This window comes from Calypte anna, chromosome 1, assembly GCF_003957555.1.
Source record: "Calypte anna isolate BGI_N300 chromosome 1, bCalAnn1_v1.p, whole genome shotgun sequence".
Classification (NCBI taxonomy): Eukaryota; Metazoa; Chordata; class Aves; order Apodiformes; family Trochilidae; genus Calypte; species Calypte anna.
Genome location: NC_044244.1, coordinates 133,381,195 through 133,453,283, shown reverse-complemented (window position 1 = coordinate 133,453,283; position 72,089 = coordinate 133,381,195). Strand labels below are relative to the sequence as shown.

General features: G+C 40.1%; 2 protein-coding genes across 8 annotated transcripts in view; one reads left to right on the top strand and one right to left on the bottom strand.

Annotated features, from left to right (window-relative positions):
• Positions 1 to 3,603, top strand: part of CNGA3 (cyclic nucleotide gated channel subunit alpha 3) — a 26,857-nt gene extending 23,254 nt beyond the window's left edge. The window contains exon 8 of one of the 2 annotated variants that reach the window (XM_008498128.2): positions 1,842 to 3,603. In XM_008498128.2, coding sequence (XP_008496350.1) covers positions 1,842 to 3,250 — 1,409 coding nt within the window. In that variant the 3' untranslated portion in view covers positions 3,251 to 3,603. The remainder of the gene's footprint in view (positions 1 to 1,841) is intronic. The other variant, XM_030461279.1, reaches the window with a different exon arrangement.
• Positions 3,604 to 13,393: 9,790 nt separating this feature from the next.
• UBE3A (ubiquitin protein ligase E3A) lies at positions 13,394 to 68,459 on the bottom strand. 6 transcript variants are annotated; one of them, XM_030444629.1, is made up of 15 exons: positions 67,844 to 68,459; positions 63,911 to 64,000; positions 59,544 to 59,611; positions 52,308 to 52,454; positions 51,579 to 51,697; positions 47,608 to 47,652; positions 36,586 to 36,896; positions 31,626 to 32,881; positions 22,934 to 23,078; positions 19,147 to 19,352; positions 17,061 to 17,225; positions 16,502 to 16,657; positions 16,334 to 16,407; positions 15,269 to 15,412; positions 14,316 to 15,048 (listed from the first exon to the last, which is right to left on the bottom strand). In XM_030444629.1, exons 5-15 carry the CDS (start codon positions 51,596 to 51,598, stop codon positions 14,928 to 14,930), a joined length of 2,643 nt encoding a protein of 880 aa, XP_030300489.1. In that variant the 5' UTR covers positions 51,599 to 51,697; positions 52,308 to 52,454; positions 59,544 to 59,611; positions 63,911 to 64,000; positions 67,844 to 68,459; the 3' UTR covers positions 14,316 to 14,927. The 6 variants fall into 6 exon arrangements, with proteins under 6 accessions (XP_030300464.1, XP_030300489.1, XP_030300483.1 ...); XM_030444623.1 differs by lacking the exon at positions 52,308 to 52,454 and having other exon boundaries at positions 67,844 to 68,249; XM_030444613.1 differs by lacking the exon at positions 63,911 to 64,000 and having other exon boundaries at positions 14,367 to 15,048; positions 67,844 to 68,257.
• Between the last annotated feature and the right edge of the window lie 3,630 nt (positions 68,460 to 72,089).

Here is a 72,089-nt window from a genome sequence, read left to right as displayed (position 1 = left end):
GAACTGCTTCCACTTGTAGTCACCATCAGTTTGCAGATGCCCAAAGACAGAAAGATGCACACACACATATAGGAGGTAGCTGTATGGATTGGCACACATCCCCAAAATACAGCCATCCTCTGCAGGGCAAAAAAGTGCAGCTTGGTTTTCCATAGCAGAGGCTTCCCTGAGAAGCTGCTGCTTGTAGATTGTGAAGTGATTGGCAAAATGTGGTAATCCCTGATACACAGGGAATGTTCTGCTTTTGGATTGACAGGAAGCTGAACATGAGCCAGCAGTGTGCCCAAGTGGCCAAGAAGGCCAATGGCATCCTGGCCTGTATCAGGAACAGTGTGGCCAGCAGGTCCAGGTCCAGGGAAGGGATTCTTCCCCTGTACTCAGCGCTGGTGAGGCCACAGCTTGAGTCCTGTGTCCAGTTCTGGGCCCCTCAGTTCAGGAAGGAGATTGAGGTGCTGGAGCGAGTCCAGAGAAGAGCAAGGAAGCTGTGAAGGGATCCAGCACAAGTCCTGTGAGGAAGGGCTGAGGGAGCTGGGAGTGTTCAGTCTGGAGAAGAGGAGGCTCAGGGGAGACCTCATCACTCTCTACAACTCTGTGAAAGGAGGGTGTAGCCAGGGGGGTGTGGGGCTCTTCTCCCCAGTAGCTCCCAGTAAGACAAGAGGGCATGGACTTAAGTTGTGCTGGGGGAGGCTTAGGTTGGACCTTAGAAAGAATTTCTTTACGGAGAGGGTGATCAGGCATTGGAATGGGCTGTCCAGGGAAGTAGTGGATTCTCCATCCCTGGAGATATTTAAAAAGAGACTGGATGTGGCACTCAGTGCCATGGTCTGGTAACTGCAGCGGTAGTGGATCAAGGGTTGGACTTGATGATCGCTGAGGTCCCTTCCAACCCAGCCAGTTCTATGATTGTGTGATTCCCTCAGTGGACTTTTCCTTCTGATTGGCCAGGCAGGCAGAGAGTGGGACATCTCCACTTGCAATTGCAGCAAGTGTTTTGCAGTGCATAGGATGCTCCCTGTGAAACATTTTCAATAGCTTGAACATTCAGAGGTACAAAGCAGCACTGCAGCTGCATTGCTCAGGCTGCCTTTTTATGAGAACTCTTACACAGATGCAGTTTACTTTGAGGGCTCTTACCACAGTTTATAGCTTCTTGTAATCTTTAACTATCTAACTTTCCAAAGTGTTTTGAATGAAGGAATAACAATGTACAAAATTCTGCTTAGTAGCTCTTTCATCAGAGACACTAAAAAAGTGTAAACCATTTTCCCCAAATGAAAAGAAAAGTCCTGTCAGCATTAACAATGGACATGAGGAAAAGCATGGCTCAGGGAGGGGAAGAATACTGATTTCTTTATCTCAAGAGTATCTGTATCATTCAGGAAAGGTTTCCAACAATTTAGCACATTTAATTGCTCTTGGTATTTATTTAAAAATATTCCATTCCAACTTTATACACAATTGTTTAACACTTCCTCAACTTTAGTTATTCTCATGCCAGTGATTCATGCAAAATGAGACATTTGAATCTCCCCTTTCTTTTTGCAAAGACACCCAAAAGAAAAAGATAAAGTTGTCCCAGAATAGAGTGGAAACCTTCACAGAGCACTGTGATAATAATAGGGCTACTGTTCTTTATCATTCTTTATCAGCTTTGAAACTTAATTGAAATATTTAAATTTTCAAGGAAATACTTCTCATTAAATGAAATGAACTCACTGTGTATTGCTGTTTGTACACATAACAAATTTCAGTGTTCTCAGGTATCTGAAGTGTCAGTCACTCGGTACCATTGCTGGCATTTTCATTCTAACTCATAAAATATGTATTTTTATTCTTTGAAGGTTTCCTTGAACAAGGCTTACTAGTTCAGGATGAGAAGAAATTACGAGACCACTACATCAAAACTCTGCAGTTCAAACTGGATGTGCTGTCCCTTGTGCCAACAGACCTGGCATATTTGAAGTTTGGTTTGAACTACCCTGAGCTGCGATTTAACCGCTTGCTGAGGATCGCTCGGCTCTTTGAGTTTTTTGACCGTACAGAAACCAGAACCAACTACCCAAACATGTTTCGGATCGGAAATCTCGTCTTATACATTCTTATCATCATCCACTGGAACGCCTGCATATACTTTGCAATTTCAAAGGTCATTGGATTCGGAACTGACACTTGGGTCTATCCCGACGTGACCGTCCCAGAATACGGGCGCCTGTCCAGGAAGTACATCTACAGCCTGTACTGGTCAACGCTCACGCTGACAACCATTGGAGAGACCCCTCCCCCAGTGAAGGATGAAGAGTATCTCTTTGTGGTCATTGACTTCCTGGTGGGCGTGCTGATCTTCGCTACCATCGTCGGTAACGTGGGCTCCATGATTTCCAACATGAACGCCTCCAGGGCAGAATTCCAGGCCAAGGTGGATTCCATTAAGCAATACATGCACTTCCGAAAAGTGACCAAGGATTTGGAAGCCAGGGTTATTAAATGGTTTGATTACCTCTGGACCAACAAGAAAACAGTGGACGAGAAGGAAGTTCTCAAAAACCTCCCTGACAAGTTGAAGGCTGAGATTGCCATCAATGTCCACTTGGACACGCTGAGGAAAGTGCGTATATTCCAGGATTGTGAAGCTGGACTTCTCATTGAGCTGGTGCTGAAACTGAAACCTACTGTCTTCAGTCCTGGGGACTACATTTGTAAAAAAGGGGATATTGGGAGAGAAATGTACATCATTAAAGAGGGAAAACTGGCTGTGGTGGCAGACGATGGCATAACCCAATTTGTAGTCTTAAGCGATGGCAGCTACTTTGGTGAAATCAGCATCCTAAACATCAAAGGTAGCAAATCTGGCAACAGGAGGACAGCCAACATAAGGAGTATTGGTTATTCTGATCTGTTCTGCTTGTCTAAAGATGATTTAATGGAAGCCCTCACAGAATATCCAGAAGCCAAAAAGGCTCTGGAAGAGAAAGGGCGACAAATCCTCATGAAAGACAATTTAATAGATGAGGAAGCAGCAAAAGCAGGAGCTGACCCAAAAGACTTGGAAGAAAAAGTAGAAAAACTTGAAACAGCTCTGGATACGCTGCAGACTAGGTTTGCAAGGCTCTTGGCAGAATTCAGCTCATCTCAACAAAAGGTGAAGCAGAGACTTGCCAAAGTGGAAACCCGAGTGAAAAAATACGGTAGTGGCACCTTATCAGTTGGAGAAGGAGCAGCTGAAAAACCTGAGGAGGAGAAGAAGCAGTAATGGAGTATTTGTATTTCCTCATTTATTGGAGAAAGTTGAGGCATGTGAAAGCCATAAATGTATGTAAATATGTGTGTGCATAAATAGACACTATTATTTTTATATGAACTCAAGAGAATGGTTTTTAGCATTTTTAACCAAAGCAGTATTTTCTTGTAAATAGAACATTGTCACCTTCTTAGGGGGAGAATTTGGTCTGGCATTTGGGTACTTTTTTGTACTGGGAGTGGGTTTCTTAACAAGTCATGCTCAGAATGTCAATTATGTGTGGTACCTTTAGGTCTTGATACTTTGTCTTGTACCACACACCTTGTGTTCAGAAGGCATTGCAGGTAAAGCAGAAGGGATTGCTTGTTTCTTTTCTAAGGGCTTAAAGAAATATTTCTAGCTCTACCTTGCTATCTTAGTAGCCAACTAAATGCATGGATACACAGCTGAGCTTCTCAAAACCTTTGGTCTTTAATAGCAAAGTGTCTGTGCAAACAGTTGGGCTATGGCCACGTAGCAGCACGTCCCTGGGCTGTGTGGTGCAGCCCTGGGTGAAGCAGCGGTGGATGCGTTATGCCCTGAATGAGCTGGGCTCTGCACAAAGGACCATGCTGAGAGAGTAGCAATGCTCATTCACCTCCCTTCTGGCATGGACTGTTTTGTTTGGGGACAGAGTGGGAGACCTCCTCCTTTTCTTCCCCCCCCTCCCCTTTTTTTTTTCCAGCCCAGCTCCATCAGCAGTGATCAGACCCTTGCTTGTAAGGGAGTCCCCAAAAGCTTGCTGGTGGAAAGAATCTGTGGCAATATGGTTTCACCAAACTGGGGAAGAGAAAAGGGGGCCCTAGTGCATAAAGCTGCTGTATGTAGGGTCTTGAGTGAATTGCCTTCCAGCAAGTGGGCTGTTCTGGAGTGAGGCTACCAAGATACTACAGGGCAGGCAGTGACAGGCTGTTCCCCACAGCTTCTTTTCTCCCCTAGCAGGGTTTTTTATGAGGCAGGGAGAACAAGCCCTGCATTGCAAAGTCTTTCCTGCTACTAAGTCTGTATCTGCTTCCTTTTTATTTCATTTAATAATGTCTGCTCTTCCTTCTTTCACTGCTTAGTGCCAGTTGTTCTCTGAAGTTGTTGCACTGCCATGTTTCCATTAGCTGGGGAGCTTGAAGGACACATGTGCTCTGGTCCTGCTGATAGAAGCCTAGAGGTGCTGGTTGCTTTTTTACTCACTACAGAGTGTTTGTCTCTGCCTACAGCCTTGATGTGAGGTCAGTTTGAAGATCTGGTCCACTCAGCCTGCCATGACATTCAGGGCAGAATGGTTCTGAGAAGGTTTCTTGTTCTGTCACACTGCAACATCAGGATTTGCCTCTTACACACAGCTCAGCCTCCTCCACCCTGCTGCTTCCAGTTTTTTGGGAGTTATCTCCCTCCCACTAAGGGGATTTCACTAAAATTCTCCCACTAGGAAGATACTAGTTTTCAATTTTTTTTTGTACAGTATTTTTGTGTCATGTAGAAAATTTCCCCCAGTGTTAGTTTTAGCCTTGGCTACCTTGTTGACTGAAGAAGAGTTTGGAATAAGAGGCTGTTCAGCATCTGTTGCATAAAGGCTGGATGCTCCATCTGCATCAGTTATTGCCATAGGCAGCATTTTTACCTTTCATTGTCCTCAGCTCTGATTTAGGAGCCTTAACAGCATGGCCTGTTGGAAAATTGGTGAGAAACCCACTGAGAAGAGGGTGGTATAGTCAGATGGTAGTGAAATGAAAAGAGGGGGTTGCTTTGCTAAAATGAATAAAACTGCTCAGTGCAAGCACTTGTCTCTGGGCAAGCAGCTGCCTCCTCCCTCCTGTTGCCACTTCTGAGCCTGGTGAGAGAGACAAATCTGACAGTGACCAAGGGGCTTTGCCAGCAGCACTGGCACAGGGACCTGCAGGTAGTGGATGTTGACACATGGTCCATGTCTAAACTCCTGTTATCATCAGACTAGAAGCCAACTAGAACTAGGGTCCTACAGTTCTAGGTTACTACATATATTATGGATTTGGGGGCTTCACCCAGGGAAGCAGTGGAGCCACCTTCCCTGGAGGTGTTAAAAAAAACTTGGGGACATGGCACGTCAGGACATGGTTTAGTTGGCACGGTGATTTTGGGTTGACAGTTGGACTTGATGATCTTAGAGGTCTTTCCTATCCTTAATGATTCTATGATTTTAACTTTTTCATCATTATAAATGTTAATGTTATAAAAGAGGGCTTTGTCAAGTAGCTGAGACCTACATATGTCCAGAGGAGTCTGGAAGTTTTTGTCCTTCAGCTGAATCTTGTCCTTCTTTTCTCCAAGAGCCTGAGACAACTGGGAGAGGTAAGAGAGGCTGCTTTTGGCAGGGGTCTAGTGCCCTCATCTCTGCACTGAGGCAGGCAGGGTTGAGGTGGGGCTGGGTGTTGGCTGGTTTCAGGGTACCACTGTACACACAGGCAGGGTGGTCACAGGCTGCTAAACTTGCAAAACTTTTACCTTGTAGTGGAGGCCAGGACTGCACTTGCCTGTGGCTGTTGTGTTACTCAAACGCCAATCTGGTAGGGGTTCCATACTTACCCTCATGTTCTACATCAGGCATCATTCTCTGTAAATATCTAACAATCTACCCAACATACCACAGCTGTTCCAGCCTAAAAAGAGAGAGAACTCTGAAGTATTATTTATATCAGATTTACACCTTTTAAAAAACAAAACCCCACAAACAGAAGAATGCTTCTCCAGCTCATGAATCACAGCAGCTTAATCTATCAATTAAATATGTTTGCTTTTCTATTTCCCATGCCTCTTGGTCTGGTTTTCATGTGCCAGAAAAAGTATTATTTTGATGCTATTGGTTTCAGTTGCTTTGAAATATACAGCTTCTGGGATAATGAAATCACACTGTTTGATGTTTGATGTCTTTCATCTCTCTAAGGTATTTTCCCCCTCTTTAATGTGGCTACAGCATGTACATTAAAAAAATTTTGAGTAACGTCCAAGAAACTCTCGTTTTGTCTTATCCATATCCCTCCGGATTTTAGCATTTCACGACAGACTTTGATCATGCAAATATTACATGGACTGAAAAATCAGCTGGAGCAGAGATCTCAAGTGACAGAGAGCCGAGTGGGAATGGTGGTGTTCTCCTCTCATTGCAGGGCAGCTGCCACATGGCTTTGGTCCTGTGCCCAGTTTTGACACCATGGCTGTGTCTACAGATGTTACAGGCACGAGAGCCTGACCATCCATCCCCTTGCTTCCCCAGCAGTGCCTCGTGGGCCTCAGAGCCTGCCTGGTTCCTTGTGCCACTGCCACCTCTCTCCTGTCCTTCCCTTCCCTTCCCCAGCTCCATGCGGAGCAGTGCAGCAGGGATGGTGCCTTATCCAGCAGAAACAAAAGCATTGGCAGCTTGCTTCTACTTAGAATCATAGAATTGGCTGGGTTGGAATGGACCTCAGAGATCATCGAGTCCAACCCTTGAACCACCGTTGCAGTTGCAAGACCATGGCACTGAGTGCCACATCCAGTCTCTTTTTAAATAGCTCCAGGGATGGAGAATCCACTACTTCCCTGGGCAGCCTATTCCAATGCTTGATCACTCTCTCCATAAAGAAATTCTTTCTAATATCTAACCTAAATTTCCCCTGGCATAACTTAAGACCATGCCCTCTTGTCTTGCTGAGAGTTGCCTGGGAAAAGAGACCAACCCCCCCCTGGCTACACCCTCCTTTCAGGGAGCTGTAGACAGCGATGAGGTCTCCTCTGAGCCTCTTCCTCTCCAGTCTGAACAGCCCCAGCTTCCTCAGCCTCTCCTCATAGGATCTGTGCTCGAGTCCCTTCACCAGCCTGGTTGCCCTCTTTTGGACCTGCTCCAGGACCTCGATATCCTTCCCGAACTGGGGGGCCCAGAACTGGACACAGTACTTGAGGTGTGGCCTCACCAGGGCTGAGTATAGGGGCAGAATCACTTCCCTGGACCTGCTGGCCACACTGTTCCGGATACAGGCCAGGATGCCATTGGCCTTCTTGGCCACCTGGGCACACTGCTGGCTCATGTTCAGCTTCCTGTCAATCCAAACTCCCAGGTCCCTTTCTGCCTGGCTGCTCTCCAGCCACTCTGTCCCCAGCCTGTAGCACTGCATGGGGTTGTTGTGGCCAAAGTGCAGGACCATACTTGCATGCATGTCACATAGTTGCATGCATGTGACCTGCCAACAGTCCCACACATCACTCCCCCCCCACGGCATCAGGCAGAGGACTTGGCATGGGATGAGCTGATCCTTCCAGCCCAGCACAAGAGAAAGCAAGGAATGGGAAAGCTCGTACAGAGCACTAGAGAGTAGATTTAGGTTAGACGTTGGGAAGAAATTCTTTGCTGTGAGGTTGGGGAGACACTGGCATAGGTTGCGCAGGGAAGCTGTGGATGCCTCATTCCTGGAAGTGTTCAAGGACAGGTTGAATGGGGCTTGGAGCAACCTGATCTAGTGGAAACTATGCCTGCCCATGGCAGTGGGTTGGAACTAGTGGGATGATCTAGTTCCAAAACCATTCTGTGAACGTACACCCTGGGGTCATGGTTAGGGTAAAGCCCTGAAATTGCAGACAGGGCTATGATGCTCACAGCACTCATTTCACACAGATACAGGTGCCAGTGCCAAAGCAGGGCAGTAGTGTTGCTCCAAGCTGCCTGGGCTGAGCCAGACACCTGATGGGTAAGGCCAGAGATGTCTAAACATCTGCTGTATGTGCAAAGGGAGGGTGAACACCTTCATCCTTCAGGTGCTGCTTGGACTGAGCTTTCCCAGGGGAAGGGCCTTGAGTCACAAGCTCTGCTTCCTAAGGACAGGTGATTCAAGCCTTGCTGCTCTCTGAAGTGCTCCTGACAGCAGCAGCACATTCTTTTCCCCTCATCCTCTGATATTTTACTTAAACAGTAAAACAGTTACTTAAACAGTTTTTACAGTAGAAAATTTTTCTTCCCTGGAAAATTCCATTAACCAGCCAACAGAAATGTTGGGGAGAGCACAAGGGCACGTGTATGGGTACAGACCCCTCACACAGAGCTGAGGGTTGGGGTCAGCTCGGCTGTGCAGCTCTTTCTGCCAAAACAGCCCAGAGAAGGAAGACCCCTGCATTTAAATGTCTTTTTTTATCACAGTCATCTACTTTACAGTCACTTTATTCCTGCCAAATATTTATTAACATAAAACCACACAGGGCTCTGCTTTACATTAAGAAACAAAATGTTCATTTTGCTTCCCCCCCAGAAGCATTAGGGTTTTCTCTGAGCTGTCCTTTACATTGCTCCTTTGGAAGACAAGTTTGTTTCTGCGTGGCTGCTGAGGGGCAGGATGGGAAAGGGTTCCAGAGGCCAAACCTTGTCCAGGACAGTGCAGTCAGGCAGACTAAAAAGAGAGCTGCTCTTCATCCAGATTTGGGAGATGACAGCATTTGTACTTGGCTTCAAAGTCCCCCAGCTCTTCTAGTGACATTTCAATCCTGGAACAGGCAGAAAGAATCAAACCCTTGTTTGCATAATTTAGCAATTCATAAAAAACCCTTTGTGCAACCCCAAGAGCAAAATGAATAATGCACTAAATGGATCTGGCAACTGCACAGGCAGCTAAAGCACAAGATATGAGCTGTGGCAGCTTTCCTGAGGGAAGCCATCAATCCGGGAATCCCCCTTTACCCCCAGCACCATCCAGAACCCCAGGGGGATGCTGCCTGGGGGGTCCTTATGGGAAACACGGGTGAGCCCTGCTGCCTTCCATTCTGCCTTGGGTGGAGGGAGAGGGAAACATATGCAAGGCCTGGGTCTAAAAGCAGTCGAGCCTTTTGTTTCTGAAATTCAGATTTTGCAACCCTTTTCAGCTTGCAAATCAAAGGCCAAGGCTCGCTGCTGCCAACAGCTTCACTGTGGAAAATAAAATTCTGCCATTCTTTGTTTACAATCCTCCCTGCTCCACACCCTAAGAGCAGTGAAGGGGGAAGAGGCTCATTATTTAGGCACAACCAGTTTCTGCAACCTCAAGAGCAGGACAGCAGCATGTCCTCAACTTTGAGGATAAACAAACATCAGCTTTACTCCAGAAACAGCAGCAGTTCACATGAAGAGATTTTCTTCCTACTCGATCACCTAAACAGTCTTTTCCAACCTGAATGATTCCATGATTCACCAGCTTTACCACTTCTGCTCAGCTTCTGTGGGGACAGTGCAGGACCCAGCGCCAATGGCTGCAACTCGTCCCAAGAGGCTGAGGGCACCACCCAGCTCTAACAGAGACCTCTCTGACTTCTGTTGATAAACTGGGGGCACTAGAAAGAAAATTGGTTCTATCCTGGCTCAACCAAGGATAGTTACTACACCCCAAAGTGCAGAAACATGAAAATTTACTTAGAGTTGCCTATTCTGTTTTTTCTAATGTTTGCACTGGTTGGTATCAACCAGTAACACACAAAATCACAAAAGCACAACTGCATTCCAGACTGATGGGCAGCTAGAACAGTTGTTCAGCTTTTTGTCTGTTTTGACATGTAATTCCTGGCAGCTTCCTATCAAGAATTCCCCACCACTCTGCTCTTCTTGCCAACGTTTTCCCCCATTGCCCTGGAAGAGAAGCCATCCCCCAGCAGTCACTACACCTGAGTAACCCCTCCAGATGGGTAGGACAGCCAGAACCATTGATCACCACCTGCTTTTCCAGGGAAGGGACACAGAATGATGAAGGATTTTTTTCTAGCACAGTTTGCCTCCAGGGCTGATGAATCAAACTGACCAGGCTGCAAAAACCTCCTATTTTCAAGGAGAACCAATTGCCAGTTCCTCACTGGAGTGCAAGTATTTTACAGGCAGAACACTGCCAGATAATTCGCTGAACAAGCTTCAGTGGGATTCCCTCTATTTTCATACTATTTGCAGATTTAGATAATTTAAAGCAAGACCTCAGGGCTGCTTGTTCACAGGTACTCAGGCAATGCTCAGCACAGTGGAAGCCTCACAGCAGTGGCTTTGGGTGCTCCACAGCAAAGGAAGTGATCCAGAGGTGGTTTTTTTTAAAAATGGATCTGACTACTGAAAATCCAGTGCCTACTCTTCTTGCAATAACACAGCTGCCTCTCACTAAACTTGTTGGAAGTTAGAGAAAAGCTTATGTCTGACAAACAAAACCTGCAGAGCTTTTCTTGGGAAGCACCCGATGCCTTTCGGAGCGTGGCAGCTGCTACCACAGCTCATTTATCCTGTCAGCCACGGCCAAGCTGCTCTGTGCAGGGCTCAGAGTGCTGACAGAAAGGGTGAGGTTCCTGATCACCGGGCAGACTGGCAAAGGAGCTGCCCCAAATAAAATGTTTTCAGTTGAGAGTTTCAAGGCTGACTGCTTCAAAAAGGTTTCAGACCTGCCCTAACCAAACTGCACCAGCCACAAGCACTGAAGGAGGGTGAGTGTGATGAAGAGGAGAAATGAAAGAGCCCCAGGGCAGCTGATGGAAGTTCAAAGCTGCAGCCAAGAGCAGGTGTGACAGACCCATCCCGGGTGAGGGCGCAGCATCAAGCAGCTCAGCTTGCTGTCAGCAGGGAACAGAGGCTGCTACACAAGTGGCACAGCAACCTGGAGCCCTGGAGGAAGCAGACAGAGAAGCTCCTATCAGCCAGGCAGTTTTCTACACTTGGATTAACACTCAAACTCTGGTGGGGCCTGTGACAGACTGATGGGTGACAAGGACATCTCCAGGTCATCATGCTGCCCTTTGGGAGCAGCTGTGTGCAGCACAGCACAGCTACCTGCAGGTTTCAGTCCCACACGGCTTCTTTGCTCCTGCTTGTGTAGTGAGGGAGGGAAATTCCAAAGGAAACTTGGGTGAGGAGAGCACCTGATGCCGCAATCAGCCACTGGGAGACTCCAGAGGTTGCAACCGGCTTTGTGATGGAAATTCCCAGAAAAAAGGTGAAAACCAGCAGAATAGGGCTGCTTGAAGCTCCCCTCTTGCAGATGCTGGGAAGAAACTGCTGAAGTAGAGACTCTTTTTACCACCCAGAGCCCTGCAGCAGCAAGGCTTGGAGGCAGCAGGCTGATGCCTGCTGCTTTTACACCTCCAGCTTCCCCCATTCCAGCCACTGGTCTGCAGCAGGGCACGGCTGTGGAGAGCACTGGCTGCAGCCCACCCGCTGTCCCTGCAGGAAAAGCCAAGAGCATGAAACAAGAGAAAAGGGACTGAATATCATCCTTCTGAAGGGGGCAACAGAAGTACTGGGTGGTCCCAGAAACAGAGTGCCAGGTCCAGCAAAGCTTTGTTGGGGCTGACACACCAAAAAGTTGCAGGTTTGGAGCAGGATTGCCTCTGAAAGGCCCAAGGACCACCAGGCCTTTTTTGAAAGAAACTGTCCAAAGAGCAGCTCTTACCAGATGCTCATGAGGAAGTCTCTGGTTATTTTTGAAAATATCTATATGGGTGAGAACAGGATGTCACCTGCTTTATATTAGGTGACGTGCCACAAAGTTCACAGTGTTTCTCATGCGCAGGTGAAAATTAAAATATGGTTGTTCCTGAAATCTTTAGCAACAAACAGAAGCCTTGACCATATAAATGCTGATGCTGAATTCCTGCAGCCATGTGCTATAACATACCTTTAAACAACACTATTCCTTCACGCCTAATGAAATCTGAAAAAATGTCCCCTTCGTACAGTACTTAAGATGACTCCTTCCAGCATACCTTGCCTTAGTATAATTTTGAAGGCTTACAATGCTACAAAATACAGATCAAAGCCTGGTATCCCCTTTGCACCAAGGCTGAAGGCACCTTGGCTTTCTACTAGGGTACACAAGGAAATGCTCAGAAACATTTGTCACTTGTCAAATGAGACCATGCCCAGATGCCCAAAATATTTTCTCATTAACACTTTCAGGACACTCAGAGGACAGCACCAGCACACTGCCATCAGATTGCTGCTACCTTTGGAAGAAGAGTCCTCTGGCTCACTCATCTAAGTTTCTGAGGCAAATCTAGCAAAAACCTAATTTTGCTAAATGCTGCTGAAAGACTAAATGAGGGTGAAAGACATGCCAGGTATGCCGGGAGCCCAAGGAAAAAAACACCAAAACTTAAAATGGCATTTTCCCCACTTGGACTTTCAAGCAACAGAAGACTGACTGGAACTTCTGCAGGGCAGGAGAGCAGCCTGCAGCCTTTTAAGATTTACTGATTTTTAAACCACAGAAACTGCTGCTGCTGGACAATTACCACATTTACAGCACTGTTAAGGAAATAAGGTTTCAACACCATGGCATTCTGGAGGAAGTGTTATATAGCTAAACAGGAATTCTGTGAAAGACAACGTACTTGCATCTTACCTGAAAACGACTCCTTGAAAAACAACTTATGCTTTATAAAGTTCAATACAATTATGTATTATTTTTATCTTAACGCTAAATGAAGATAGAAAAAGAATATTTACAACATCACTGCTTTAGCTGGAAGACTTTGGACAGCTATCCAGTCATGCAGTCTACCCAGCTTTTGGAACAGTATAAAAAACCCCACCATGAATCTTACACACTTGTCGGCTGGGAGTAACAACCATCCAACCATCGATAGCTACATCAAAACAAAAATGGATACAGCTTAACAGCGTTACACTACTGATGTAGTACATACCACACAGCACCTTCATGATGTGGTTCATAATTGTAACAAAAGTACCTGAAGGCACTTGGCAAATCTTTTTCTCACCACCTACAGCAAGAGAGGCCCCAAACCGGCAGGAATGGGAAAGTACTTTTGTCAGCCACCCTACTGAGAAGCCAAGGTGTCTTGTGCTCTCCTCTTCAAGGACATTCAGTGAGATGAACATTCAGGCATGCCCCAAGTGCCACTTGAGATCAAAGACCAGAAGACAGCCAGCACCTCTCTGGCCCCAGCAAGTTCCAGTCTTTTATCCAATGCAATGTCTGGCACTGGGATGGATTTAAGAGGGGGGAGCACGGCTGGAGCCCGTGTCACAGTTCACTTCAGGAGAGTTTTACGTACCTGTAATCCTCCGATTGTGCTGTGCTACAACATTTTCTCGTCAAGTAATTTAATATCCAACTTATCAAAGTAAGGAAGTCACTTGTTTTCTCTTTCACTGAACCGTGGTGAAAAAAGGTCACTGTTTTATTCAGCATCATAGTTACATAACAGTTGTCTGTTTCTATTACTAGAAAGAATTTATTAAAATAGTCCTGGAAGCCATCTTTTCTTTCTCCCACCATTTCAAAACTACACCTTGTAATGCCAATTCCACAGAGTCACGGGGTTTGATCGCTACCAGTCAGGGACAGCAATTGTCAAGGCACAAGCTCAGCTCTGCATATCCACTGTGGCTTGTCTTATGTCTTATGAAAGAGATATGCCAGGTACATCCTCACTTACAAATGCATAATCCCTTCATCGTATATTGCAACAGGAGAAATTAACATTGAACACAGACTACGAAAGGTAAAGGATTTATTTCTGATATGATTGGTAGAATTAAATTAAAAACCTACTGAATACTTTATGTAGTAGATGAACATAACCTTAGTACTTACTAACAGTTTATTTAATGGTTGGAAGTGTACAACATGAAGTAGGCCTTATGTTTAATATTGTTCAATTTTGCTTAGTTAGATGAGATTAAAATACACTAGTCATCCCTTTAGATTATGTTGCAACACTGATCATGTGCCTTGATAAGTAGGAACAACGATTCATTAAATAAATGGTGATGACATAACAGGTAGGGAAGACTTTGGATTGTCTATTTAAAATGTCAACATAATAGGCAATTAAGAATAAAACTTCATTTTAAGTGCACTTCCACATGCTTTCTTTATAATATAGCAAAAAACTTCCTATCTTTTTTTTTTTTTCCAAACACTTCACTCCCTACTCTAAAGCTGTTCGGTTGAAAATGCACTTTCCCCAGTAAACTTCTTTTTTAAAAAAGTAACTAAAATTTCTACCCTTTCATACGCTAAGAAATGTTTCCTAATTAAAAACACAGTTTATTACAAGACATGTGAAGACAACATATAGTGAAATGAATTTTAATTGTGCTGTGACTAAAGTAAAGTTCTCAAGGCTGCAGTTTAACATTCCAAGTTCTCCCTTCCATCTTTATTGATTCTTAAGATTTTGCACAGAAACTCTTTGGGGGCTAGAACAGCAGTAATTGCATCACACTGTTTTCCAAGACTTCAAGTTTCAAAAGCAAACTCTTCAAAAAGTACAGTTCTTGATTTGATTAGATACAGGGACAAAAATATAGCACATACTTGAAGGTTACATGGTCTACAAATGATGGCAATATTTTCCTTGGGAGAGTACAGTTTGTTTTCTTGTAAATACTCAAAAAGGCTCAACTTCAAGCAGTAATAAACACAAGCAAAAGTGATTTAACCCTTAAAATAAATATTCAGGAAAACCTCTCTGTACATACAAGTGAAAGAATATGTTAACACTTTCACGCTAAAAGAAAAAAATAAAGATTTTTGTTCATATAAGCAGCTGAAATCTGCTGTTCCAGCCCAATGTCCCCAGTAAAGAAGGGAGGCACAAACACAGGTGACTACTGTAGCTCACTATCTTATGGCCTTTTTGGAGAGGGACATCATCACCATCATTTTTTAAATCCCTTTTGTCATAATTATTACAGCATGCCAAATCCTTTGGCATATGTGATGGCCTTCAATAATCTTTCTTTAAGCTTTTCTTTGCTTGAGTACTCCGGAAGCAAAAGTACATTAAAGCATGTGTGAGATGTAGGTAATCTGTGGGGAAAAGAAAGCAAAGAAAGAATTCAGATCTGGGAACACAGTACATGCAAGAAATGCATCACCACTTCACAAATCCCAAAGAATTAACTTATAGAGAAACTATTTTGCTTGAAGATTCAACTTTCAGATTTAACTTAGTTCATAAATTAGAAACACAGAATTCACTTTGTTATAAACAAACAAGCAAAACGCAGACTTTTTTTTGTTTTTTTACCTCTCTGTATCTGGGCCATTTTTGGCTATGATCATCTTTAACTTTCCAAGTCCTCCCACAGGGGCTCTGTCTGTGCCTGTTGTAAACTGTAAGAAGAGTCTTTTCTGTTCATCTGTAAATGAATGGACTATTTCCCAGAATTCCCTGTCAAGGGAAATAAAAAAAATAAGTAAACAAAAAAACTTTAATACAAGTGAAACATTCAAAATGAACTGAACTTTGAAGGTTTAGTAATGTCAGTAAGTCTTAACATCAAATTTAGAAGTTGCATTCAAAACCCCAAGCTAGCAGTAATGTATTTATCAATCATTGACATTTAAAGGTAGAAATCAGAATTATCATCAAAATGCTGCACTTTAATTATTCTTAAATACTAATTTAACTGATAAAGGATAAATATTTGCAGATCACTTCTTATTCCTATTTCCTAATGAATTATACTGGTTCCACTACACTGTTTGTTTTCTACCACCTTCTTAAATGTCACAGTAAAGAGAAGCAGACGCTGTCAAAGGTTTTCTACCCTAGCAGGAACTATTTAAACAGTTGGCAAAATCTAGAGGACTGAAGATGCACATTTCTCTGACCTTTGTCTTCAGAGTACTCTAGTCAAAGGGGACAAGAAACTAACACATGAAAAACATTTTTCCTCTCTAAAAACATTGTGTTTACTTGATTTCTAATTAAAGTTCTACACATGCAACCTATTCAAACAGCTCAGTGACCCAATCAACTTGTGATTTCATTTTTTTTTAAATAAACAAAAGCATAGCAGTTGTGATTTACTGAAACAGCCCTGTTTATACCACTTATAATTTACTATATGGGACATAAGAAAGAAAGAAAAAGTACCCAGAGAAAAATATCTTTTAAGCTTCACAAAATTCATTAACACCTACAGGCAATGCTTATACTATCCACACTCTAATTATGACAGTATTTGACTGAAATGCTTTACTTGCATTTCTAGGACCAAAAAAATACTAAATCTCACAACACTAAATTCATTGTGAAGAAAGAGGAATGTAAAGTGGTTTTAATCTTTCAGAAATTAGAAAAAATTACCTAATAATAAGAGAGTCTCTTGTATAGCCACCATCATATTCTGTAGTTTCTTCTAGTGCTTGAAAATCTAAATTCTGTAAGAAGATGACATTTTTAAAAATGACCACTAATTATATACTTAGGATTTAAAAAGCACCTCTTTTTCTGGTGTACATTCAGAATTCTTACCCTACTTCCACAAATAAGTAATTCAATTTCCTCTGGTCTAAATAAATATTTCAAAGGAGATTCATTGGTCACCATGTGGAATCCTCTCCGAAAGGCCTTGAATTGCTTCTCTACTGATTTATTGAGTATGTAGTCAGCATACAGATTGACAAATTCCTGTAAGAAAATAATCCCCCCAAATACCCTTAGTACTTTGACACATGCCACATGAAGTATTTTTCAAAACACGAGATCTCAAAATACATTTAATTCTATAATTCTATAGATTATAGAAATAGATTATTTCAGATCAGCTTCTACTCAGCAATAATAAAGAGCAAGTCTCACATACTTCTCCACAGTGTCAGACACCATGACCAGAAGCTATGTATACATTTATCAATGTATCAATTTATCAAAAATTAGAAGTGTTTTCTGCTTACAACTACATGATGACATGGCAACTTTAAAAGGCTTTTAAAACTGAAATTCTAAGTGAGACTAAACCCTCATAGAGTGCTACGTAACTGTGCATAGAGTATCTAAAAATTACAGATTGTGTTGAAAAATTAGAGTGTACCTTTCTATTTTCATTCGTAATGGGAATTTTATCACCGTTTTCCTTTAAATCATGCATCATTGGATTGCCAAAGAGATCCGTATGAGATATTTGAAACGTTATCATCATGTCATCTTCCACACTTCCTTCATACTCCAGTAAATCTCTCAAACTCTGGTAAAGAACCTAACAGAATACAAAACACAACTCATAAATAAGTTTCCACAGACTTCACTGAGCAATACCAGAAGACATAAAATCATCGGCCTCAAAAAGTGTTGTTACATTCTATGACACAAGACACCTAGGATCTTCCATAACAGCCCCAACACAGGTGTATTAAGCTCAGTGTTCATAAAAATAACCAAGAGCAGGCATTAAAAAAGATAAACAATCACAGCAATGAGTGATAACTCCCTTGGAAGAGCCTACCAGGACCAAGGAATCTTCCTAAATCCAATGGTCAGACCTGTAGCTCAAGAGCCACTGATCACCTCTTCCTCTAAATACCTTTGAAACTGTATTTGATTTCCATATCCAGAAAATGTTACACTAGTATGCTGAGCACATGTGTTAAAATCAAAGAAAATGCTGTAGTTTATATCAGATAAAATTCAGACAGCAGGCTTTCATCTCCTACATCCTGATTCAAAAAAGCAAAGTAGGAAGTAAACGTGAAGCTACATGGAGATGGCAGTCATTAAAGTAGGAAAACATTTATGCACAAAAATAAATAAATAAAAAAATAAAATTAAAAAAAAATCACAAGTTGAATTAGAAGAAGAGCAAGTGTAAAGTCTTGCATCTGGGAAAGAACAACCCCAGGTACCAGTACAGGTTGGGGACTGAGCTGTTGGAGAGCAGCCCCTGGGGATGCTGGTGGATGGAAGGATGACCATGAGCCAGCAAAGTGCCCTTGTGGCCAAGAAGGCCAATGGCATCCTGGGGTACATTAGAAGGGGGTGGTTAATAGGTTGAGAGAGGTTCTTCTCCTCCTCTACTCTGCCCTGGTGAGGCTGCATCTGGAATACTGTGTCCAGTTCTGGGGCCCTCAGTTCCCTCAGTTCCAGACTGCCTGGAACTTCTAGAAGGAACTGCTTGAAAGAGTCCAGCACAGAGTGACCAAGATGATGAAGGGAGTGGAACATCTCCCTCATGAGGAAGGACTTCAGGAGTTGGGTCTCTTGAGCCTGGATAAGAGGAGAATGAGGGGTGATCTCATCAATGTTTATAAATATGCAAGGGGTGAGCACCAGGAGGGCAGAGTCAAGCTTTTTTCAGGGGTGACTAACAATAGGGCAAAGGGCAGTGGTTATAAACTGGAGCACAGGCAGTTCTGTGTAAATAAAAGGAAGAGTTTTTCACTGTGAGGATGACAGAGCACTGGCACAGGCTGCCCAGAGAGGTTGTGGAGTCTTCTTTCCTGGAGATTCAAAGCCCACCTGGATGTGTTCCTGTGTGACATGCTGTAGGTGACCCTGCTCTGGCAGGAGGGGTGGACTCGATGATCTTTTGAGACATCCATAATATGTGCTTCTATGTTTTATCCATTAAAGCACACACACAACTTAGTGGGTTTGTACAACCACTGGTTGGGGAGGGGAAAGATGGACACTGATCCCTGCTCCCAAACCATGGGGTATTAATGAACTACTTCATCTGTCTTTTGCTTTAAAAAAAAGACAGTCTACTGTAAGCATCAAACCTCTGCATGTCTACTGTTACTTTCACATTTTTAATAGAAATCTACTCCTACAAATACATATAAACAGCTTAATTTTAGAATTCTTTGGGAATATTAATAATAGTTTATGCTTAGCAGAGCATAGTGATATAAAGAACTTTTGACAGTATGTAAAAAAAACCCTAACAACAAAACCACAAAGAAGCCCAAAGCTTTACTGATAACCAACCCTGACAATTCTTCCTTTTCCAAACCAGATGTAGTAAGAGGTTGTCCTTATGAATTTAAAAAATACAGACTCCTCACACAAGCCACTGCTTATTTTACTTCCACTTCTGACAGCCATCTTGTGTTTAACTTATTTCTAGATTAAGTTACTGCATGAAAATACTTTAATAAACTCAAAGAACATCATGAACTTACAGGATGAGAGTCTGCCAGATCACGGAAAGTTCCTTTTTTGCCCATCAGCTTCCTGTAGACAACCATGGGAAAATGTACATCCAGTATACAGTTATTGTAAATAGCCAGACCCAGTACTATGCCAATCAGTGTAAATTGACCCTCAGTTTCAAAAGAGGACGGATTAAACCAAAACAGTTTTGTAGACTCATCATATGTGAACATTCCTGTAAAAAAATGATGTTGAACAATTATGGTTACATTTCAATGAAAATGACACACAAAACATACCACTAAACCCAACAGAATGCCTCTAAAACATATTTAACTTAACATTAGGCCAAATGTAATTGCAAATAAAAGCTACTTACCTTAGTAGGGTAACTGGAGCTTCTCAAAACACTTTTACTCACATTACCACTAAAAGCAGGCAGGGGACCTGCCATACAACACCCTGCAATGCCCACTAAAGCTGTAGGTACACAGCCTGTCATCCCCTTCCACTGCCGAGGAAGCAGCAGCACATTGTCACCATAGATGGTAACTTTGAGAAATACAATAGTGCAGGAATAGAACATGAATCAAAAATGATGTGGAAGAAATGATGCTGAAGAACTCCAATTATTATAAAGTGAGAGCCATTGCAGAAGAACTCCAATTGCTACCAAGTGACAGCCGCTCCTCAGAGGCTACTCCAGACCAGTTCCAGCAAAGGAACAGGACTAGGTGCCAGCCTGTTACTGAACTGGAACCTATGGAGCAAGGATTAACCATCATACATGATCTTAAAGTTTGATGCTCAACAGATTTGGTACTTGACAAAGTCCACTGTTGATGCAGCAATGACATAGATCTGAACTATGGCTTCACAAGCAGGGGCTGCAATTTTAACAGCCTGACACTGTTGAAAGGGAGAGGTTTTGCTTTGTTCCCCTATCCCTTCACCTGATTCAGCTCATTACCTCAGGTAACCAGTTTCCTACCAAGTTCACAAGCTTACTACCTTCACAGACAGTTTCAACAAATAAAGCACATAAAGGAGTAGGTAAGACAGTGCAGACAAGAGAAAGGAAGAGTCCCTTACCCTTTTAGATGTAACAAGCCTCTAGATTAGTTTTTTTTTATAAAACCATTTTGTGTAAAGCCTAAAAACTATTTAAATGAGTCCCAAAGTAAAATAAATTGATTACCAGACTAGATAACAAAGCAAGATAAATGCAAACCCCATAGACTTAAGGGGAGAAAGACAGACCACCCCAGACCAATACTGTCCCAGTGACCTGTTACTTGTACATTCAGGTCTCAAGATTTCCAGACAGAACCTAAGGATAAGTGTCCAGGCTCTTTCCTCCCAACACACCAGAAGTTAGATGCACATGGTGAAGAACATAAATCTTTGTGACAAATGTAGTTCATCTTGCCAGCTCTTAAAACTTACACTTATTTACAGCGTACGGATGTGTACAAACTGATTACAAAGCCACATGAACAGACTCATAAAATTACACATAATACTGAAAATAAGATGTTACCTTCAGCCAAGAGATAAAGCCTGAATTCTCTTTCTATGTAAGGCAATGAACTGCTAATTCAGACACTGGCTAATTCCCAAAATTGAATATTATTTGTCTGGGAAAGGTACTAGGACAGAGTCAGCTATTTGGAAGCTCACAAATAACCGCTTCAGGTAAGGCAAATCAGAAATGTATGAGCAACTCAAGCATATATAGGAGAATCATTAAATGGAAGCCTGCATTCTATTTTCTGAATTGACTTCAGTAGCTTCTGAATTACTTCCACAATAAAAGCAAGGAGTTGTACTTTCTGGAAGATGAGGGAGGAGTAGACCAGTCAAAATAAGCAACTCCAGCAAATGGCTAATAATGAAGGACTAACAGGTTACTCAGAACCATACTGGGAACACTTCAATGTGAAACAGAATCCTTTATTCACTGACCAAAGTTAAGACTATAGTACATTAATATAATAAAACACCAGAAGAAATTGAAGGGGTGTTTTTTATAGTGTTTCTATATTTTTATAGTGTTTCTAGGAATTTTACATGAAGTTATTTCTTCTTCACTTTTACTCTGGTGACTGCTGGTCATATATCTAATATTTTGTCTGAGTTACTGTCTCCTTTGAGTAAAAAAATAAGGTAGTTTAAAATGAAAATACTTGAAATATGATGGCAAATAAACTGTTACAGCAGTAAACATCACTCCACAGATACTTATCAGAGGACATTTTAAATTCCATTTAAAGGATTTCCCCTTTTTTCTCTGGCAAATAACGTGTACAAATCAACAAAAGTCACACTTGGTAAATATGGTATGTAAATGGCATATTAACAGGCATAAAGGAAAAGACTGAACATAAGCTACATTTTTCTGCTTTTGTGTATTTATGCGAAAACCCAATAAATGCCCTTTTTTCCTCAAAGTTGATGTGAAGACAAAAAAATGTACATACTTTTTTGTATTGTATTTTGAAAACAGAAATAAAATTTAAAACATTCATGTACATCTAATCTGTTACCCATCTTTACACACAGGAAACATATGTACTAGATGGATCTCAGTTGAATCAGACTTCAGTAACTAAATAGGAACATTTCAGTATAGTAACCTCACACTTCTGTTTAGATAAACACAGGTCAAAAATCTTTTTCGCACTGGAAATTCAACTTTGTCAAAGCACTGAAACTTATTTGTCACATTTTAATTTATTCTTTTGCTAATTCAGATCCAAATCTCTCAGTTTTCCAAGACTTGCTTATGGGTCTGTATTATTTTTTAAAAGAACTGGCTTGTGTAGATGAAGGGCAAGTGCCAAGGTTCAGATTCTGTTGCCAATTTGGGGGACTTCCTCTTAAACCCCATCTAAATGAATCTCTGCATTTCTTCCAATTTTCTAAGATATGAAATAAGACCAAGAGTTTCTGCTTTTAAAAGAGTTCAATGAACCCAAATTACCTAGTGGCCATAGCTGTTGAGCTTCTTTAAAGGAAGCCCTTAGAGGGACTCCAATGTGCTATACTATGAAATTAGTATAGGAACCTGGTAGGTTTCATTCCTATTCCAACACAAAATATTCATAACATTTTAAAAGACTTCAATCTTTTCAAGAGCAGCAGAAAAGTGCATATTAAAAACAGCACCTATAAAGTTGCAAGCATAAAAGACTGGTACAGGGAGCAAAGAAAAAGGCAGTAAGATGTAAACGGGGCACAAATATGAAATCCTGGCTCTGATCTAACAAAATCCTACTAGTTCTCAACTAACTCCAATCAAATTTCGCATTATTTCCACACTTTGGATCTGTTCCCCTTTTAGACGAAACCATTAGAAGACCTCAGATGTTTTGAGCTGGAGGAAGGGAAGGAAACAACTCAAACACCCACCAGAGCCCTACTCTGGTTTTACTGCACTTCCTATTTGGTTTTATTACTAATTCTAGAAGCTAATCACAAAGTAAAGTGAGGAGAAAGATGAGAGTACAAAGAAAGGAGCCCTACAAAGAAACACTTTACTACTGATTTATATTTCAAGAAGCAATCATAGCTTTCACTAACTACACAGTTATTCTTATCATCATTCAGAGTATGACTGATGATGACACAGTGAGCCTCAATGGCTCAAGTACTCTCACAATCACCAAGAAATCTGAAGAGCTTCAGAGAGAAGCAGCAGGTGTAGAAAGACACTGTTTAAACACCGAACAGGCTGGAAGGGACCTTGAAAAACTATATGATCTAAACTTTTCAATGGAAAACCCCGTCAAATTAGTAAATTACTAGAATACATACCAATATCTGGATTGAAGATTTCTTCCACAACCAGTTGAAAAAATTCTTTGGAAACACCTCCTTCATCTACCCCTTGTTCTCCTTCAAATTCAACATACAATTGCTTTTTCAAGTCTGCAGGATTTTCCATGGCAATCATCTCTAGCTATTGAGCGAACACACAGAAGTATTTCATTAGCAAACGTGTTTACTAGAAGAGTCAGTTGAGTGTCAATTAGTGAAATCAAGCTGCCCTCCAAACTTAAGAAGGAAGCAAGGATAAATCACAACAGCAAAATCCCAGAAACCAACAGCAATGCTAAATTACTCTAAGCATGTGTTAGAACTGGGGATTAACACAGCAAAAAACTTACCACAGATCTGATAGCCTATTAAGTCTGTTAGCCTTCTCCATTTCTAGCCTTTTAAGCACTTATTTTAAATAACAGCATTGTGTTGCATAAAATCACAGAAAACAGTTTGAAAACAGGGCGTATTACTAAGATAATTAAATTCATCTGAAAATGAAAAGAATGCAATCTGATCTATATGTTTGAAAACAAATGGTTTTGTGAAGGGATTACACAGCTATGTTTTCAGAGCCTTCATGAGATGATTTACAGTGCAAGATAGAAGACAAGCCTTTGACTAAGAGCTGCATCTCAGAGAGCTGGGGAAAAAACCAAACACACAAAAACCTCAAAACTGAAATAAAAAGATGCCAATATTACTCTCAAATCAACCCCCTTCCCTCTTGGCCCCAGTGAGTAAGTCTCAGAAATTTCTTGCTGTTATTTCTTCAAAGCCTTTAAACAAATCTATCATACTGCTTCCACAAAAGTGAAAATTCTGTTAAGGTCAAATAAAGTTGTAATATTTCGCAGGAAAGCATTTCCTCTCTCTATAAAGGCCAATACAGGTCTTTCACTTTCTTCCAACAAAAATATACCCTTTCAGTAGATCAAAAGTTATGCAACAATAATTTGCAGCTGGTAAGAAATATGCTGCTTACAAGCATAAACTTATTGACTAAACTTGTATAGCATGATTACATTAAAGGTACCTATATGTCAAATAAAACTCAACAGCAGAAAAGTAGGACACAGATGGATCTGTTTATTCCTCTACCAAGACAACACTGGTGAGATTTGCCTCTTCTCTGGGCTAGTGCAAACTACTTACCAGCAGGTATCCATAATATGCTGAACCATTTTCTTCTATTTCAAAATTTACCCCACCTTATCCACACACACACACATGCCAATACATCCTTTACATCTCAGAATTTTAGTACAGAAGTATACAGGAAAACAGGAATAAAACAGAATAAGGGCAGAAATAATGATACCATCAACTCATAAAATGACACCATCACTGAGATATTTTTTCTCTTAGAATCTGTCAAGTCAGCCAGGGATGTTGCAAGCACCACAGCAAGGGCAGACAGCTGACAGAACTAAAGTGGTTGGAGTACTGGGTTTCAAGACTTTGAAACTCCTCATGCAGAAGGAGCACGTGGAAAAAGAATTGCACTACTTGCTCTTGAAAACTAGTATCAGGAGAAAAGAGTAACTCCATAGCAAAAAAAAGCTCAGTTAAAAAAAAAAATAAAAAAGGAGGTAAATCATGAAGATCTCAATAATGAGATTATCTGGTTAAGATATAGATTAAATTATACTCTTACCTGGAAAATTTAGTATTACAGAATTTTAAAATTATAGGGATTGAAAGGGACTAAGACACTAAGTTTTACTCTCTGAAATGCACTGTTTTATCAACAATACTTCTGCAGCAAAATCATGTTGCAGTTTCCCTCTGCCCCCTGTTAGCATTCTCATCCCATTCTTCCCATAACAGTGCAGTTTTGCATCTTGCCTTTCATGTAAATCTTAAAATTACACATCTTACAGAAGTGCAAAAAAATTTTGTTCCAGAGCAGGAGGACAATGGAATTTAAGTCATGGTCCAAACACAACAGAGACTTTTTAAAAACAGAAGCAGAATTTATTTTAAGACTGTAACTATTTTTTACACATTTAAGCTGGACAGAGACAAGTTCTCTTATTTGAATCCCTTCCACTTAAAACTGGCACTAATATTACTTTGCTGTTATTTTTTTTTCCCCTAAGCTGTGACTTTGTTGGCTTTGTAATACTTACTACCAGCAATTTACTATTTTGCAAGTTTTATGAATTTTTTTGAGTTCTGAGGAAAGTATTGCCTCTGCACCTTTTCGGGGACAGCAACCCTTTGTAATACTTAAGTGCACTCTTGTGTCATAGAAATACACATATATTAAGGAGATTGATGATATTTATACATATAAAGCAGTAAAAAAAATACAATTCCAAGTTATTTTTTGCCTGAGAACTATGCTGCAACGAGTAGTGTGTAGCTACTTTCTAGAAAAGCAGAACTAGAAAAAGGGGAAGGAAACACTTTTAGTTGAGCAGTGATGGCTCTGCAGACTGGAAGGCTGTGCTGATGTCAGAGAGGATGTCAAATAAAGAATTACCAAAAACACAGTATTGTGAGTCAGAATCTAATGTTTCTTCAAGTAGCTTCTATAGCCAGGACCAAGATAAGCTGCTCAACTGAAGGTTGCAAATTTAGCTGCTCCTTTGAGCACCCCATGTCTCTCATCACTGCTGCATCACAAGAAAAGAGCAGCCCAGTGGAAAACACAGCATTAGTCACAATAGTGGAGAAACACTGAATTTTAATAAAAAACCTGCAGCAGTATTTCTACAGTAAGTATGAACTTCAGTTTAAAGCTTGCTTTTGCTTTTTTGTTTATTTTTAATAATAAGAGCTACTCTAATTGTGTCAACACAGAGGACACTACATAAACCAAATCATTGTGTGCAAGTGAATTCCTGATGTTTTAGAAGTTAGTAAGTTTTTCCTCATGACAGCTTGACTGGCCAGGCAGATGAAGTCATTGCTACATTTTCCAGGGACTTCTCTGGAATCATGTGTGAAGCAGTAGCATAAAAACTGAGTATCTACAAATTGATGCTGCAAAGCTGCAAGCTGAGATACAATGAAGATTATCTGCATTTTGTTGGCTGAAACATGATTTTGAGGCAAAACTTGAAAGACTGTATGATTTACTTTGCTTACAGAACACCACTGTGCTTTCCTAAAAGACTGGAATCTTCTATTGGATGATAAAAAATTACAACATTTAAAAGCTAAACATGGCATCAGTTTGGTTACCTTCCTAGAATTGATACTAACTGAGATAGTCTCTATGAAGTTAATAAAAAAACTATCCCTTAAGTTCTAGCAATGTAATATAAAAGTTCTTTTTAAGGGAGCAGCAGGAACACTTTCCATGCTAGAAGACAAAAATGACACAAACACAACTAATGTAAGTTTGAAAGTACTAGTGACACATCATGACATTAAGTCAGTACACTGACTGCAAAATTGCATGTGAAGGTGTCTTGGATTAGAGCTATGGTGTTTTGGAAGATGGGGCACAAAGAGGTGGTCCTGTGACAGGCTGCTGGAAGCTCCCCGTGTCCCAGTCCCTGCCCCACCTCTGGGCAATGCCAGAGCAAAGACACCAAGGTCTGCGAAGAAGAGGGAAAAGGTGCCCGAGCAGAGATTTCCCCACAGCCCGTGGTGAGATGGCGGCTGTGCCCCTGCAGCCCATGGAGGAGCGCGGTGGAGCAGTCCCTGAGGGACCTCAGGGGGGTAAATGTGGATTTGTAGCCCCTGAAGTGTCACAGGTGGGCAGACGTGAAGCAGCAGCCTGTGCAGGATTGCAGAGAGGGTCAGATGTGGATCTGCAGCGGTGCAGGAGGTGTGAGAGGATGTCACAGGAGGAGGTGACTGCTCCTGTGGGAGGGACTCAAGTCGGAGGGGTTCCTGAAGGACTCTCTGCCGTGAGAGGGACCCCGCGTTGGAGCAGGGGAAGGCTGTGAGGAGTCCTCCCCCTGAGGAGGAAGGAGCGGCAGAAACACCGTGTGGGGAACTGACCCTAAACCCCCCCTGCCCCTCCCCTGTGCCCTGAGGGGGAGGCGGCAGTGAAGGGATCCGGGACCGGGGAGAAGGGAGGGAGGGGGGGTGTGAAGTGGGGAAGGTATTAGGATATGGTCGTGTTTTCTGTTTCTCCCTGTAGATTAAATTAATGTTTTGTTTCGGTTTGGTTTGTTTTTTTTTCCCCTCAAGTTGAGCCTGTTTTTTTGCCTGTTACCATAATTAAGGAATTAAAACCTCCTTATCCTTATGTCAATTCACAAGCTTTTAGGTGGATTTTCTCCTCCCTAACCACAGAGGGGACAGGGGGTGAGTGAGCTGTGGACTGGCTGATACGAGCTGGCCTAAACAGTGACAGAAAGAATACTTGAAGTGACTTAGAAGCATCCTCTCAAGCTGTACTTTATGGTTAATGCATACATCACAGACAGACATATTCTGCAGACAACCAAGACACACTAGTGCAGAGATTATCAACTGAACTCACATAAACATGAACTTATAGAATCAAAGAATATCAGGTTGAAAAGGACCTCATCTGGTCCAACCCTGCTAATCTTGCTGTTTATATGATATTTCTCAGCACCCTGAGCTCAGACTTTAAACTTTCCTAAATGGGGGAATGCACCACTTCCCCTGGGACCATTCCAATGTCTGACTGTCCTCACAGTGTAAATAAGCCCATGAGAATGTCAGGGCTCCTGGAGTACTTTGTTGGTAATATATTATGTTCATGTGACACTTAAGATTTTTGCTCATTAGTGTATCTAGCAGTCATTTACAAGGTAGAGAGGTGTGCCGCCTGCCAGCTCTCTACATTCAATGTAAAGTTCATCCAAGTTAGTTTCTAATCAGCAAGCAATTATCAAGCAGACTCAGATGAAGGACACATTTTCACTTGTAGAACCCACGTGTATATTTGCTTGAAAAATATCCAGCATGAATAAGGAAAATGTAAGTAAGACTTTCTCAACCTAATTTTCATCAATATTTTCTGAAAATGCTTTCATCATGAAATTATCAGAGTTAATGCATATATAGTAAAAATAAGTCTGCAGTGGTTGTTCTGTAAAGACTCAAGTCTAATAACTTACCTAGGTTATACATAATTACTTGCAATTCAAACAAGTCAATAAATATTCATAGAATCATAGAATCATAGAATTGGCTGGGTTGGAAGGGACCTCAGAGATCATCGAGTCCAACCCTTGAACCACCGTTGCGGTTGCTAGACCATGGCACTGAGTGCCACATCCAGTCTCTTTTTAAATATCTCCAGGGACGGAGAATCCACCACTTCAGTGGGCAGCCCATTCCAATGACGGATCACTCTTTCCGTAAAGAAATTCTTTCTAATATCTAACCTAAACTTCCCCTGGCACAACTTAAGTCCATGCCCTCTTGTCTTGTTGAAAGTCGTTTGGTAAAAGAGCCCAACCCCCACCTGGCTACACCCTCCTTTCAGGTAGTTGTAGAGAGCGATGAGGTCTCCCCTGAGCCGCCTCTTCTTTAGGCTGAACAACCCCAGTTCTCTCAGCCTCTCCTCGTAGGGTCTATGCTCGAGTCCCTTCACCAGCCTGGTTGCTCTCCTTTGGACCTGCTCCAGGACCTCGATATCCTTCCTGAACTGGGGGGCCCAGAATTGGACACAGTACTCAAGGTGTGGCCTCACGAGGGCTGAGTACAGGGGCAGAATCACTTCCTTGGACCTGCTGGCAATGCTGTTCCGGATACAGGCCAGGATGCCATTGGCTTTCTTGGCCACCTGGGCACACTGCTGGCTCATGTTCAGCTTCTTGTCGATCCAGACTCCCAGGTCCTTTTCAGCCTGGCTGCTCTCCAGCCACTCTGTCCCCAGCCTGTAGCGCTGCATGGGGTTGTTGTGGCCAAAGTGCAGGACCCGGCACTTGGCCGTGTTAAACCTCATCCCGTTGGAATCAGCCCAACTCTCCAGTCTGTCCAGGTCCCTCTGCAGAGCCCTCCTGCCTTCTAGTTGATCAACACTCCCCCCCAGCTTAGTGTCGTCTGCGAATTTGCTGATATTAAACCCACAGAAGTAAAAACTGCAATACAAGAGTATTACTTACCTTTAATTTAAGCATGTTTGGACACATTTTGTCACTGAACATATCTAATAATACACTTCTACTATTGAAGATTATTATCTTGGCAAGGGCTGACCATTTTCAGCGAGACTCTTCCAAAACTCAGTACTGCACTCAAACCCACAACAACAACTGAAGCAAACTCATACATCATCTCTCTCACTTTGGTTTGATGCAGTGAATACTACTACAAAAACACACAGTGCCCATCTCTGACCTCAAGTTCCAACTTTGACTACAATCATAGATGCAAATCACTTTAAGGATTAGGACATGAAAATGACCAATTACAGGCCAACTAGGAAGTGGAAACAAACAGTGAAATTTACAAAGGAAAAAAAATTTCATCCTGTTACAGAAAGTACTGGTTCAATAACAGCAAGCAACTCTTAAACAGATCAGGCACCCACTGCAGAAACTGCACGCTGACAGTGTGGAACAGTATTTTCCCTATGATATTTTTCCAGTACCAGCAGACTTGCAGCTTTGAGATTTTGAAGTTTGTGTGTAGGTCACATCAAAGTGACTATAATGTCCATTAGCTTTTGATGGGTCTTCCTTTCATGAGGAGCTAAAAGCTCTGGGCAATGACAGCTATAACTTTTAGGTACACTGTGGAGAAAAAATGTGTCCTTTTGCTTCCTGATAATATAACTGTGTGCTACCAATTGAAAAAAATCACTATTTCAGCTTCTCCATGAGCTCTTTTATGACCTCTCTCAAAAGAGGCTGAATTCTCTAAATATATTCGTAATGCAACATTTAAAATGAGAAGAAACAAACAAAAGAGTCAAAGGCACATCTTTGTGTGAAGAGACATTGTTGTGTTTCATTCACTCCTTTCTTGCACGGCCCTCAGTAATACTCAAAATCTCTTCCTTGAAGACTGGTATCATCAATTAAAACCCAACAATAAAAGGTAATAATTTACCCACTGCATATATTTATTAACAGTTTTCTCTAAGTCCACACTATCTCACACAACAGCTACTTTGTTGCACGTCTTCAAAATGGTATTTACAGCACCTTTTCTCCAGCTAAGAAAGGGAGTCTTCACTTGCCTCCATTTTACTGAATATAATTTGCTTTCTACTTCTGAGAAGTGCTGGTTGGCACTTGCTCTCATTGACAAACAGGCTCAAGAGCATTTGAATTTAGAACAATTTCATCTTTTATCCTTTCTTTTCTCTCCCAGAATAAAAAGCTTAAAATTCTTATTCTTGCTGGGGCTTTGATGGAGTCAGATCACCATAATTTAGCATGTTCTGACAGCTTAAATGAACAGCCATAAGAGGATCCATGGCAACTGCCCAGGCATGTACTTGGAGACTGCTAGGCTGTGCAAGGGCTGCTGCAAGCGCATCAAAATTTAAATTAGCATGTCTGAGCTTAATCTGATTCAAAATACCTACATTTTCAACAGACCAAGAGCATGCAGAGTGATGACCGCTGTGGCCCTGCAGTGATAAAGCAGCAGCACCAACTGGATATTGCCCATGAGCTTTGTAAGCAACACTAAACATATTTTTCATCCTTAAAGATTTCAGCTTCCTTTCACAACAAGCAGGATTGGAAGAATGCCTTTTCTCATACTCACAGATTTTCTTACCCCTCACTAGCATGAGGAGAAAGGGCTGCTTTCTCTCTGCTTGAATTGACATATAAACTCATCTCCCTAAAACTAGCTCTTACTCTCTCCTAGTCCATCCTCTAACAGATGTAAAGGGACAGTACTGTCCTCTCCCTTTTTTCACTATTTATGTATCCAATGCTGAACAGTGAAGGAAAGAAACCCTTTACATTCATGAGATGTAAGATAACTGGATAGAACTGTCTAACGGGTAGTGAAATTAAAAAGTGTAGTCTTAAATTAGAAAACTGGTACACAGTTGGCTTTCATCTCAAAGCAGCATGTTTCTCATTTGCCTAGTATTTGGTTTACAGACAGAAGCCATTTCTGCATTGCAATTTTATTTTTCTTATTGGTACCTGAGACAAAGGTTTTCTCTGATAAGCCATAAATAATACCACCAATTCCCATGAAGCAGCTAACCTATCTGGAAATTCAGCAGGACAGAGAAAAAAAAAATCAATGTGAGAGGTCATTTAGGGCTCTCACAATTGACCTTCAGCACCAGTTAAAGTTACCAAATTTAACTAGAAGTAAAAGCTGGGTTGAGAGGCAAAAAGCAGTTCCTTCCCCAGAGAGGAAGTGTTCTCCAAACACTTGACTGGCTCTTCAGTAACAAGCTTAAAGCCACAGTTAAATTTAAAATTTTGCAAATGTTGCAACTGAATAACAGAACACAGAAAAATGACCTTCTGAAATAAATACATAAATGTAAATCGGTGCAGAATCTGTTAATGGGGAATAAAAACTATTTGACACTTCAAAACATCCAAGTCTGCAATCACTCTGAGCAGAAGCGGTCCCGCTAAACATACCAATCTTCAGCAGAATGCTCAGAATTCAAACTTCATACAGGAAAGCTATTTGAGTTTTTCTAGAGGAAATTAGTACTTAAACATCGCACTCAGTCCTTTCCAATTACTCAAAAGCCCATGTAGCTTGCACCAGTCAGCACCCACAAACCTAAGTTCCATGTTGGTTTGTAACTTACCCGTACGAGCGCATCATCTATGATGTGATCACGTCTCACTTTCAGCCGCAAGTAAGGGTTGAGCTGCTGCCCTTGAACTAAGCTGTAGAGCACAGTGATGCGCCTTTCACTGTACATCCGGATCCTATTGTCATAATACAATCCCAGGTTCTTGGTGACAGCATTCAATATGAAGGGACAGGTCATAAAAGAGAATTTGTTTTCTGTTTCTACTTTGAAGAAAGTGTAGTCTTTGTCCATTTCTAGAACATCATTCAGTGGTTCATTAATAAATTCTTCAAAAGGGATAAGTGGTTTTCTGCAGTCTATAGTTTTAACACCAAGTTCAGTTTCCAGTGGGTCCACTCGAGGACCTTTTTTATTTCTTCTTTCCTCACCCAACAGCTCTTGAAGAGTTAGTTCACTTGATTCTGGGATGGGTTCTTCATCTTCCTCTTCATTATGATCTGTATCCACATCCCCTCCTACTACATTTGCATAGTAAACCATTTTCAAGCACTTTGAAGCAGCAACGACAGCATCATCATCATTCACTAGGTTACGACTATTGAACTCATTGCTTATGACTTTGTAAGTTATAAGCTGCTGAAATGTTTCCATCATTCTCCGAATTTGGTCTGCTCTGTACTTAGACCACAATCTGACCAGTTTTGCTTGAGCTGCAAGGGGTAGTTTGCTCATTGCTTTGCAAAACAATGGTAGAGCCATTTCCAGATATTCTGGGCTATGAAGATTGCCATTCTCCATAACAATTATAAACAAATTCAGATAGTTAGGATCCCGAGAGTACACATTATGGTAAGTCAAGTCACATTCCACATTAGGTGACAAGTACACAAGTGCATTTAAAAAGGCAGTTTCTATTTTTTCATTAGAAAGTAATCTATCATAGACCCGTCTGACTGCTTCAATATCTACAGATACTTCATCCGGACCTAGTTTTTGGAGGTTATTATCTCCTTGTGTGTTATCACCTATTCGTGACGATGAAGATGATGATGCGCCTGAATCTTCTTCCATAGCAGCAGCCGAACAGGCAGCTTTTTCCTTTTCATCTTCATCTTTGTCTTCATCCTTTCCTTGAAGAGACTTGAGCTCCTCCTTGGTGTGCTGCTTGGCTTTTCGGAAACTCTGCACCAGTGCTTCAGCACTAGAAAATACTCTTCCTATCACCCGGATTAAAGGGGAATAATCCTCTTTCTCTCGACATAGTTCAAGAATTTCATATATCTTGTCTTCTGTTAGAAAAGTCACATCTATAAAAAGATAAAGTTGAAATTTTATTCAGATAAAACTAAAATTTGTTCTACTGAAGAAATCTCGTATCATCATCAACAGTATAAGAAACAGTGTCAAGTGCTGGGTAAATTCAATGCACTTTACAGTTTCATTAGCATGAAGAATCACTATTTAATTTACTACGATTTTGTAAAATATTTATTTGGAGAACATACTAATTGGTAAAATTGTTTTGCAGCCACGAGTTACGTTAGGTAGCTAACAGTACTGTAGTATCTAAACAAGAGCAACTAAATCAATCAGTAAGGTGTTTAAATTTTAAAAGACTTAATTATTAATGCTGAGTGACAATACCCTCCTATCCAAATCTGCTCAGTCAATGAGCAAGTCATTAAATTAACAAAAACTAAACTATAAACCTCTTCAAACATTCTACATGCATATGGACTTCACACACTTCCTTAAAAACAGATCTTGAAGATTCAATAGTTTGTTTCTGTGAATACTGATTGGAATATATGATTGCTTATTTCTATTTTAATGCTTTCTGCAACTGTTTTTATATTAAACCATTGCTTGAAAATCCTCCCAAAAAAAGCACAATACATGCTCAGTAATTTATGCTGCCTTTTAAATTAGACACAGTTGGGCATTTGGGTTATTTGTTAAGCCTGACTGAAATAAGCAACTTCAAGTACACTCATCAACATTCTATTCAGATGAATGAGCTGTTTTACACACATCATCTGCATGGGCTCAAAACACCTGTCTGCCACCTCCCCCCCAAACTCCCCATATAAAATAAGTAATCTGGTGGTCTGTGTTATTTGAAATCTTCCTCTTGAGAGAAGGAGAAAACATGATTTATAGCTTTTTATTTCTCAAACAAAACCCACAGATGCTTTCACACCAGATGATTTAGGATTACATGCTCAGACCATGAAAAGCAGTTCTAGTTTAAGCAGATTCTTCTGAACCAATACATATTTTAGAACTAAAACTCAGTCTTTTCAATTGCACCTCTAGAGATCTAAAAAACATCACAGCACTACAGTCCCCAATAGTGCTAGAACTACCTCTGCAGAAAGAAGGAAGGATATTTTGATAAAGATAGTTAAATGTTAAAACTTTTTGAAATGTGATTGCCTTGACCACCATTCATTCCAAGCAGTCACTAAATGAAAAATACAAATTAAATAATGCAAAGACAGACCACATATTGATTTTTGCAGAGCCTCAAGCCATCCTTAGAGCATGTACAACACAGGAAAGATTAAGCTTATGTCATGCTACTGAGGTTGACTTCCAGCCAATCTGAAGACAAATGAAAAAGCTTCAAAACTAAAATCCACCCTGTTAAGACAATAACAGCATTGAAAATACTATGGAAGGATCCAAGCTTAGCGCAACACTTCCTATTTTTATCTGCAGTAGTGCATGCTCAAGAAACAAGCTTGCCTAAAAAAAATTTAATTGCTGATACAGATACTGTTCCACACCATAGCTCCTCAAAATGAGGACCGCAGACTCAAGTTCACTGACTCTGCACTGCAGGTGATTCATAGCACAAAAATTATCAGCAATGGTTGACGATTTAACAACATAAAACATTTAAGATTTCCCTACCTAAAACAGGAATTTCTAGTTATTCTTTTAAAGGCTTTAGTATTTCAGGAATTAATCATGTGATATTCCTAGTTAAAATACTTAGTATTACCATCAGCAGTTTCAAAACAGTTTGAAAGTCATAGCCTATGACTAACTGAGCTACCATGTCTGCCCCATTTTGACTTTACAGCAGTAAGAACAGCTGGAGAGAAAAATAAAAATAAAAATGAAGCTTTCTTCTTCAAGACAATTTTAGCTGACTTGTATTTGAGTGTGTGAGCTTTTACATGCCTTTGCTCCTCAAGTGCTATAGCAAACATATCTCCTCCCAGACCCTGTTTTCAGTAATGTTCCATGACAAATTTGTACATAAATTCAAGCTTTAGAAGTGATCCTTGTCAGTGAAAAAAGACCATATGTGATCTATATATATTGCAAACAACAGACTCTCTACTTAGCAGACATTAATTGTCTTTTCATTATTTCTTACCGAAGCTTTGTTTTAACTGGGAGATCACTGTATGACAACTGACCTCCTCTGTTTCCAATTTATTGCTCTGTAAATCACAGTTGAAAATAGCTCCCAAGGTAATTATACCACTGATTTTGAAATGTTTGTCTCTATATATAGACTACACTTGTAATCCAAGCTTTTTGAAAATTTTCTTCTTCTTTCTGGACTGCCATCTAAGATATTACTGAGATGCCACCAATGGCCTTCAGATATATTTTTCCTTAAAGGTAGCAGTCTTAGGGCTTAGCACTACAGAGAAGTAACTTAAATAATCCTGAAGGGCATTTATTTCAGTCAATTTAGAACATGCAATCCTATGTTAAGCATAAAAGCTAGCTGCACATCTTTTTCCCTGGCTTTCTGAAACTGCACTTTTCCCAATTACTATTGCTGTAGATGGACCTTAAAAAATTTCAGAGTGCAAGATTCTTTAGACATCATCTAATTCCAAAGGTAACTAAGAGTCACAGATGGGCTTTAAGAACACATTGATGCTCTCTGTCCATACTGCTACCAAGACAATTCAATACTTGTGATGTTGGAACAGGTGCTTTATGCAATAGCCTATCTCTGGAGATAGGTTGAGGAGACTCAGATTTCTAGCTTGGATAGAGGATGGTAGGGCTGGAGTGAAGGAAAATTGTGCACATGCACACCACCATTATAAACACACAAAACCAAGGGACAAATCACAAAACAGACCTAATGTGCCTCTTGCTCATCTAACACTACACACTGTGTCCCCCCTTAGCCTCTCTCTCTGTTTGCCTCTTGGCTTGCTCAGATCACAAACGTTTTGGGGACAAATTTATTCTACACTGATGCAGTTCTTGGCTGGAGCATATTGGGTCCCTTATAAAACAGTACTATGTTTTGTTGTTGGTTGTGTAGGGCTTTTAATTCTATGCTGTAAACAGTTTGGCTTTCTTTAGCTAAAGTGAATGAATCTGAACTTCTATGTTTATACCACTTATCACAACAATACTTACCCAAGGTCTATGCAAAGGTTAATGGCTTGGATTTCATTTAGCTTGTCAATTCTGTTTGCACCACAGCTTTTGGCAACAACTAAAATTATTCTTCTAGTATCTATTTCCTATTCTAGAGAGTTTGAAATGCTAAACAGAAGTTAGGGAAGACATTCAGAACAGTATTACACTTTCATACACTGGCTTAGTAATCACTTTCCTTAAACTTTAAGCTTGGCAGATTTATTCATCTGTTAAATTCCTAAACACAGGATCTGGAATAAGTTAAAGTGTAACTTTTATAACTTGTTAGCTAGAGAAGAGTTAACAAAATTTTCAAAACTAAAGCAGACATACAGCAGAATTTATACTCTCCCTATCTGCAAAACCAGTAAATCTCAGAAACCAACAAATGCACATGGATTTTAAGAGATGTGGTAAAGATTCAGAGATTTGGAATCTGTGTTCAACATTAATCCAGCCATTTTTCAGAATCCATAGTAAAATGTTTGATTGCTCAATATCGTATTTTACTTGAGTAAGCAGAACACCACCCAAATGAATTCTGTAGGCTTATACTCATACATATTAGAAGTGCTTTATTTTAGGAAATTCTAAATTAAAATCTTACCTTTAAAGTCATCTCTTGGGCCTTGCATTTCTTTCTTGTTCATTTTTCTGTCAGTGCAGGAATTATTATGGGCACCTTTGGAATTGTTTTCTAGGTAAGCTGAGCTCGTTCCTTTCTTGGAGGGATGAGGATCACAGAGTTTTGCATTAATCTTATAAAGCTCGAGGGCCTTAATGGCTGCTGCATTGTTATCCATACGGAGAAAAGTTGGACAGGAAGCACAAAATTCATTCGTGCAGGCTTCATTTCCACAGCCCTCAGTTAACTGGTGGTAGTAGCGCTCTATTAGATGCTTTGCAGCTGCTCGCTTCCTGTAGCAAACATTCAAACAGTAAGTACAAGGATTAGTAGAGCTTTCACATACAAAGCTCATTCGAAAGCATCAGCAAGGCAGAGATTAGTCAGGCACTGAAATACAAGATTTCTGTGTCAGAGAGGACACATCAGGAGATTTTTATTTTTTTTTTAAATGCAGGATTCTCATCTTGACAAATGAAAATATATTTAACACATGATTTAATTTGGGGGATCCTAAGTAAGTGAAAGGCAAATCCTATTAATGCACATTTTTCACCTTTACGTTCTAGTTATACAGCAGGCAAAATCTTGTTCAGTTCTGAAAAATCTCGGTTGCCACTGAAAAAGAGAGCAATTTGGGTGTAAAGCAAGGCTGCAAGTAAAACAGAATTGTTTCTCATATAAGTGATTGAGTCTGATGTATAGTACTGAGGTATGGTTGACACTGACAGACAGAAATTGGCATGAAATACCAACGAGCCAGGCATTTATTTAGTAATATTATCAATACTACAACAACAGAAGATTAACTCTTTAACATCTAAACAATTTTAAACGAAGATTGCAGATAACTAAGTTATCAGATATTTATTCTATTTAAATGTGCAGGAAAAATACCTGTAGTTAATTACACTGATTACAAAACCATGATTGCAGATGAGCTCAAGCTTGAATATCTCTCTCCTCAGCTTAATAATGCAAAAGGTTACTTAAAGCTATTTGCGAAATCTTCCCTTTTCTCCTGCAATTATCCATGGCAAGCATGTATTTTGAAGACTTAAAACTGTATTGCTATACAAGTCAACATGCTCAGCACTATATATACACACACACAAACATATGAAAATTTAACTGGCCAATTGTAACAACATCACAGACCTTCACGGAAACATGTAAATGGTAAAGAAATCACTGGAAAGCTGCGGGAAATTGGGACAGAAGAAGCTCCATGCACCACCAAGAGCACTATATTTGGCCACTTTTTGGAAAGAAACCCCCAAACCTTCACTTCATTCAAGAAAACAAGTTATTAATGAAAAATATCAACTATGAAACAACTTAAGTATTTTCATTAGGTGTAACATGCAGGCTTTTTATCTAACTTTTGTGACACGGTACTAAAAAGATAAGAACACATAGGAAGTAAGATTTTAATCAGAACTTGTGATATCAACTTTGAGTTGCCTTTTCCCATGTTGATGCATGCACACATTCTGCATAGAACAAGCACTTGGGAATTTAAGTGGCAGACCCACTGATACTACTCATCACATGCTGCACCCAGCTGTTAATACTGGCTGGCTAAGTATCAAAGTTTCAATGCAGCTGCCTCAGAAAAGAAAAGCAATTATAGAGGTGTATAATATTCAGGAGTAACACCTTTGCTCCTTGCTTTTCACCCTTCAAGGTCTCATGATCCTAGAAAAAATATTTCTTACAAAGAAAACCATTACCACAATGTCTACCTAACCTTCCATATGCCCCAGTGCATTCCAAGACAAAAAATGGAAGAGAAAGGTTCTCCTGGCACTTTGAGATGGGGTGGAAGACCATAAAAATAATTAAGCAGCATCAGCAATACCATCAAAACAGCTACTGCATAAACAAACAAACAAAAAAATAGCTCCATCTTGATGCAAAGAGAGAGTTCTAGCCTTTTCAATTTGTATATGAAGTCTTAGGAAAACCTGCCTCACAACATAGAGAAAAAAAACGTTTTTTGATCCTCTCTTTCATACTTCAGCTTTCAGTATAGAGGTTTTAAAAAAACAAAACAAAACACTGTTTTAATACAGTTTAGACCACTACATGATTTCACAGACATCTATTTCTGAATGCCAAGATTCCATGCTTTAATCGTTCTTGACTTTCAGTCATTCCAAACCTTCAGATTTAGAACATGAAACACTGTCATTTGTAAGCAGGTATGTACATAACGTGGAAGCTTTTATTTGTAAATATTGAGTTTTTACACCTGAGCATGGCCACCTGTCTGACCAACATGCTGCTTCTGCACTTCTATGCATTACCTTGATGTCTTCATGAAAGGTCTTTCCAACTCAAATTGAAACTTACTGTTCCTTAAATTTTCCTTCCTCTCCCACTGACCATGTTTTCCACAGAGCACACAAAGTTTATTTCATATACGCATCATTTTAACTCTATCCTTCCTCACTGCCTTTTCCTTCCATCTTATTTCACTGCTGCAATCTACACACAGACCACAAGTTTTTTTGCATTAATTTTCTGACCCGGGTAATACACCTACAAATCTTATATGGATTACTTCTCACAGCTGTCCCAAGTGTACATATATAAGGTGTGTATGCATTTATTTACCTAAAGCATCTGGAGCTGTTATTGAGATTGAATATATAGTGAATAAAGGAACTGTTTTCAAACTGGAGATATGTCAGAGGCATGCAAACCTTTCTAGCTAAGGTAACATGTAGTTTGAGTAACAGTATTTCAATGAATAAACACTGATATATTAACAACACATCTTATGATATTAATGCTCCATTTCAATCAAGTCATATCTGAGATGCCAGGAGACAAAGCTAAGTGCAGACTCATCTCTGACAGTTAACTTCTGAAGGACTCGAGATTTTTCCAATATTTAGTTACTCATTACTTCTCTAACTGTGCCATGCAGACACTAAGACTGTACACTTTCATTTTGAGTCATGGCCACAGACTCAAGTCCTGTGAAATTCTATTAGAGACAGAAGGTTCAGCTGAGAGTAAGCTTTAATTTTATTTTTTTTTAATCATCCATGGAAGCAAACAATACAATATACAACAGCACTAGAATACAACGGTATTTGAATTTCCCCCCAGTTCTACACAGTGGCTCTTCTGCAGATTTTTTACATAGCCTCTTGTAAATTAAGTAAATACAACAGGTGGAAGCCTAAAGTGAGGATACAGACCTAAGAAGGTAGAACAGAATGTACTGAGCCTTCCTCAAGAGCTACCCATACTGAGTCCATCCATGAAAGCGCTTACAGAGGCTGCAGTTCTGAGAAAGCCAATGTCTGACACTGCAGAACAAGACAGTAAGATATTAAAGACCACATTCCCACTGGGGTACCTGAGCAATAACTGTCACTGTCCAGTGCCAACAACCAAAATTTCCTGTATTATTCAGGAAAAAAAAAAAAAATGCAGCCAACCTTCTGTGGTCTCCAGAGGTGAAAACTTTATTTCTTTCTATATTCCCTTGCTCATTTAATATGCAGAAAAAAATTGAAGTTCTTAGCCTGAGGTGTTCAAACTGGTTTATCAAGTGAGGTAACACAAAACCTCCCTCTCTTCTTGGCTTACACCAGGCAGTGAAGACTGCAGTTCCCTTTATGTTCCTGTCCTGGTCTGGGCCAGGATAAAGGTGATTTTCTGTCTTGTACTTTTGCTTTTGGCTAAGTCTCTTGTAAGTAGTTGCACTTGCTGAAATTAACAGGACTGATAACACTTGATGTTAATAGTTACTGCTAGAGACTTGTATGCAGAGCCAAGGACACTGCTCAGCTCTGAGGAAAACTTCTACCCTCCAGAAGGAAGAAAGAGGTCCCACCTGCAGTCCTCCTTTGGGGAGGAATGGACAAGATAGATGCCAGAAGTGACCAGAGTATTCCATCCCATATACGTCATACTCAGTATAAATTTGAGGCATCACGAGGGCCAAGCTATGCTTCCAGCTTCCAGCTGCCTGCCCTTCCTGCTTTTCCGGCTTCCCTTCCTTCACCCGGCACCCTGGAAGGATTCCGTCCGTTCCTCTGCCTGTGGTCCTGATCCGTGCCAGCCCATATCTGTGTGTTCCTGCCTCCAACTCCTGACTGCTGCTGACTCCAGGAGTCCAGCCTGGACTTTCCCAGGGCTGCCCTGCAGCCTCAGTGGTGATGTGAGAGTTACTGGGGGAAAAGAGGGGAGGAATGTGGTTTCCATTTTCCTGTATATTTGTATATATTCAGTAATTTTTCCTATTTATCATTACTGTTCATTAAAGTTGTGTAGTTTAGTTTCCAACCCATAAGTCTCTCGCCCTTATTCTCTCTCCTTTCTTTATCAGGGAGGAGAGAGAGATTAATAGAGAGCATCTGTTACTTGGTTTAATTGCCAGGCCAGTGTTAAACAGTGACAGTTCCTATGCAGGGATCTAGTGAAGAGTAACTGGTCCTATGCTGCACGTCAGCATACAGACACTTTCTAGGGCAGCTAAGGTTGCAGTGACTGCCTTGCATGTATGTTTGCAAAGACTCACACTGTTGTTACACATCCAGATATAAAACTGCACCCATGTGGTTGCTGCTGCAAACATTTCTCAGACGTATCACCAGACATGTATCTGAGGATTAAGGGTAACTTCCACCATACTGGGCCTTGTATAACCTCAAAGAAGATGCACTACTTAAGTGAGGAGAGGTACCTAAAATAGAAGTCATCTTGCTTCCCCCAAGTCATCCAATTTTGCAAGCACATTTTTCTATTTAAAAATATATCAGTATTCACTGACCTAAGTTTGCAGTACTTAAACAACTTTACACTTTTTAATAACCACTTTGTGTTTGTGACTTAGATGGAGTATCACTAGATACATGCACCACTGAGACACTGCACTTCTAGACAGGTGCCCTAGGTTGCATTTTCAACTGTAAAGTAATTTTTGCATGTCTAAAACACACCAAAAAAGGGATTGAATGCACTGGTTCAAATGTTTGTAAGTAACAGCATCTAATTTGCATTTCCTAAATATCTTAAACCAAATACAGAGAAAATTCATACAAAAGAAACACTTGTGACTGAAAAAAAAAAAAAATTAAAAAATCAGATCTTTAAACTTGTATGGAACTTTAGAAAAATCTGAAGCATATAAACCTTCAGGGAAAAGAATATTCACCCGCTTCAAAACTTGCCTGAATTAAAAAATATCTGCGTAAGTGCAGCATTACCTAAATTTCAGAAATATGTATTGAAGGTTTCACACTTGTCTGGAACTGTAAGATTGAAATGACATAGTTTCAGTTTTGGGATACAAATTATTTCTACACATAAGTCTCACATTGCTCCAAGGTGGCCCATTTTAGTAAGTGGAAATTCACAATTTTATATTTTAATGAAACTGTTAGGAATTCAGAAATCCCAAAAATGCTCAGAAACTGTTTTTATTAGTGAAAAAACCCCAACCCTAAAAAAGTATTAGTGTACACCAAAACTAGTGGAAAATTTACGTTTTGATTTTGGATAGGAAAAAAAAAGGGCCAGGCTTTGTAGCCCTAGTAGTGAAATAACTTTCAGTGCATGTCTTAACATACAGGAAAACAAAGAGACTTACACACCTGCAACAATTATACTAGGCTGTGGAAACAAAATGAACAGCACATCAAAAACTGTTCAAATTTAAAAAGGTGTGAGTTATGGATGGACTTCTTTGTCAAGTTAAATACTGCTTTCTGAGAGTTTCTGTTTCAAACTTTGCATATTGATTGCCTGCTTCTATCTAGTTAGAGTGAGAACAGCAGTGCTAGAGAACAAGCTTCCAGTAAAAGCACTGCCCACACAGATCCTTTTGAAGTGGCCTGCACATCCCCTGCCAAATGGCTCCACCCGGATCTGGAGCCTATCCCTCTGTTCCAGAAGTGTTGTAACAGCTTTTGCCTGCCTCAGGCACTGGCACCCAAGCAAACACACATCTGCAAATGCACACGGAGCTCATGTTTTCCAACTTCGTTCTTTCCAGTGTGGTGGGTCCCAATGCTGGGGTGCAGAGTGTGTATGAACTCCCTGAACTGGCTTCACCTAAAAGGCCTCCTCCAGCACCATTTACTCCAGATCCTCTGTGCCTTTGGGAAACATCATGTGCCAACAAAGTCAGGCACAGCACTTCCTCAGGAAGGATAAATCAGAGAACAGAAGAGATGTCCTGGCTTTATGGAGCAATGCAGAAAGACAGCCAGAGAGAGGGTCAAGAACACAGTCACTATGTATCTCTTAATAATGTCTCACAGACAAATTACCTTGCTGACCTCATATTAGAAAAATATCCTTCATTACTGCCCTTTCCTCTTCAGGCTATTAGCTCAAACTCTACAGAGAATGTCAATCCACAGACCAAATGTTTTCATACCCTGGGTCCTATCTGTCCTTTTTAAGAAGGCATGCAGTGCCCTGTCACCTACACAATTCCCTTCAACATACTCCAACTAAAAAAAAAACAGAGATGAATAATGCATCAATTATACACTGACTTTAAACCAAGTGATTTCAGTAAAAATACTCATCTTTACCCATCCTTCCTCAATCCCCAAGCATTACAGGCCTCATGTCATTAAATAAGTGATTATGGGGAAACAATTATTAGGCAATTATTATAAGGAATCAACATATGTAACGACCATAGGTATACTTGATTCTTAAATACTGTGCTCACATTTGGATAATCATTGCCTTTTGAAAAGGCAGGGAGAATCACAGCCTTTATTTTTTAAAAAGGCCTGTATATTCATCTAACTGCAAAGAAAAATATTTACTGCTGGAATAATCTTATTACTAAGTTTAGGAATGACTAAAAACCTACGGCACTTTTTGAACAATTTTTGTTTTCTTAATATTTTAAATAAAAAGTATACAATTGTCATCAGCCGCTAAACTTACCAAGTATAATCACATCTAACTATACAACACATTTCAACAGTTCTACAACTTTTGTTTTAAATTATCAATTAAGTAGTCCTAAACTCAAATACTCTGTACTGGCTCTGAGACCACCATAAGACCAGCTTTTCTTTATTGGAAAGAAATGAAATAACAGGAACTTCACATACTTGCAGGAATTCTTCAATCTGCAGGGTTTTTTTATTCAGGAAAAAACCAATTAATTTTAGCAAATATTAAGCAAAATACAGATTCTTTAGTAACTTCCATGTTGTTTTCCATTGGTTAAAGAAGGCCCTGCACTCAAGCAAGTACAATTAAACTTCACATTGTACTCTACTGAACAAGCTTAAATTTGTAAAGTATGGAATTTTTACACTGTACTACAATCAGCATCCCAATCAAGGAGAGGAGATTACCAGCACTGCAGTGATACAGCAAAAGATACAGACAGCAACTTGGAGGCAGTGATTTCAACTGTCTAATTCTAGACTGCTGGAGTGTTTCTGTAGAAGACCTGGTAAGAGACAAAAATACTGCTGCAAGATGACTGATCTTATATGATCTCATTTTCAGAGATGAAAATGCTGATCTCCTACTCCCCTTGTACAGCTTGAAGAGGATCAGAAAGCCAAAGAGACAACCACACATCTCTATCAAAGTTTGTAGGATGACCAGAACACTTAAAGTTGGGTTTCCATGGTAGCACTTTGAGTATGCCTTCATTCTGCATGACACTGTCTGAGAAGGATGCCCATGATCACACAGAAACTAAGTGCAAATAACATGGATAATAAGACGGCTGAGTTTCCAGTTTAAGAACAGTAGCAGTTGTGGATTAGACAGTTCCCAAGAGACGTATCTCATCCTTAAGCTTTTTGTGTGTCTTTAATTGGTAAATTTACAACATCCTCCAAGCTTCATGGGAACCAAGGTCTATAATACATTTGCCTCAGTTATATTTTCTATTTCGAAATTTGGAATTCCATTTCTTTCAAATCATTATAAAATTTAGTCATCTTACTGCACTTTTTCTTGGAAGCAAAGTTAAAATAGAACTTAACTGTAACTTAAAGAACTGCTAAATTTAAGAAAGTAGTATTTTTTTAGTTATCAATGCAGTCTTATTAACTGATAAAGTCTCCTCCAGGGAATCACTGTCTGGCTAAATGATGTGTTTCAAGAGGCTCCAAGAATTTTAAAATTCATCCCAGAAAGATCACAGTGTAATGCAGTACAAGGCTGCAGATATATGCAAGATCATTCTTACATCTTTTCCTTCCAAGAATAACAATAAAACAAGCAGCAAGTGCCAGAAAAATACCTGTTCATGGCAAGGCTTGATACAGAGGCCATGATTAGCATGTCCCACATTTATACTATGCAAATCCACCTGGTGTTCTCAACTGTGAGGGAGTAATTCAAGGCATTCTATGCCTAGAAAGTACTAGAATGGCATCTGAAACTATGTATCACGATACATTAATTCTTATACAGTTACTATATATGCAATGGCTACAATTGTTTTTTCCGGTGTGTTTTAAGGCTCCTGCCTTGGTTTTGAGGCTCCTTTGTGGTTTTTTGAAGGAAAACAAACCCACTATCAAATCTACTCCACTGCAAAGTGTCTATACATCAGATATAACTGCAAGAACTCTTGAATGGGGTGCTGGTGTGTGTGTTCAACAAGTTCAATGATGTAAAAGAGAGATAGAGGTTTGAAATTTGCAAAGCATTCCCTCTCCCATCCTCAAACCAGAAAGATGAAAGCACAGAAAACCATCGTGGCAGAATACCCACACCTTTGCCTCAATATTTGACAACATGCAATACACAGAGAGAAAATACATTAATTGATTAGAAGACAAGCTATTGTTAAACTATTAAAAATTATATAATTCAGTGCTAAAGATGTTTTAAGACAGTTATACTAATTAAGGATGAAAAATTAATGCAGGCTTGTGACAGGAACGGACAAGATGCTGATTTTAAAATTTCAAAGACTTGAATGCATGTTAAGGAAAAAAGAATCCTAACTCTGAGCCAGCACCTCGCATAGAGACAGAGTTTGAAAGCTTGGGATAAGGAAGACTTATCCATGGAAAAATCTGATGCATAAATCTGAGTCAGTTGTTTCATTTATTTAAATTCACACATGTTAAACATGTGACTGTGCTATTGTTATGAAGTTTTGCAATGCAAAACACAGAAACAAATAAAGCAATTATATCAGCCAAGCAGAGTAAAAACAACCATTCATTGTGCAAATAACAAAATGCTTCCGTAAACCACAGCATTTACTAATGAATTACTCATGTAAATAATATAGTAACTATATTAGATACACAGTCGGCTTGCAACTCACAGTATATTATCCAACCTGACATTGCACTTTGTGTGGCAAGAGCAACTATGCAGCAGGATTGCAGAGTGTAGTAGGTAATGTACACACCATATTGTGATACATTTTAAAATAATTTAGTTTTGCAAGTATATTACTCAAATATGTGAATCTCTGCAGCTTGACTGGCTTACATCTGTTTTAGACAAATACCCAAAACCTACACAGTCAGGGCAACTTTGACTATTCTGGAAAAAAAAAAAAAAAAATAAAATTCAGCTTTCACACAAAAAAGCTTGCTACTGTAGGTTGATTTTTTTTGGTTCAGTTTTAAGAAGGATAACACACAAAAAAAGAAATGTCAAATGAACAGAAAACAGTCATACTGCTTTTCCTTATTTATTATAGGTCTTCAAAGAATCTGTTTCTCACTAGTCAAGACTTGTCTCTGACACATCTTTCCTTACCATTATTCAAAGGACTATGGCCATTCTACAGCCTCGTTTCCCACATATGGCTATGCCAAGGAAACAAAACCACAACAACTCAACCTGCTACTGGAACAGTAAAACACGATGCAGCAGGATTTGCTACTGGAGAGAAGAAACTATGGCAGGGTTTTTGCCCTGCAACCTCTGTCTCTGACATATTAAAGTAGCAACAGATGCTCATACCTCTCAGCTCTGTATCTCTACAACCTGTACTCCTAAGAAAGCAAAATGGACAGCACTTGTGTAGCAGATGGCATGAGAGAGGAAAAAGCAAATTTGTTGTCCTGGGAGAAATGCTCCTGGAAGACTTCACTGCAATGAAACACTCACACTATGTTTGTCTGTAGTCTGAGAAACATCCTGAAACTGGTGTTCAGCCCATGGAGTATGAAATGCTACACCCCTTGGCAGGGGTGGGGAGAGTGCGGAGGAGACAGTTTAAGGTTAAAGTAGTAGTTTGTGGCACAAGAGAAAAAAGGTAGGTCTTTTGAAGCCTCAGACATTACCCTAATCGTTTGGCTATGCTCCCTATATCAGTTTGGATCTTGTGCTATATGCTAAAAAAACAGAGATTGTGATATCTGAGTTTTATGACAGGGCGGTTTGAAAAGCTAGAAAAGAACTCCCAGAAGAATAAAATTTTAAAGAACTTAATTTTTTTAAAAAATGGTCCTCTCATTCCTATAAAAGGTTTGAATTTGAAATGAACTTTTCAGCCTATCACATCTCATTTCTAGTTAATCTTGGCTTCTAGGCTGATGAAGACAGACCAAAACAAAGTTCAGACTGTGGGCAAGGTGCTACATGAATACTGCTTAAAGAAAGCTGGTTTTCTATTTATGGAAACAACTAGTAAAGAGATTTGCCAAATAAAGACTTTTTTCCTTCAGCAATCTGCCACAACAGATATTAGCAGGTATTGTGCTTTAGTACTGATGAGTCTTCAAAACCTTGCAAGATATTAGTGAATAGCAGGTAGAAATTATAGGCCTGAATATTTCTGATATTGTATTATGCTACCATCTACTGGTTCATATTAAACTCTGAACCTTTTCTTCAACCTATTCACCCTCAAAAAAAAAAAAAAAAGTCAGTTTCTACAGAGCCTTAATATTATTTTGCTTTAGTAAGTTGGTATTTTCTCAAGAGATAAAATGATTCCACAGTTTTACTCAGCTTTTGTCTTTTTTTAAGCAGGTGCAAGAGTAAATGTTGCATAGGTTCATCCACCCATATACTTACATTCGGCTAGTTTCAATGTTTTCAGAGTGAGGTTCTCCTGGTGATCTGCAAATACAGATATGAAAATTTAAGCACTGTTTATTATTTTAAGTCATTACAATGTGAAGAAATAGGAAATGCTGCAAGTGATTACAATATATTATTGCCACTAAAAGCACCAACTCTTAGGCCCTTGTACATTCAATTTGCACAACCAAACTCTAGAAGACAGTTTATAACATAAAACCTGAAAATATAATAAAGCCAAATTTACTGAAGGAGGACAGTAATTCTTCCCCACATCTTACCCAAGAGCAGCAATTAAAATAGAGTTCTGCTTGCAGTGCTCATGTATTCAGGTTGCATAGTGCACCAGTCCTGGGCTTAACCACTTCTGTAACCAAAATGTATACTCAAAGTTTATCAGTGAGCAACTGCTACAAACAGATTCTCTGCACAGCTAGACTCTCAAGAAGTAGTTCAGAAGCAGGTCTCAGGTAATCTGGTTTGAGATTATGCTATCTCTCTACACCTGAATTTATGGACATAATCTCACAGAGAAGTGTTAGAAGAAGCTTTCTGTTTCTTTCTTCCAGCAAACAGGTCTGCCACAAGTATTCAGGATTAGGTGCTATTGCCTGGCATTTCTGAACACCTGTGTTCAGCTTGCCAAACCCCTTGACTTAATTTACAGAGTAATTTAAGGGGTACAGTTCCCTATTAACTTAAGTAGGCTAAATTACAGCTGGCTAGCTTCTCCATCTTCTTACTTATGTCAGCACTGATTCATTTCAATTTTTTTACACAGATTATTTTTTTCCTCCCTTTGGGACTTCCCAGTGAGTTTGTTGCCAGATGAGCCAGGAAACAAGACAGTACAAACACAGCAGTCTGGACTTCAATCACTTTAAGCTGCCTTGAAATCATATCCTGAAGAACCTTATTCAACCTTAACCTGGGTATAGATTTTGGTACAGCTGACCAGAACTGCCACGCTGGATATATTGTGTGAGGAGCAGAAACAGACCACAGCCATTACAGTAAAACACTGTAGCTGACATGAACAAAAATGCCTTTCATGACGGAGCTTTCTCAAAACAGAAGTGAACTAAAACTGGTAAACAGAACTCACTTTGTAGATTTCAAGAGAGTCTGCTAGGGGACTTTAGTTAGCACAGTTAAGCAGACTTTGCCACAGCTTTACCAGGAAAAGCTTTGTTTACAGGAATGAAATTTTGGAATTTCTCTGTTTACTGTATTACTAGGGACACTATTGTAAATGCCACTGGCAATCTCCACCTGAAGCCTGAAACACTCCCTTTTTCCTATGTTTCATTGTACTACCTCACTGGATGGTCCAATGAGGACCTATTAAAGCCTGGACTGTTCTCCAAATTCCCTACTAAAATCTTAAGTTTCTTTACGGACAGTCCAGATTTTTACAACTTTTGGATTTTAACAAACCGTACTATAGTAACAGACTCAGTGCCTAGAAAGCATTTCTGGCAAATGACTTAAAATTCCAAGGCTAGCTGGATACTATGCAGTGAAAGACGATGCAGAACACAGGAAGTTCCTTGTTTATATTCCACTCAATTATAAAATTCAACTCACACTAGAGACAGAACTCTGAAATTACCATCCAACTAACTTCATACCCATGCTTAAAACGCAGATACCCTCTATTAACACAAAAACTGCCCAATCTCAAAATTTGATCTCTATTTATTCACTTCAAATGATGTTTCCCTTAGTCACTGAAGTTCAGGATTGCTGTATTTGGCACTGGTGAGGCTGCACCTTGAAGACTGTGTTCAGTTCTGGGCCCCTGGCTACAAGGACACAAGCTCTGGAGCATGTCCAAAGAAGGGCAACAAAGCTGGTGAAGGGTCTAAAGCATAAGTCTTATGAGGAACAGCTGAGGGGACTGAGGTTGTTCAGCCTGGAGGAGGCCAAGGGAAGACCCTACTGCTCTCTACAGCTACCTGAAAGGAGGTCATAGCCAGGTGGGTGCTGGTCTCTGCCCAAATAACAAGCAATAAACAAGAGAAAATGGCCTCAAGTTGTGCCAGGGGAAGTTTAGATTAGATAATTGGGAAAATTTTCTTCACTTAAAGGGTTGTCAGACAGTAGAACTGGCTGCCCAGGGAAGCAGTCAAGTTGCCATCCCTAGAGGTATTTAAAAGAGGTGCAGATGTGATGCTTTGGGATATGGTTTAGTGATGGACTTGGCAGTGCTGGGTTAATAACTAGATTTAATTTTAAAGGTCTTTTTTGAACTGAAACAATTCTATGATTTTATAGTTTCCGATAAAAACAATACTCAACAACAAGACAAACAAAAATGTCACTTCCAGTGGCCAAAACAAGTCACTAAATACTTGGCAAAGAGAAAAGAAATTTTTTTCCCAATTATTCATCTAAGCATTTAAATGCTAGAAGCCATACAGCCCCAGGAGCAGTGGAAAAAAAAAGGTGTTTATATGCATACTGGCCAGCTTCTCAATCAACATCCAGGACTTCAGAAAATGAGAGAAAAGAGCTTGGAAATTTGAAACAGTTCCTATCATTGTTTTAGCCATGGAAAATGTAACACAACAAAGCTTTGGGTAAGAGTAGTGTTTGAAGTTGCTATGAAAATATAAGTTAAATAGTATTAAAACACAAATATTAGGCCTATGAGTCACTTTTAACCTTTAAGATACACAGAAATACCAAAATTACAGAAACATCACAGATTGGCACCTAAACTTAGCATGTAGAAAAAGGCAGTCTGGTGATTTGCAGACATGTAAACACAGCTATCAGTATACCCAAAATATTTTATCTTTTGTGTGTTTTATCTGGGCTTTGAACAGACAGTGCAGTTAAATAAATGTTATTCTGCAAAAAAGGTTTCTAGTATAAGGCAAACCATGTAATAGAAAAGAATGTTTCAGGAAAGAGCTAGTTGTTTGTTTTTTGTTTTTTGTTTTTTTTTTCTTCAAGAGTCACAAAAGGTTCGGTCCTCTAAAGTAAGCAATTCTACAGAAAAACACAGATCAAATTGCTTCAGCATGTTGTTTCATATAACATGAGACCTACCATAACTGTGATTTATTAAGAACTATTAATGCTCTTATTTACTGAATTTTAAAAGTTTTCAAATGAAACAAATTTCATAAGCAATAAAACAAGCTTTCAGTACTCATTAAGAATGTGGAAGATCAATCTAATTATTGGAACTGTAGTTGCTGAGAAGCCATTTATTCTGCAATAAAAAGATACCCTTGTTACTCCTCTGATCAAGCAATAATACTGAAGAACAACTATGAAGTACAGCAAGATGTCCTTTCCTCATACTTAAAATCTGAAACAAGAGTTCTGTTCAGAGAAAATCTCAGAGCAAATGCTCTTACAAATTTCAGCTTTGAACTAGATGGTTGAAACTGATCACAAGACACCAAGTAATCTCAATACTGCAGTATGAGCTAGCAAATTCAAATAGTGGCTCACTTCCAATAACACAGGGAACAACTTCCCCATTCTGCGAGCCACTCCTTTTACCTCCAACTGTACCTCTCCATGACAGAAAAATAAAGGCATGCAAGCCTACAGATTTTAACATCATAAAGCCTCCTGCACAAAGACTTCAAAAGAAATTGAACACATTGCTTAAATAAGTATGCTAAACCATTTCAGCATGACACTAAAAACCACCAGGGACTTTTAAGAGATAGTATTGTTTTTAAGAGGGATACCTTTAAGAGGGATACCACAGAGCACTACAGTGCTTGTATTTTAAAAAAAACAGACAGGGACAAAATAAATGAGCTTTGAAATCACCCTAATCACCCTAAAATGTAAGTCAACTTTGTCAACTGATTTCTCTTAAACAAACAAGATATCTTAATACTATTTACAAAACTAACCTCAAGCCATACAAATACTTGTAAAATAAGCATTATGCTAAGATTAATAATGAGAAACAACACAATATGCTTTATTCTTACCTTTTACAAGCTGTGGCCATTCGGTGACATCAGGGTGATCACAATTTTGAGTCACTGATAAAAAACGAGTTGTCACACCAGTCCTATATCACGCTGGGATAAGCATAAGCTTAACAACTCTAAATAAGTAAAAATAACTTAGGTTAAAAGCCCTTACAAATTATTTTCCATCAGCCCACTAAATAAAAACATAAAGCAGGATAAAAATACTGCTACTATGTACTGGTTTATCTGTGAGATAAAGAAGCACTGCATAAAAATTAGTTCACTTTTGAAAGATATTCTAAGACTTCTGGAGTAACTCATCTACAGTACACTCAACTGCTTAAACTGAAAATTAACGAACTTTTTTTAGCCTTCCTAAAAACCACCAAAAGCAAAACCCATCTCTTGGACCAGTAGAAAGCACTCAATGTCAAGACAACAAACATTCAAAGACTTGGAAGCATGTGTAGATGTGAACTGTGAGTTCTAGCTACAATAAAGTTCCATCAGCTGTTTCCCACTACGACTCAATTAATACCAGTTCCAAACAAGGCTCTGTGTTTCCAGGGGAGAAACATGGAACTTGTACTGTGCTGTGTGTCTCTCCCCAGAATGAAGCAAGCTAAAGCTATGTAAAAATTTCAGAGGAGCAACCTTTGCCATCTGCGGCCAATCTTTTAGGTTCTTTGCTCCATTTACACCACATGTACTTTCTCCTCTCAAATTTTCAAAAGTGTATTTTACCTGTCAATTGTTTCCCATGACCTGGCTCCACTGGTATAAACTGAAGGGTTGGTCCTTTACTTTGTCACGCAGGTGGCAGCCAATGATCACTCAGCAATACTCCTGCCCAGAGCGCCCTGGGACCACCCCAGCTGATTACTTCCATGGCTGAAAAGGAACCAGTTAGTCTCTTACCTACTGCTATTATCTACTCTAAACTGAAGTTAATTGATAAAATATTTCCAAACATAACCTTCAACACTCAAGTCAGCCCACTGTCTTTCCCACCCAAGATCCTAGGTGCACTGGACAAAGACTGTAAAGAAAAAAGGCCTCTGATGGAGAGGAGTCAGACCACAAACAGCATAATATAAAGTCTAGATCAAGGTTGAGATGTTATTACTGTGTTTAGTAAGAAAGAGTTATCTTTCTTTCTCTAGTCAGATAGTAGCTATGAAGACAGACACCTGTACAGCATCTGCAAAGTTTACTCCTGTGGCTCTAACCCAGGTGAAACCCCACGTTTGTAGGTTGCCATGCAGCAGAAGCAAGGTGCACAAAGGCTGGTGAGAAACTGAGGGCACACCTGCAGCGCTCTACAACCCCCAAAGTTAGAATGACCTGGTGCAAATACTGAGAGCACATCAGACAGCTTTAAACGTTTCTGTAAAGAAAGTTTGTGTGTGACAGTCCAACTATTACATGACAGTTTCAGTAAGGTCTTGGATCTGATGAGCAATTAAGCATTCTCGAGACTAATTTGTATCTGTTGACTTGCCAAAGATACAAAATCACTGATTAATAAAGCAAGGTCCATAATTTTCTTAAATTTGTCAGAAAAGCTGTTGGCTTTTGTTGTTCTACAACAAATTGCCATTCTGCAATAGAAAAAAATCTATCAGTTCCAGAGTATGGTTTATTAGTTATATCAGGTATACTCCTTCGGGTAGGAAAAGTGTAATTTAATTATTTTAGTATCAGTAACATCTGAGTCTTCCCAACTAAACACAAGTGGAATTGATGTAAGTAAAAAAAAAAAAAAAGCAGGCTACTAAAAACCTCCAAAAACCCCCAGAGATTCCCTGGTATCTATCTTACAGGTGTAAATTGTGAAGTTTAACTGAGTCAATGCCAGAAATACAGTACAATAAATAAAAATCAGTTGGAAAGGCTCCTCACTGGTCAACATTAAATGACAAACAGGGTAAAGAGCTTCAAATTCATGTTTCCTGACCATCAGCTGTACAGCAAACCAAACAGCAAAAATTAAGCCTTAAAGCACTGCTCATGGCATTTTGACTGTTTAAGACCAGAAGCTGTCCATTTTCAGGCACTCATCAGCTTTAAAGAAACAGATGCCTACTATAAGGCAGTGTTTTTTTCTGAATTTAAATCTAAATTCTTTCTGCTTTCTGACTTGATGTGAAGTGGCTCTGTGAAAATGAATTTAGAAGTTATAACCCCTTCCAGTTCTTTGCCCAAGTAACCTGTAGCATTCTTGTCAAAGAGAACAGTGGTTTAAACTCTAATGCATTGTCCACTGGGAACCCCCCATCCTGTCTGACTGCTGGAAGTACCAGCTCACATTCTGAAGCATAACAAATCAATCACAGCATGCAAGTCCAGGTAGAGACCATCACCCAGAACATGGGCAAAAGCTAATTACAGCAGTCCTCCATTTGAGTGTAAGCATGCTAGAACAGCAGCCTATGAGCGACCTTCATAAACCAGGATTTTTCAAGAGGCCGTGTCAGATGAGAGGAGAAAAGTCATGAATAGGATTGTCAACAGTGAAGGAACAATCAAGTGTTGGTTTGACAAACTATTAGCTACTGGAATGTTAAAGAATATGCACTGAGTATGCAGCTCTACAGTCATGGCCAAGATAACTTTGTTCCCAGGCCTGACAGATCCAGCTGTAGTCAGATTTCCCACACCAAACATGGTATCTCCAGCAGCTTTGTGAAGAGAGGCAGTATATAAATTGTCACAAACCTCATGAAGCTGATGTTAACTCAAAGTTTTGTAGTAAAATTTGTATCCACAAAATGAATTTATTGTGGATCAGAGCTTTGAATCGGGTGGTTGCTGCATTTCTAATATGTTACTAGATAACTTAAAACTAGATTTGCTAGACTGGCATCTAAAAATCTCATGCTACTATTCAACAATTCAGATGCAAGAAATCTTAATGAATCATTTTCCCCTCCTATCTCTTTCTCATCCTCTCCTCCCCACCTTTCTCTGCTGCAACTCCTGTGGGACAGAATACAAGAGACAAGCATTCTCTAGCACAGATGAAAAAAAAATATTTCTAAAACCTTACTCACACACAGAGTACTGTCTGCACGTAGAGACCAGCCCATTGAAAAGCATGGGGTGGGTGGTGAAGGAGACTGCCAAAGATCCCTTATTCTGAACACAGATTCAGCAAAGGACATTTTGACTGCTGAATCCTTACAGGGCAGGAAAAACCTGGTAAGACAGTCAAAAGATACTACTTGATCAGAAAAGGGCAACCACACTGATTAACAGACTAACATCTTGGAATTCTGAAGAACAGAAAACTGACCTAAATCAACTGCATTTTGGTCACAGACATTTCCTTACAAAAACTCTCTAACTCTGGATATAACTTACCTTCTAAAAGGTAAGCATATATTTATTCTTATTACCCAGATTTATCTGCTCTTTACTGTCATGATTAGCATACCTTACAGGTTAGGCTTTCCAAAGCACACAGAGCAGATAAAGGCATCACAATAAATTTGTGTCTGTGGAATATGTTCAAGAAATTGATGATGGCTGTTAGGCTTTTTGGGACTGGATGTACAGACACATCTGTTTCTGCCTACTGACTATTTACAAGAGGTAGATTCAATCAGGACTACAACAGTACCTATTATAATTAGCACGACAATATACAACATCATGTTTTCAAAGCATGTATCTGAAGAACCCTGTGTTCCACAGAGTAGCCTGCATTAAGAGGGAACAAGATAAATAGTGTCCATGCAGTAGTTTGAGAAAACACCCAGTTTTCCAGTGTGACAAAGGTGCAGATCTTCTGAAAAGAATATTCCTATCAGTTCAAAAAGGGAGAGGAAATAAATAATAAATGAGAGAAAGAGCAAGAAGTCAGACATAAAGCTCAGATACATAAAAAGAGGCTACAATCAATTTTGCTGCTGGCTGATGGTATCTTCTCTTCATATATTTAATTTGAAAGTCTGGAATCCCAAACATGAGCCAAGAAGAGGCCTGCAGCTTCAACATATAGAACCTCAAGCCACATCGTGGAGAACGTAAGTACCTACTAGTCAGCAATCAAAAATAAAGCAGAAAAATTCATCTAATAATCACTTAACTGAACATTGTCAGTTGCATGGGTTTCCTGCTACCTTCCCTATGTTATTTGATGTTCACTTTCTGTAACAGCACAGCAAGGTGGCAACTGACATCCAGTATCTGAGGCCTAGGAAGAACCATGAGAGGAAGAACACTTTTCTTATTTAAACTACGACTTCAGATTGACCTTTTTGAAAGATGGGTGCCCTAGGATGTAGCACTTATACAAATTAAGTTTCCTTTACAAAAGAACTCTAAGTATCCACCAAAGTAATCTCTTATCTGAATATTTTAAGATTCTCTTTCTGACAGATGAACTTAAGACAGAGGGGGTGATCCACCTGTAAAAAGAAGTACTATCATATTCCTTACCATCAAGTGCCAGAATTCAAGTTGCTTAATTAAAAATAACCATCTTTCTCAAAAGGCAGCTTTTATATGTTTCCTGAAGAATTTATCTGAAGCCCCCAGTAATTAATTTGATACATTCCCAGAATGACTTAGTGTACCATGGTAAAACAACTGCCATATACTATACAGTAAAAAGTACCTCAGTAAAAAAAAAAAAAAGTGCCCTAGCTAGCTTACTACTTCAAAAAAGGAACTGGTAAATAGTAGGGCAGCTGGCCTTTTATACAGTGAGAAAAAGTAACAGCATAATAGGCATATTTAAGACAACTTGTTTAAGACAATTTATAAGGTTGGAAACACCAATTGTTTGTTGCCTGCATGCTGCTTTCACCACTGAAAACATGAAAAGGTGTTAAGATTTCAGAAGTTTTCTTCATGCAACTAATAGCAGGTCAAATTACCATGATCTTAAAATAAAACAGCCACTAATAAAACCTGATTACGTAAATCCTAATGGAACTACAAAAAAACAGTAAGGTATCTATACCTATTTTTTTTCCGCTGCCTGGTAAACAAAAACATTCAACTAACAATGACCTATACAAAATCCAATAATGAGAAGACCAAAAGAATTTGGTTCTATCCTGGAAAAATGTCAACCTAAAGTAACTAAGAGTCACAACTGATTAGCAAACGCACACAGCTCCCAGTAGTGCAGTTACAATGACAGATATGACTCATGAACGTTCCTGGAAAGGTGTCTCTTCATCTGCACAAAGTACTTCAGACCTGTTTAAAAATTTGAGCCCAGTTCTCTCACTATATAATGTTCTTTGAAAGCTTTCCTGAAGTAGCAGTACAGAGTCACAAAATTAGTATGAAGACAGGAGAAAGTGCCCTGTGATTCTGTGATTAGAAATGGCAAGTTCAAAATAATCATGCTAACCTATATGGATACTGGAAGAGAATTAAGTCTTCTCATAGCCCTAAAAGGGCACTTTAATAAGATCTTCCAATTAAAAGAAAGCTTATAAAACCCCATAACTAAAAAGTGAAGGTTGACAAATACATATTAGGAGTAGGAAAGCATGCAGGACATTGAGGACAATTAACTTTTGAGTAAATTATTTGGGGTAGGGATCTGAATGCGCTATTATCTTCAAGTTATACCTGGTGCCATTCTGGAACTTATACATCCGTAAAAACACAAGCAACGGAGTTTAACAAAAGCAGAATTTGGTCCATCTCAATATACAGAGATAAACTATATATTTATATTAAAAATTTCATCCTGTAATACCTGTAATACTCACTTTGTCTTGATGCCAATACTCCAAAAATCACATAGTAAGAGAGACAGCTGCAGTGTTACTTCCATCATCTCCAAATCTAAAGACTTGTGTGTTATTCTAATTTTCTGCAAATGCCCCAACAACTATGGACACTAGAATTTTCACTTCAACACTTGGTTTTGGTTTGATATTCTAATAAGATCACAGATGTACTTAATTCACCTTTGTAAAAAGGGGGGGAAATCTGAAATTATATTTAGTTTCTGCATTTTTCACTTGGACCACAACTCATTTTGATTATGCTACACACATTCCTTAATTTTTACAGCAGAACCACCCTGGCTGTTATTTCAGCAACATCAAGCTCCCTCCAAAACAATACATAGTTGAGGATGGAAAGCCCCTCCTACATCAAGAGGTGAAATCCAATCATCTATTTAAATTTCTTTCAGCACCTCTCCTTTTACTGCTAAGGTATCAAGTTAAGTTATTTTCCAAACAGGTAAGTTTTACAGCTTCACTTCAGCTTTAGTATTTAAACTTTTATTCCACCTGTCCTTCTTATGCTTCCTTATTTTACTTTCTTTTGCCATCCATCTTTCATGCAGCCTTCCATGTAAAAGTACCTCCCAATTCACTAAGTTCTTCAGTGTCACCAAAACATTTATGTATAGTTCATATTAGGACCAAGCACTGATGGACTTCTGTAGAATAACCTTCAGCTTTTCTGATGTTCTATTAGTATTCATTACTCACAAGTTGCGGGGGGTTAGAGGGGAATTATTCATGAGTCTATGAAGCACATACAAGACTCTCTGCATGTATACAGTGACAAGCAGTTGGACATTCAGAAAAAAAGCAGCCAGCAGAAATCATTGCAATACAGAAAAAATGGCTAAGGTTTGAAGAACAGCCATCATACACACAACTGGTATTGAAACTGGAGAGCAAGAAGCAGGTGGGTGGTCCCAGTGGTGCTGTGGGTGCATAAATGAATATATACTACCTGCCAGATGCCTGCTAGAGTAAAGGACCAATCTATACAATTCTCTCAGGAGCATCTGGATTGTGATAATGTAACATTACAGCTTCTTAACAGATTTACTTTTGTTTAATTAGCACATACTATATTTAAAGTTTCAGCTTAGAATTAACCATTTTAGCTTAGTCTATAGCTTCCTATGAAAGAGAACTTCAAGAAAAAAGACATCCAAAACCCCTTTTGCAAGGTTGAGATTTCAAAACTTTAAAAAAACTTTAAATAATAAACTTTAAGTATGTTCTTATGTATCTTCAGAAGAAAAATCTATACATAAACACAAAGCATATAGAATTCGTATCAGTAGTTGCTGAGTTCTTCCTCATACTTAACATTGTCAAAAAAGAAAGTAAACACATAACTTAGCAACAGTTGTTGAAGGAACTACATATAAATTTATATATGCATATATTAGCTATTTAACATGGTAGAAAATGAACTTAAAACAATTATAATTTTTTCTGAATGCAGCAATGCAAGAGAGTCAAAAATTCTTTATGTACCAAGTTGCAGAACTACAGAACTTAGGAGACAATAGAAGGTAGTGCAGTTATTCTGTACCTACCACATAGTCACACAGGACTACACCAGAATAACATTCAAAAATGGATATTAAAATAGCTACAAGTTAAGGTTCCAACCTTGCTGTGATACATGTATGTATTTTTTAGCCATTTAAGAGCCTGGACAAAAAGATGTACCATGTGCCACAGGCTCAGATTAAAAACTGCTAATGAAGGTTATATTATTATGATTATTATATAATGAAGGTCTGTATTTGCAATTTGCAAATTTGACTTACACTGATACTTGCTCAAGTATTCTAGTAAATCTGAACTTATTTTTTATATCATACCTAAAAACTGTAAAAGCTCAGCAGTGTGAAAAGCACATAAAGAGCCTCAGCAGCAAGGAAAATTAACACCTTTCAGAAACAGCACCCATTCTTAGCCAATCCATGGAGAAACAGATGGACAGTAGCTGAATGATGCTGAGCTTGTAAAATAAATTAAAATGCAATTCACTGGTGTTGAATCATCAGTATGTATTTCTCCAAGAAAAAACAACTCAGGTTTCTAAAGAACTATATTCAAATAACAGGCATCAGTAAAAAAAAAAATGGAAGAGAATGTTTCTTCCTGAATTTATAATAAAATCAGGGAAAAGTATAACTACTTGTTATTATAAGTATTAGTATACAGACAGTATAAGTGAAAACAAACATACCATATCTTTCCAGAGCTGCAGAAACTTGTTCTTTCAAACTCTAAAACAGACTTCTACAGTTCTTGTACCTATAATGCAAAACATTACATTTCAGTTTTCGCTCCATACCAATCTGAACCTCAATACAACTTCAAAATGGTAAATTCAAGAATGACTGTTCAATTAGTCACAAGTTTGCAACTGGAGGAAACAGACTTAGAATGATGGAACAGAATCATAGAACACCTCAAGATGGAAGGGATCCACAAGGATCACCAAGTCAAACTCCTTTCTCCTCACAGGACCTACCTAAAACTAAAGCATGTGACTTCCCAAACTAAATCATACTTTCCATAAAAACTGCAACAGAAAATACTTAATATGTTATAGAAACTACAAAAGCAGAAAGTACAAACACACAATGTTCCCAATTCTTTCCTTTCTAGTGATGCAATACAGTTTTACAATTCCATTCATCCAGTTCATTACAAATATCCATTTCCTTCTTCTGGATGATTCTGGCAAAGTTCCTTTATCCCTTACCAATCCCCACTAAAAGAAAGAAGTATTTATAATAATAGAAGTATTTATAATAATAATAAAAAAACCCAGTTCTCAAAAGAAGTCAAGATAGAACCACATCTTTTTTCTGGCTCCACAAGACTGCTGGAACTGCTGGAATTTGATAAGCTTTTTTATCAATTGTTAATTTTCAGGGAAGCCATAATTAACAAGGGACTCATGACTAAAACGTATTCCAATCATTTTCAAACACACACTTAAAAGCACCACCAATTTCAGAGGAAAAAGTGACCGAAATAGCCAAACTAAAGAAATCTACCAGTTACTTTCCAGCGAGCTAATAATTTGATACTGAATTGACTTCAGTACTGCAAAGATTTAATACTTAATTTCTGTGTTCCAAAACTCTTAAGAACAAACAAATCCAATGCAGGTAATTTAGGCTTATCTCTGATACAGATCAACATTTCCCACAAGAAAGCCCTGATTTGGTTACCTTAAGAGCATTGTCACATTTGTCTTAAAGATGTCAAACAGGGAACCCACCCAGTACCAAAGGCCCAGTTCTGTATCAGTGATGTGAAAGGTATGATCCTGGTCTGACATGGTTGTGCCAGTAAAGTTCTACAACACAAACAGTTTGTACAGTTTTTTGATATTTAAAGTTAAATATGGCACCCTACCTGTTTAATGAAACAAGATTGCTATTTCAACAAACAATTATGGTAATTATGTGGATTTATGCACAATTAGGATGAACAAGCTAATGTTATTCAACTGAGTCAATAAAACTGTACCACCATTCAGACGGAAAAAAAAAAAATAAATTTAATCTGAACAGTATGATACAGTATCTGATGATTTTCCTCTTTGGAGGTGGTATTTCCACTCCATAGCAAGAGCAGAAATTCAGAATAACTGTTTTATAATCTACTGAAGAATAATTAATCATTCACAGTGACACCATGAGGCAAAGTCTGTTAAAAGTACTCTGAGAAACACAACCAATATTTTCACACCTCATATCACAGAACTTTTGGCTTAGACTCCAATGTTATTATTTGTTAATGTACGCACAAAGATCGATGACATCTGTATAAAACTCACTCATTTTCCTCTAAGGTACAAAAGCCCCAATTTTCAGTGTGCACAGAGCACAAGAAGTGCACAAAGTACAACACAAAAAAGTCTCATGAACAGATCTATCTGGAATCTTAGCATTATTGCCCAACAATAGGAGAAAAGGAAGCAAGGGTTCCAAACATAGCTGAAGCTATGCAGTTCAAGATAGCAAAACTTGCAGAAGAAACAAGAACACAGTAGAGGAGATGAAAACAGATTTGTTTAGCAGCATGTAGCTAGCAGCAGATGAGCAAGTAATTCTAACTTGCACAAAAATGAAGCACCTGAGCTCCCAGTTCTCCTACCTCAATCTCCACCCACCAGCTACCACACCACAGCAGGGCAGGAGTGTTCAGCAGTCTACTAAAAAAAATTTGTGAAGGACTAAATGAACAACAATAAAATGAGATGTGGAATCTGTAATACTTGTCTAAGAGGAATGAAAACAATTTCAGCAGTCAGATGTGCTTTAACACTCACCTTTAGTGTACTTATTCATTAGCATTAAGCCACATCTGCTTAAAAAAATGCAAATGGAAATGTGACTAAATGCAGGGCTAACACTATTGCTTCCATTCAGCGTAAAGAAATCTTAATGTCACATGGCCAGTCAAAAGAGCTGCTTTTATACAACCATGTCATACATTCTCAGTAAGAAAAGTAGACTTCAAGGCACAGTGAGTGATAATGACAAAGACAGTATGCTACAGAAAAAACTAAACTGTTGTGCACAGAATTGCAAGATATTTAAGAAATTAAGTATAAATTATGAAAAATACTTTCTAACTCTCAGTCTGGTCTGATGCAGTCAGAAGTCACAGCAGTATCATGAAGTCACATCTATCAGGTGCTTAAATTATGGTTGTCCACTGTTTTTTTGTTTTTTTTAAATAACTGTCATAAGACAGGAGCAGGAAGACAAAATCTAAACATGCTATCCTAAAAAAAGTGGCAAGTACTGTACCTGCTATTATAGCTCTTCTCAAACAATTTCAAATAAGAATAATTTTCTTTCATAACTGGCATTCTTAATACAAACATGAGCCAAATTAAAAAGTACTCACAAACATCCTCCTTTCAATAAGATATTCAAGTTAGAGGAACAATACAAATGGAGTATTTATCACCACCTTACGACAGAAGGCTCAACTTTTGCAACCAAGAACTCCCACTATGTCACAGAAGTGATACACATTCTAAAGAGCTCCCATGAGACTTGCAGGTTGTGTGCACCTTATGTATATTCATAATCCACAATAGGCAAGTTCTGCTACCACAGCTGAAAGACATCTAGGTGCTGATACTGCAGCCAGTGTACACTGGTATATATCGGATTTTTAAAAGATAAAATAGAGTATATGCACATATTAAACTACAAAATAAAATTAAAATATATCACCAAAACTTTGGACATGAGATTTCACTTCAAATTAAAAAGAAAGCATTATCTGAATATGACTATACAAATAAGAAAGATGAAAAAAGTCATATTGGAATAGAAATCCTGAAGTAGTGACGGATCTACCTTCATAAACCTATTTGATACCTTTTAGGAAAATGACAAATACTGTAAAATTAAAATATTTTAAGCGTTAATCAGCTCAAACACATGACTACCATAAAGCAAAACTAGTCTACAACTATAGTGGCATTTCCTGAAGTATTCTGACCTGCAGCCCATAAGTCCAGCTCCTTTACGAGCCATTCCACCACACTAACACTCCCAGACTGCTGAACTGCAGCTGCTCCAATCTGAGTCCCACAGAGCATACCAGGGCAGGAGTACACAAGCAGCATCAGAGTCTGGCTGCCTGGACAAGTCTGGCATCTCTCAGCACTGTGCAAGCTTGGCCACATGTTACATTTAGCTCCTGTACCTCCCCTGCACCCAGCTCCTAAAGGTAAGGGAGAGAGGGTGTTAATTTGTTATTCTAATTTCCTCATTTTACCGATTTCTTTGCTGTAACTATTATCAAGGAAGTATCGACAATTGCAAAAAGGGATCCACCAAGCAGAGTAAGAGCATGGTCTCCTCAATGAAGGGGATGAAGAACTAGCTTCCCCCCTTGAACTCTAACTTGGTCAAGGCAGAAGTCCTGTCAAGATCCTTACAGAACACCAGAATGAAAAGCAAACCCCGTAGACTCCGAAGGCCACACAATTATGTGACAACCAGCATACCCTAATAAGGGTTTCATGATTTTCTGCTTGTCATCCCACTGACTGATGCAAAGACCACCAAGACCAAATTTCCATTTGGTTTCAAAATAAGATACTGTACCTTGTAGCTTTTAGACTCTTAAGTTTGTGTTATATAGTTACTTAATTTAATTAACCTTTGTGTGACATAATTTCAAAGGATGAACACAAAGATATGGATCCATATCAAGCAGCCAACCAGTACATCAGTTCAAGTTTGTGCTAAAACATGACTGCTGTAATTCACCTCTGGTATAGTCCCACTGTTGACATACTACACAAGCATGATTCTCAAAGGCAAAGTATGTGAACACAGAGTATGTTTTTAAAGCTGGTAGGATGGATGCAAACAGTAATGCTTTTTGATGAAAAATCTTCAACAGCTACATACTGTGAATATCCTTTCAAGCTACCAGACTACAAAAATAAAGAAAAAAAAAAAGTCCAAAAATCTGCTTTGCTAACTGAAGTTCTCTTAAAACACATATACCTCTGTTCTAAGGAATATGCAAGTTGCTTCAAAAGAAGCAGGCCACCCCTCTTACCTAAGACAGTGGAGTGAGGGTCCAGAGGATAGCCACCCATTTAGTTCCACTCAGCTGAGCAACTGCAGCTTCTGCTAATTCTTCACCACCCTGTAAAACATGGGTAAAGAACCATGCAGGATGGTAATGGAAAGAGTATCGATAAAGACTGACTTCCGCCCCCTTCCTCCATTCAGCAGTTTGCATAACACGGGGAAGCAGGCTCAACCTATTAAAAGTAAGAAGTAGTTAATACTTCCTTTAAGAGATTCATTCATAAGAGTATCTGTGAGACAGAACACTATGGTAGTATTTAATTTTTAATATAATTTTGCAACCAGTACCTTATTTTGCCATCAGAGTTCCGTCACTCCAAGCCACAAGAACGTGGAATTAGTCAAAATAGCAAATTCAAGTGCTATTTGCTCATACGTTACACTGCCAAGCACTAATCCTGGACCTCAACATTACTTAGTTTTATCTCTTTATATATTTCTCCTATAAGGTTATTTTCCTGAATATAAAAATGTCTCACTGGCTGGTATAACTACCAAAGTGTAGCTTCATTACGAAATATTACCTTTATACTGCATTTGCTGACTTTCTGCTAACCAACCAGATATACTGCACACTTTACTATTCATATGAACTAGCTTTTTCCCAAATGTTCTATCATGGGCAACACAGCCTTGTGAGTCTGTCAGGCACTGCCCGTAAACAGAGGAAGTTAATGCAGTAAATGTTAAGGTCAAAGTATTTAAGGTGACAAAAGTCCCTTTGAACATTGCAATTTGCTCATTGCTGCTGTCTCTGGCAACCAACTATTTAGCAAAGCTTACAACACTCTCCTGGGAGAAGGGGAGGTTTTTTTTAAAAGTAAATACCATATTCTAAACTATTTACTAGGGATCCCGATAGCAAATATATTACCTCTCTCTTTCCATGTAGAATTCAGGATTTGATTAAAGACAGTCTTTTGACATTGCTGCTCCATAAAACTCACAGCTAGCTTAAATGTATGGGACAGTTCAGAAGAAGTGTAAAACACACCTCTGCTCTTTAAAAATCAATACAAACTCATTAACTGAAGTGAAGCAAAGACCTTGCTCACTGTACAAGAAACGAAGATTCTCTGGAAATGTCATACATGTCTACATTCTTTAGGAATTCTCTCCTCTTGTCCCTTGGTTGCATGTTCTAGTTTTAAGAATTGCTGGCTTTTATCTTTCAGTGCATGAACACTTTAGGGTGGAGAGGGAGGAACACATTTCCTGTGTTTAAAAAAAAGATCAATTCTCTCTGGATATTCCCTAAGTAAAATGAAACCAAAAGTAGCAGAGGCAAAAATTATAAAATCTTTCCTACATAGCAAAAACTAAGATACATTAGTTTATCATATTTACAAAAATGTAAACACTAAATGTGTTCCATACTTTCATACAACATACCGCAGTAATTGTTTATACAAAATATTATATGCTTAAACATGTTCACTATTAAAGATTTTTGAGACTATTAAAACTTGACTCAAAGACATTCCCCCCCAATTAAGTATTTTTTAAAGCAGAACCTATAAATTCATAGAGAACTAGTGAAGAACACTTGTCAACAAATCACATACGCATAGTGAAATAAGCAAGATTTTACACTGGGGCACATAAGTAATTTCATATTTCCAACACAGGTCCTCTCGTACAAAAAATGACCCACTTTATTTTTCTTAAGTTGATTGGAACAGAGAAACCCAAGATGCTCTAAGGGGGACCTTAATAATCTGAAAACATCCCTAGATTTATTTAACAAACACACACATTTTTAACTTCCATTCAGAAAGGAATAATCATCTGCATGTCTTTAAGCAGCAGCAGTAATTAAAGACTGTGTTTTGTTTGCTATTAAAAAAAGGTGCAAACCCACACAATCTTAAGAGTTCTGGAGAGGACCTGGACTGAGAGATCTAGGCTTTGAAACTCCCTGCTGCAAAAAGTTAAAACATCTCTGCTTTTTCAACCCTGCCTTCCCTTCAGTCAGCTCTTTTATACAGTCACACAACCATACTCCTAAAAAAACTCAAATTAAAAAAAAAATTAATCATCATCTTGGTGCTTTAATTTCTAAATTATTGAGATATACTCCAGTGAGTATTCTGAGTATTAAAATAGCAAACTCTAGTAAACATAAAAAGAACTTGTTAATTCCAGTATGAAAGCTGCTACATTAGATAGCAAACATATAAAGTGGAATGGAAGGCACTCATATAAGCAAGATGAAGTATTTGTAATATTGCAGAGAAATTATTCCAGTTAAAGGTCTTTTTCAGTCCTATAAACCTAGGCAGTGGTCTACTTCTTTTTCCAAGGGTAATCTGTATGGAACTGACAGAACAGTACTGTTTTGAAGACATGTCACAATCACTGCAAATTGCATCTGCTTTTTCCTCATACATGTGAGGAAAGCTATTGAATACCCATAGCAACTGAGTAATGCACATAGTTTCAGTTCAACAGACTCATTAAACTGTTTCATGGTATTTTGAAATTTAAAAAGTACCCTTAACTGCTTTCAAGATCAAAGGGCACAGATTATTTAGTGCCACTTCCCAAACCAAGCTGTTTGTGAAAACTGTAAGGCCCTTTTTCATAAGTTTTCATTATTCTCAAGAGGTGCCTCTCACCACCTGCATTATTCTGCCACTGACATAAACATCTAACAGTGCACTTAAACTTATAGTGTACCTTCTCCCTTAACAGGGAACTTACTCTTATTGGATGCTATTTGCATGAATTAGGAACTTAATCTTATCTTTTAGTCCTTTCCCTTTCAAATCAGTCAAAAAGAAAAAAAAATTAACTGAAAAGCAATCACATAGGTCTTACTTCTTTAGGAAGTCGTAGCTAAAATCAGGTACAATTTCCTACTCAGGAACTTTTTGGTAGACATGCATGAGGCATGGTAAAACCAAACTAAAAAGCTGACTCTCAGAAAGGCTTAGGTTTGCACAGACTACTACTGAAATAGGAAAGTTTCCATACAGACCCCGAAATGATGTCTCTCTCTCTCCAAATTAGAACACCATTTACACAGAAGGAAACATAAATAAGTGTTTCCATCAATTGGAGGGGAAAAAAAGCAGAACTCCAGTCTACAGATTACAGGTTCTTGCCACTTATAGCAGAGTTGTGGAACATGTTTTGTTTCCTAAGCAGTAGTAACTTCTGAATGACAGTGTCACAACACAGGCATCTGATTTACAAATCGACTTTGAACCATAACAACCCATAAAGTTCCTTTAAAACAAATACTGAAGGCACACTTAAAAACTGAAACCCTGCAGGTCTTGCAGTCAGAAGCGATAGATCACATTTACCGGCAAAGCAGCCTGTTCACTGGTTAGCAGATCCAACTTTCAAAACTGGACAGAAGGGAAGGCGAGCAACTGAACATACCCACTTCGGTAAGCAAACCTTGCACGCTACTTAACACGCCCCAGCACTACTTCGCCCCCCCGTACCTCCTCAGCTGCCACAGCTGACCGTACCCAAGGCACCGAGGCGCCCCATACCCACAGCAGCCCCCGCAGAGCGGACACCGCTGCCGCGCCGCTCGGCCAAGCCGGGAAACTGAGGCAGGGGCAGGCCGGGTTCACCCAAGGTCGCCCAGCAAGCCCAGAGCAACACGCCCGGTCGGCCTTCCCGCTCCTAGGGAGGGACGGGGCGGTCCCGCACCCATGTGCCTCATGGGGTGAAAGGGGAGGACCGGCGAGGCCACGCACCCCTGGAACCGGCGCCTCCCGCCCGCCTACCCCACCCCAGCAGGGGGAGAATCACCCCAGCAGAGGGAAGCGGGCAGGGCCGCCTCCCGGCCCCCTCCCCTTTAGAACCGGCGTGAGACGGGCGCTATCCCCCTCCCCCCCTCCCAACCCTCCCCCGGGTCGGCTGCGCAGCGCCTACCGACCTGGGCGCCGCGGCCTGCTGCTCCCGGTCACTCCCGCCACCGCCTCCCGGGCTCATACGGGGGCCGCGCCGCGCTCGGGGCCGGGCCGCAGGCGAGGAGGAGGAGGAAAAGAAGGAGGTGGAGGCGGCGCCGCCGCCGCTGCTGCTGCTGCCGCCGGTGAAACCGTCGGGGCCCCGGGGTGGAGGAGACGGGCCCGCGGCCTGGCGGGGCGAGGAAGGGAGAGGCGAGCGGCCTGGCGAGGCCGGCGGCGCGCAGGGATGGGAGGGAAGGAAGGAGAGAGGGAGGGCCGGGCTCACGGGTGCGCCTCTTCTCTGGGACTGGCTCGCTTTCAGCCCGACCCCCGCGCCACCATCTTGGGAGCAACGCGGATATCGGCGCGGCGCAAGCCCGGAGGACTGGCGGCGGGCGGGGGTGGGGAGGGGGGGGGCGGGAAGGAGGACCCACTGCGTCCCGGCGTGCAACGCGGGCGGGGGCGGGCGGACGGGGCGGCTACGGCACGCTATCCACCGCGCGAAACCATCGAGTTCCCATCCATCCTTCTATTTTCTTTTTTTTTTTTTTACCCCCTTTCACTGGCGGCTCCCGGCGGAAGGAGCCGAGGCGGCGCCTGCGTGCCTGAGGCTGGGGTCGCCATGTTGGAAGAGGGCATGAGAGCGGCGGGGTGAGGGCAGAGGAGCGGCAGTCAGGCGGCTGCGGGGCTGCGGGGGGAGGGATGGGATTCACACAGGGGCGGGCGGAGCCTCCGATGGGAGGGGCGAGAGGGGCGGAGCCGTTAGCGGAGCCGTTGGCCGCGCGTGTATCCAGCGGTGCGAGCTTAGGGGTACGCGCACGTATAAGCGTGTGCGCTGGTGGCCACTCCGATTTATATATGTATATATATAAGTACACACACATATATGCATCTATATATATGTATACATGTCCTGCTGCGTGGGGAGAGCAGCCGCCCTCACCCTCCCCGCCGAGCTCCACCGCCCCCTCGGTACCTCCCGGCGGCCCCGCTGCTGCTCCCCCTCCTCCCCTCTCGCCGCTCCTGTGCTGTCCGGGGTCTGTGCGGGCGGGACGCCCTTACCCGCCTGCCTGGCGGGGGAGGAGCGGCCGGTGACCCCTGGAGGGGAGGAGCCTTATGCCGGCTCTGGCCGAAGCAGGAGAGGACCGGCACAGCCCGCTGGGGGAGGGGAGAGTCGGGGCTGGGCGGTGGGTCTGCGGGAGCTGCAGGTGGAGAGGGAGCCGGCACAGTGGAAATGTTAAGTCACCAAGAGTCCGGTGTTACTTGAAAGCGTTGCTGTCTTCAGCCTTGAATCAATGGTTTTTACTTGTATGTTATAAATAAATATATTCATAGAATTGCGGAATGGTTTGGGTTGGAAGGGACCTTAAAGATCAACTAATTCCAAAATCGACGCAATAGGCAGGGATACCTCCCACTAGCCCAGGTTGCTCCATGTCCCGCTCAGCCTGGCTGTGAACACTTCCAGACTTTGGGCGTCCCCAACTTCTGTGGGCAAGCTGTGCCAGTGTCTCACCATCCTCACATTAAAAAATTTCTACTTAATATTTAACCTAAGTTTTCTGGTTTAAAGCCATTGTCCTTTGTCCTATCACTACGCACCCTTGTGAAAAGTCCTTTCACCAGCTTTCTTGAAGGCCCCCTTCAAGGGGGCACAGAGGGCAGAGCTGGCTATTGGGGCTGAGAGGATTGGGGAGCATCGAGGTCCAGGCCTGCAGCCCTGTGAGTGAGAAAGAAGTTGGTAGAGTTTAAACATTCTCCTTGATATCCCGACACACCAGTCTAGTAACAAAACCTTAGACTGCTCTCAGCCATTAAAAATCAACTCCAGCAAAACCCCACACCTCTATGAAAACATGCAGGCAGTGGAGGGGAATGATATCTGAGCCATCCTCGGAGGACTTTGAAAAACAGAGTGCCTAAACTCTACCGAACAGCCCTGCCTGTTGCCCAGGTCACTCATCTGCCCCTTCAAGTTATTTTTTGTTGCTTTTCCAGGTAATTTCTTCCCTTTCCCTCCCCTACCTGCACCCAGGCCTGCGTATTGCAAGCATGCTTTTTTGACGGATTTCAAGAACACAAGTAAAATTTGTGGTTTGGCAGGTCAATGTTGAAGGCAGGTTGAGCAAATATTTTCAGAATTGGGCAATGCATGCAGAATTTGACTTTTTGGGGTATTGACCTTTTCTAGACATTAAACAAGTAGAGGTGCAAGCACGTAGGGGAAGGAATAAGTAGAACAGAAAAAAATAAAACAGATCTGAATCTGATTTATGTTAACAATTAATAAAGGGAATTGAACAGTGGTGGTTCTACCCTGGCAGAAGGTATACTTTTTTATTATTTTTTAAAAAAGTATATTTTAGCAGCATGAGAAGTTCTTAAATGTTAGAATGAGCTGTTCCAACCATAAACATGAATTCTCAAAAGCATGATACTGAAGCCAAGTATTTATTCTGAGCTAGGAAATGTGTGTTTAAAATCTTTAAGTAGACATGGATACATTAGTTTTTATAACATTTTTGCAAGACCTAAAGTGTATGTTACAGGGCCATAATTGACAAGACCAATGAACTTGAATACATCATTACAAATCAGTGCAGAGTCCTGGTGCTCACAAAGAATATGGTGGGCAGATGTGTAATTGAAATGTTAAGACTGGATAAAATACTCTTGTACTTTAGTGTGGTCTGAAAGCAGGATGCATTGCTGTACTCAGATGGACATCAGTAGTCATCTAAAAATAACCACTGGAATGCACACAGACTTCTGCATCTGGAGGCTTTCTCCCACACAGTAGCAAAACCTGCCAACTTTGAGGTATTAAAATTTCAGATTCACGACAAATTTTATTATGCCATGAGGTTTGCCATTACCTCAGAAATAATAATATTGAGGAAACTGAACCTGGAAGATGCACCCTCTTGATGCTTTTCCCTCGCTCTGCTGCAGATCCCACATGTCCTTTTCTCCTGCTTGACTGTAAGGATGCTGCTGGGAGGCATGTCACACTCAGAAGTACAAGTAAGCAAACATTTCTGCTCTCCCCTTGCCTACGGAGCCACTTTTCTCATCACAGAGATGTGCAGGCTGTAAAATCCATGTACCAAAATATGCTTTTGGTAAATCCATGCTGGCTGTACCCTGTCACTTTCTTGCTCTTACTGAATCTGGAAATTACCCCCCAGAGTTTCAGGTGAAGCTGATCAACCATAAATTCCCCAGATCCTCCTTGCCTCCAGCCCTTGGGCACCTCCCATGAACATCACTATCATTCAGAGATGACAGAATGTGGCCCCACAGTGACACTGGCCAGCTCTCCAAGTGCTTTGTTGCTTTACATCTGACCCCATGAACTTAAATACATCCAGGTCATCTAAGTAGCCTGTAAATTCATCCTCCCCTTTTGTGACAAGCAACTTTTTTCCCCAAGCTTTGCTACTACTCACAGGGATCTGGGAATCCCAAAACCACACCTTGGCAGTAGTGACTGCACTGACACAGTCTTTTTCATGTTCTGTACCACCAGGAGCTCTGTCCCATTAAACAGCAACACCACGATTACCTTACTCCTACTTCTGCTGCTGATGCTCGTGTTGTCTTTCTTTCACATCCCTACCAGTTTCAACTCTGGCCTAGCCTTGGCCTTCACAGTTTTATCCTTGAATGCTTAGGTAATAATCCTGAAGTACTTCCTGGAATATATCCCAGTCAATCATTGCATGGATGTTGTCTCCATAAATTTTATTAGGACATTTGGTCATCTTTCTGCATCCTTATAGCAGGAAAGACCAAAACATCCAAGGTAAGGACACCATGGATTTATATGATGATTTCCAAACACTAGCTGGCATTTGATTTGGGGTTGGGATTTTTGGCTTTTGCAGAGTATGAAGTACATTTTTTCCCATGGAACTGTTGATTGCAATTCTGAGGTCTTGTCCTTGGTTAGTAATGGGCAGTTCATGGCTCATCACTGCCCTGAGGTACTGCTGCTTAGACATGTCACAGGTTTCCTTCTGAAGACACCAATGCAATTCTGAGGAAGAGGCAGATGACAGCAGACAGACGACACATGCAGGAGGGATCCAGCTGATGTGGAGGCAGGACTTTACGTATTGCACTGTATGGATGCAGTGGTATGGGAAGGACAGAAGTATGAAAGGACTGGGACAAATCAGTTTGACCGTGAACATGCAAAGAATGATACATTAAGGAGCATAACCAGAGAAAATT

Excerpts from the sequence above, each read along its gene's own strand:
- UBE3A (XM_030444629.1), bottom strand. The coding sequence starts at position 51,598 with ATGGCCACAGCTTGTAAAAG. Across the intron at positions 32,882-36,585 it reads CCCAAGAGATGACTTTAAAG|ATGTGACTTTTCTAACAGAA; the intron begins GTAAGATTTTAA and ends ATCTTTTTATAG. Across the intron at positions 15,413-16,333 it reads AGAGACTCTCTTATTATTAG|GGAATTCTGGGAAATAGTCC; the intron begins GTAATTTTTTCT and ends TTCCCTTGACAG.